The 66,738-nt window shown below is 45.9% G+C and overlaps 1 protein-coding gene across 2 annotated transcripts; it reads left to right on the top strand.

Moving 5' to 3' along the window:
• The first annotated feature begins 36,286 nt into the window (after window positions 1-36,286).
• On the top strand, window positions 36,287-66,470 carry tmod (tropomodulin). 2 transcript variants are annotated; one of them, XM_084607381.1, is made up of 11 exons: window positions 36,287-36,401; window positions 38,263-38,384; window positions 40,031-40,154; window positions 43,644-43,803; window positions 45,896-46,027; window positions 50,848-50,937; window positions 52,770-52,900; window positions 53,671-53,778; window positions 56,240-56,383; window positions 58,182-58,329; window positions 64,256-66,470. In XM_084607381.1, exons 2-11 carry the CDS (start codon window positions 38,287-38,289, stop codon window positions 64,297-64,299), a joined length of 1,179 nt encoding a protein of 392 aa, XP_084463507.1. In that variant the 5' UTR covers window positions 36,287-36,401; window positions 38,263-38,286; the 3' UTR covers window positions 64,300-66,470. The 2 variants fall into 2 exon arrangements, with proteins under 2 accessions (XP_084463507.1, XP_084463508.1); XM_084607382.1 differs by lacking the exons at window positions 36,287-36,401; window positions 38,263-38,384 and adding an exon at window positions 36,486-36,635.
• Window positions 66,471-66,738: the final 268 nt, after the last annotated feature.

Below are 66,738 nucleotides of genomic sequence, written 5' to 3'. Positions count from 1 at the left end.
CATCACTGGCTCATCCTCTACTTTGCCTAGTTCTTCGCTAGAAAGAAGCTGTCGACCGCCAATACGTATAGTTTGTTATATTCGGTACAATTATTTCTGTGTAATGACAAATGCTGCAGATCAATAACAAAACAACTATAGATGTCATTACTTATCTGTAGAGCTTAATAGCCATCACTGGCTCATCCTCTACTTTGCCTAGTTCTTCGCTAGAAAGAAGCTGTCGACCGCCAATACGTATAGTTTGTTATATTCGGTACAATTATTTCCGTGTAATGACAAATGCTGCAGATCAATAACAAAACAACTATAGATGTCATTACTTATCTGTAGAGCTTAATAGCCATCACTGGCTCATCCTCTACTTTGCCTAGTTCTTCGCTAGAAAGAAGCTGTCGACCGCCAATACGTATAGTTTGTTATAGTCGGTAAAATTATTTCCGTGTAATGACAAATGCTGCAGATGAATAACAAAACAACTATAGATGTCATTACTTATCTGTAGAGCTTAATAGCCATCACTGGCTCATCCTCTACTTTGCCTAGTTCTTCGCTAGAAAGAAGCTGTCGACCGCCAATACGTATAGTTTGTTATATTCGGTACAATTATTTCTGTGTAATGACAAATGCTGCAGATCAATAACAAAACAACTATAGATGTCATTACTTATCTGTAGAGCTTAATAGCCATCACTGGCTCATCCTCTACTTTGCCTAGTTCTTCGCTAGAAAGAAGCTGTCGACCGCCAATACGTATAGTTTGTTATATTCGGTACAATTATTTCCGTGTAGTGACAAATGCTGCAGATCAATAACAAAACAACTATAGATGTCATTACTTATCTGTAGAGCTTAATAGCCATCACCGGCTCATCTTCTACGTTGCCTAGTTCTTCGCTCGAAAAAAGCCGTCGACCACCTATCTCTTTCGGACGGACGCATTTGTTGACATCGACTCGGCCTCTGTTCCACGCTTTCGGCGGTGTCGTCGTTAATGCGACGGCCTTTCACGCCTGCTTCTCCGCACTGTCTGCTAATGTTACGACTGAAATTACGAAACCGGTGGCTCGAAAGAGCTGCCACCATAAGCAGCAGCGCTCTTTTAGCACCCCGGCGCACCGTACACATGTGAACGCTTCGGCGAATTGGGCGCACCCACACTGTTCCGTGCAGTTTCTAGCGCTTTCTTCAGCTAAGGGGAAGAAAACTAATCTGTTCTCCAGACCTCCTGTCTTTGAGTTTTCTTTTTCTTCATTAAGCCACTCATGTTGTTCCCTCGGCAGGTGCATAAGGTGTCTTGTATTCTTGGATGACACGGTTCCTTATAGTGCTACCAGACAGACTCTGCCATCGAGTTGCGCAATAAAGCCACGCAACCCGCTCCATTAGGCTCCGGTCTCGTTCAATGGGGTCACCCGCCCGCTCGTATAAGGTGTTTAGCTACTTCGAGGAACTGCCTGCTGAAATAGCGCCCTGACGACACCGACAGGAACGGCTACTTCTCAATTAAGTCAATGCCGTTCGCGCGCTGTGCCTTTGATTTCAAGATGAATATATACTGCGGCATAAAACACGTCGCCTTACACTCTCTATTCAGAGGCCATGTTTAATCGGGTAAGAATGAGGAAAAAAGGTTATTGTCGCCACGAAGTAATTGCATTTCTTACGTGTGATCCGCCATTCACACATAGAGTAAACAGTAAGGTCGCGCCTCAACGTTTGGTGGAGTGGTTTACGTAAGCTTCACGCGTCATGTTGGAAGCACGTCATACGCCCACGGTGAGTGTCAGAGCTATCTATCGCGTTTTAGTATTACCTGCTTATGTCGAGTTTGGCTCGGCCCAACGCTCTTGTGCCACATACTGGATGCGGGAACACTCACTGAACCAGCCTTTGCATCAAGGCCGTAATCAGAAACGTGGCATTAATGAGGCATAGGCTTTTGTCATTATGCAGTGCCCTTGTGAAAAGCGAAACCTTTTGTAGTTCCTGCAGTGATTATCGTCTGCCGGTCCCTACACCAAACGATGCTTCGTCACGCAAGTGTATATTTGAACGCCTAGCTGGCGCCTGTTGTTGGCACATAGAGTATTTCGGCCAGGGTATCATTCCATAGCGTTTGTTCATCAAGCTGTATATAGCTCCAGCCCCAGTTGAAATCGATTAGAGAAAATATACACGGCCAAGGATTGTAAGGCTTCGGGAAAAGTAACCGCAGATCCTTTTGGATAAATGCGCGGATTCCACGAGATAGCAAACGTAGCAAGAAGCGGCAGAGAACTGAGTGAGTAGATGTGATTACCAAGTTTGCTGCAATGATGAGGCCGTATCTGTGACAGGACGTTGTGAATTGCAGCTGGTTTATAGTAGAGCCATTTCTCTTCCAGTGAGCTTAGTCAGGCTGACGATGATGACTACTGCTACCATCGCTTTGTGCGAAAAGTCTTTGTTTGCTTGTTTCGGTTACTTATCGCGTGACTTCGCAAAATGTGCGCCCCCTTCTTGCCATGCCGACACCTATCGGCCTCTCATTCATTGGCCAAATATACAAACACCTATTTACGTGTTGTACTGGAGTCACCGACATCTAAGATGACAGCAGGAAAGTATTCGTGCAGTCACGAATACTTTTAACCCTATCTTGTGACAGCTGTCTCTGTTGTGGGCTTAACTATGCGCAGTACGATTGCACCTTGTACACGACGCCTATAAGTTTTCACAAAGAATGTCTAACAAAAGGACTGAAGAGACTGTCTTCAATGCCATATCTGGAAGAGTAAAATGACACGCAGTCCATCGAGTACGTAAGAAAATATCTCACATGCCTGACCGAATAACGGTACAGTTAGCAAGAGACTAGTTTCAAGGTTGCCGCAGCACAATCTCGGACGAACCTCATATCTTCTGCTGTGGCCAATTGCGCTTTTTCGGTCGCAAGTTATGGCATTCCTACAAACATATTTTATGCGCACACGTTTGTACAGCGTCACGCAAACATATACTGTATCTTGATAAAAACATCCGTGCAATAGAGTGTCTCATACTGCTGTCAGACACCAGATATGTCGGCCTCACTTCGTTGCTGTGCATACGAACATCCATTTCATACAGCTACTACCGCGGGAGTCTGTAAAGAGCACTAAGAATGTTTAAATAAACACATAAGGAGACTCAATCGTAAAAGTTGCAGAACTTTCAAAACATTTTTTGTTTCTTATTCCAGTCAAAGTCGCAGTTTTCTCGCCGCTCCTCCACGGATCAGAAACTCGCTGCACACAGCCTCCTTCCTCGGTTCGAACCGCTATGCACCGTTCCACGTCGTGTTATGTTTAGCAGCGTTCAAGATAGGTCGGCTATGTTAACTTATTTGCCACGCATGATAGTGAATACTCTGCTGTATCTTTTTTTAGCGCTTTGCTTTTCATATTTGTTTTGTTACTTTCTTGCCTCTTTGTGCAATCATCAGTGATGCATGCTCCCGACTTATTAAAAGCACCCCCGTCTCGCTCACGCATCAGTGCCCAGAGGGCGATTCAGGTACTCCCGCGTCGTAAATATACACAGAAAACAAGAACGTCATCGAAGCGAGAAGGTTGTTGCTGACACCTGCTGAGCCTTCCGAGAGTCTCACAGCCAGGTGTCGCTAGTCTGTTAACCAGCGTTGTAGGATATCCCGCAGGCAGGCGTTGCCGCAGTGGCACTAGGAGGAATAACCGGAATAACCGAGCGCGGAGGACTTGCGCGCCAGTGCATCGCTACTATCCTCGCCGCATGGTTTTGGCAGCGTAATGTCGCCGGCGTCATGATGACGCCGCGCTAGCGCGGAAGGCGACGACAACAACGGAGTCGTGGTGTTCGTGACAGAAGCGTGCGTCACGTGAATGATGAGACGCTCAAGTCTTGACGTTGCTGCGGCCGCCGTTGCAATGTAGGCGTTGCGCAGGCATTGCGGGATCCTGGTGCGTGTGAAACGACGTCATGTTTCCGCTCTCTGTAAAAAGGAGTTGACGGGTGACGTAAGGGGAACAGGGCACGGAAATTTTCGAGCGCGACTAGGGACAGTCTGATGCAGTTTGGAGCATATCGGTGTTTTTTTCCCCGAAAATAATCAGTTGAGGTTTTCCTCTGTTACAACCACTACGATATTCAATAAAAACGGCGGTAGAGGGTATACGTGTCTATATTTTCATCGATCAGTTGATTTGTGCTTACGTGAAAATAAGTGTTAAAGTTTGCACAATGCGACGTTACATTAACTTTTCTTTTGTTCTTGTTTTTTCTAGTAGTGTCCGTAGAGGTGCGTTGTTTCCGAGTCACTATTACAGTACAAGAGGGACATCTGCTATAGCATTCTCGTTTCACATTGCTTGGTTTAGTTTGGTTTCGTTTGGTTTAGTTTATGGAGTTTAACGTCCCAAAGCGACTCAGGCTATGAGAGAAGCCGTAGTGGAGGGCTCTGGAGATTGTGACCAGCTGGACTTTTTTAACGTGCACAGACATCGCACAGCACACGTGTGCCTTACCTTTCGCCTCCATGGAAAAGCGGCCGTCACTCCCGGGGTTTCGGTACCGCATCCTCGGGCACAGAAGTCGAGCACCCAATCCTCGTAAAAGATTTTGAGAATAACCATTTATTGTTTTACATAAAGCGTCGACATCATTCCGACGAGTAACACTAGCAGTTGCATAGGTTGAGTCTGCGTCGAAAGCCTTTGGAAGTAAAACGTATTGCACACCGCGCGTATCACATGTTTGTAAAGCACTCGAGAGGCGCACTGCGCTGAAAAATTCACTGTGACAGGTGTATGTTTTCAAGGCAGTTCTCACTTGCAAATCTTGCCACCTGAATCAGAAAGCCAGATCGGTCCGTGCTTCAGCTTCAACTGAAGCCCATCAGTTGCAGCCGGAATTCGCTTTGAAATTTGAACAATGGTACCATACTGTTTCCGTTATCTGAGTGGCAGTTCGCTATGCAACCGACTGGTGTTCATTGCATAGAAACTCATTCGCAGGCCCTCAGTTTCACAAGCCGAGCTCTTTAATTAACCTCTCTTTGGCTGTCTTTGTGGTTACAACACGCTTGCATCTGGGATAATTTTTTTTTCCTTGAATTTATTTATTTATAGGTTCGGCATCGCAATGTAGTGTCATGTTTGTCCTTTTCTATATGTGTAAAAAACAAAAGAAGTAAATGCTCCGTTGAATTGCGCTTCAACCTAAAGAGTCTTCTCATGAATGAAGCTTGGGTATATATACCAGTCCGGGGCTAAAATTAAGTAGGCAAAATAGCTTTATAGCAGCAAAATATATTTGTAAAGCTTCGGAAGTGAAAAAAACAACAAGAAACTAGAATTTAGAGATATATGCGAGACCTATATTGCTACTTTACTAGCCACATACTAGAGAAAAGAAGTGGCTCACTCAAAACAATCCTGGACACACGACAAGACGAGCTTCATTACCAGCTGTTCGCTTGTCGCTTGTGTACATTAAGTGCCAAATGCAAGAAGCAGCGTAGTATCTCAGAATCACCCCCAATAACCTGCTTCTAAAAGATTCCTTGCGAAAAACTCGAATCTTATACAATAAATGGCGACAACAGGATAGCTCAGGAAATTTCGGAAGGCTGTCATATTAAGAAAAAAAGAAGTTTTACGAAAGCCCATCACATATATTGCCAAGAATAAAACATAAACACAAGCCGAGACCAGTAAACACTGGTCGAAGGGGCATTTCATCTGCACACATGAGCTTTTTGTACAACGACCTTGCGAAAAGCAACCTTGTCGTGGAAGCCGGTACTTCTCCTTTCTCGTTATTTTACGGTCGTGTTCTCCACATTTTTATGTTTGAAAAAGCCTTTCCTTTGTAGCAAAATATTTGGATGCCTCAGGCCACCTTTTTGTTCGTACATTTACAGCAGCGAAATTAAATTTTTATCTGTTTTATGGCCAAACTATTTCAGAATATTCCACGAATTCCGCTGCTCATTGTGTTTGCGGTGTCAGTATGTGGGAGTTATGTAACATGTTACTGATTATATTACAAAAATTGGAGCAACACTTCAACCTTCCGATGCACAAGAGGCGCTTGTAGGTACCTCCCGTGCAGTACAAATGTTTCTACATTGACAAACAGAGTCACGTGCACCCATTTTCGTTACATTCACGCATATGAACTCACACACAAAAAAAAGTGTGCATAAATGTGTAGCATTTACACCTTTACATACGTATATAGCCACACACACGCATGCGTTACGCTTTGTGTGTCTGATCCTTAAGCTGTACCGTTCATATTTTGGTGCGGCTTTCTGAAGAAGCAAACCAATATTCGGTAAGAAGCTTCGCACATTGAAGCAGTATGCCAACTTACGTCAAGTAAGGCCGCACGCACACAGAGGAGCCATAACTTGTGCGCGGTTACCTGTGAGATTACCTGTGGCCGTTCGAAGCTAATGAGGTCAAAGGATTAAACAAGCGAGCGCTCCAGAAACCGTATATATTCAATGAAGAACTATGCATTCTCGCATTTGTTTACACAATTTGCTTTCATCAAAGCTAACTGCGCTTGGCAGTGGCGCTCACATAGCTCAAATAAAAATTGTTACGACTCAAATAGTCACCGTGCCTGAATGCGTCAAGCTACAACTTAATGTCTATATCGATTCTCGTCATGTCATGCGTTCTCTTGCGGAATAACTTAATACGTACCTGTTTGAAAAGCCTGAAAATATACTCAGACCAAATACCACAAGTGTGATATTTACGAGGTACACTTTGTAGATCTCATATGAGACTTTTGATAATTAAAGCATACATGAGCTTAGAATGAGAGTTCAGTACGGTACATTGTAGATGATACAGAGCGAAAACAGAGGAAGAACGAATGGAGAGAGAGAGAGAGAGAGAGAGAGAGAGAGAGAGAGAGAGAGAGAGAGAGAGAGAGAGAGAGAGAAGGAATAAAGTTTATTGATACAAAGTAATTGATTCATCCAGGTCCGGGAAATTATTGGCGAATATGGCCCTTCAGGCCTGACCGATCAGCTGGCGCTGAAGGGGGAGCTCTGTGTGAGCCAGCTTCGCCTCCCACTGCTCATGGATAATGGAGAATACCCCACAGATGAGTACTCATCTGTGCGGCCATTTTCTGTGCAGTCGTCTTCCTTCGTCTATCTCCGCGCTGTTCCATCTGCAATGAATCATTACAAACTTTTCGAACTATCCATCGTTCAGCAGTATGATATTCTGGTATTCCTAATGTAATTAAGGCACAGTTTTTTTCTTAGCAGAGTATATAGTACGCTGGTGCTAAAAGTGTCGTGATTGCCCCGCCGGGGTGGCGCAGTGGTTAAAGCGCTCGACTACTGTGCCCAAGGACGCAGGATCGAATCTCAGCCTCGGCGCCTGCGTTTCGATGGAGGCGAAACGGAGCAGCGTTCGTGTGCTGTGCGATGTCAGTGCACGTTAAAGAACACCAGGTGGTCGAAATTTCCGGAATCCTCCACTACGGCGTTTCGCATAGCTTTAGTCGCTTTAGAACGTTAAACCCCACAAACCAAACCAAAAGTGTCGTGATTCTGTTGCCGACAGTATCAGTGACGTCAGGCATGTGCTCTTGACGAAAAGAACATTCAACACTTTTATTTGCATTGTAGTCGAGAAACGTAACCAGATAACAAACACAAGATGACGAAGAGAAAGCATTCGCCAGGAGGAATATATGGTATTCTAACGAAACGTTACTCAGAAGATAATCTGGAACCAATTAACTATACAGCGGCCGGTCCAGCGAGCACGAGCTGGAGCCATCTTCTTCGCCGTATTCCTGTATTGAACGTGTCAGTCTCAGTCGTCTCCTATGACATGTGTAAATATTTCATTTGCACCTCTGAACAGGGAAAAAAATATAATAGCAGAGGAGTGGAGTAAGAGGCTCTGATGGGCTAGTTAGTTCATTTGAAGCAAAATAGTAAAACTGCGCGAAAGAAACGGGCCTTAAAGGAACACAAAGGTGAAAACAAGGCTCAGAACAAAGCAAGGTTTTTGTTTGTGCCTGTGTGTTCATTTAAATTCCGTTTCTCGCGCTGTTTTACCCTTTTGCTTCAGAGGCGTGGCCCGGCTACGCCAATGGCAGTGTGCTGATATGTACTCGTTTGACTTACGGTTTCGCTTTGTTTTACCATTGTTTAGCAGCAATTTACAAGATATGGATGTTCAGTACCTAATCATCGTTTATTGCAATCTCAGGCACTTTCACATTACGAAAAGCATATCTATACCGGCCAAAGTCTGGATTACCCGCGCAAGGCCACGTAGTTGTGACTTCACGAAACAGCTTAACCAATCCGAGCGATGGCGTGCGGTTCCGATACTTCGCTTCGTGATCCTGTAGCAATGTACTTCTAAGCACACTAAACGTTGCGGCACAGAAGACAAAGCGTGTTCTCGACCGCAAACAGGCACGAAAACAAAGGATTCGTCGATGGCAGACCGCTTAGACAAGATCGCGAATGTTTTAAACACTGCCAGGCGAAGTCGTGATCGTTCTAGGCACTCGGCTGATGTCTCGCGTTTGTAGTGGTTGACGTTCCAAAGTGACTCGGGCTATGAGAAACGCCGTAGTGGAGCACCCCGGAAACTTCGACCACCTGGGGTTCTTTAACGTGCACTGACATCGCACAGAACAATGACGCCACTCGGTTTCGCCTCCCCCGAAACGCAGTCGTCGCCGGTAGGATTCGAACTCTGGTAGCACGGAACAGTAATCGAGCGTCGTAAGCCACTAAGCCACCCGGGCAAAAGGGACATCTCCCGAAGCTGATTAATAAAATACATAGAAAAAGAAAAGCAGGAAGACCTGTACAACAGTACTGAGCAGCGCTCGTATGAGATAAGACGTGTACCTTCTGATATTAAAACGTGCATATATATCTAAGTATACACGTGCCATAACCTATACATGTGTAAAAAAAACAAAAAAACTACAAAACAACAGTTGGTCATCTCATCCGGCTCCCTCGTCCTGTTTTAGTTTGCGCTGCACTCAATACAGTCTTTAATAGATGTTGACTGCACCCGGTAAACGTAAGACGCGATTCAAAACAAAAATAGAATAGGAAGGTCGAAAAAAGGTTTTGGGAGCCCCAGAAGAAAATAAGACAACGTAGAAAATGGAGTGAATCAAAGATCATGTTGACGTTTGCTCACCCCAATATTGCAAAAACCGGTTTTCAAATCCCATAGCTCCCAGGCGTTGGCTCTTCTGTATTATAGGAAACCTGTGGCATGCGCGTAGGCTGCATGCGCGACAGGAATAAATTGCTCCATCGGTGGTAAGCTACAGCCGTCCAAGATCCCGAAGCAGGTCCGAGACGTTTGCAGCTTTTTCGTCGCAATAACGTCGTGCGGGTGAAAAACGTCGACGAACCCGGATTTCCGTGCATTCGCCGGCGCGCCGCTCAGCTTCCGCACTGGGCCGCTGGTAGCCCTGCTTTGTCGTGGCCTCGTAGAATTGCCCGACACGAGACCTATATAGGGACACAGCCAGAGGCACAACACCATGAGTGAATTCAGTTTTGGCACGAGAGAAATGACAGGTACGGGAAGGAAATTTCGTTTTTCTCTCTACCTGTGTGCGTGCGTGTGTGTGTGGGGGGGGGGGGGGGGTGCGTGCGAGTGAGCGGGAGGTGTTTGCAGTTATTTGCTTATTTACTTCATTCTTTCTTAATAGTTGCCGCTTAATAGCTTACATCGCAGTACACTATTGGAAGCGGCATAATGCTTTGCATACGAGCAGAAAGAGTGCCTAGTCGGGAGTATCGGCAGCACGTTAACCCCAGGATATTTCAACTAATCCGTGAAGCACATACCATGGACTCTCGGTTGTGATTGCGGTTCGATTGATTGATTGTTTGATTTATTGCTCTATTGAAATACTTGTGTGGAGCGATATCAGCCTACACGATTATCATACGTAATTCAAATAGCATACAAACAACATGCGGTGCCATGCATCATCGGTGTAGGACATTGTTGATATTTGTATGCTATTCGAATCACATTGTAAAGCATGCATGAGGTTATTGCATCATATAAATTTTTCAATGCGGCGATTGACTCAGTGATATATTGATTGATTCATTCATTCATTCATTCATTCATTCATTCATTCATTCATTCATTCATTCATTCATTCATTCATTCATTTATAAAGCAGGATCAGTGAGTGACTGCTCGCTGACTGACATATTTTGTCTGTTTACGCTTTATGCACTGTCCGTTATGTTTCATGTCCAACCTCGCATCAAATATTTCCACCACTGCAGAACAGAAGGCCGACGAACAACGCACGTGAGACGCAAAAATACTTCCTCTGCATGCCACACTCAGCAAACCCTGCCTAGCCGGTCCTTTTCGACCATAGTACTGTTTTTTTTTTTTTTTACTTGTATCTGGGAAGAATATAAATGAAAAAACGCATAAAGTAGTCTCCTGTCCGCAGACTAATTTTAGGGCACCTTAGAGGCAAATGTCAGACGTATCCGCAACAATAGCGCGATCAATCCTTGAAACACGCTTTCGGCACGCTGGTCAAGCGAATAGCCACACTTCGCTCACGGCTCTTTCCTTTTGACTCTTTCTTTCCTTCACGCGGACAACGGTGCTCACCACATGACGCCTCCCTCACCCCCCCCCCCCTCCCCCCAAACCCAAAAATTCCGTTCTATTTTAGGAAACCTAACGCTCCTCTGTTTTTTTTTTTTTTCTTGCATTTCGACTTCTATTGCTTTTTTACTGCAACTTGCCCCTCACAAGCCATTCGCCGACCAACACCTGCGACCACGAGTTTGACCGTTAATGCCACGGAAGTCGTGAGGGTGCGGCAGCACCGGTCACAGCGATCACGATTGCTGGGGGTCCCTGAGGAAAGAAGCGAGGCCAAGAAAAGAGCGTGCTTGGAGCTTGCACCCTCACCTCTTGTATTTTGCGTCTTTATTTTTATTTCATATATTCTGTTTCTTGGTCCCGCTTTTGTTCTGCTACCAGGAAATTACACAAGGGTGCTCTGTGTGGTCACGAAATCTCCATTTAAAAAAAAATATCAAAGAAACTTCAGGAACACGACACGCTGAAACGGCAAACGCAAGTATCATCATCGTCGTCGTCGTCGCAGTCGACCGGACTATACCCAGTTTAGGGCGAAGGCCTCCTCCTCCATATTCCTCCAATTGACCCGGTCTTCTAGCTGCCTCCATTTGAACCCTGAAAACGTAACCTCATCCGCCCACCTAGTTTTTGCTGCCCCTTGCTACGAATTCCTTCTCTTGGAATCCACTTTCTGACCCTTAGCGACCACGGTGTCACAAACCCCCACCTTTTACGGTCAGCAGAGGCGCGGGATCCCCTTTACGGTTACCCGTCGTCCCTCCATGAGGTTTGAGAACACATTTAAAAGTTAGGCCGGTCAACCCGTGAAGTACGTGTGTCGGTGTGTGATTGAGGAATAAGTTCAAGACGATCACTTTCTTTTACAAACAATTGAATATTTATTGATAGTAGCCCAAATTACACTGCATAATAATAGAGGACAATAAAAAAAATAAAACGCCACGACTAAGTGAAAAGAGGAAAATTAGGCAATGAACAAAACACTGCGATAAAACAAGACTATAAAGGTAACAAGCAAGTATTCCAGATATAGTAAGTATGGGCAAGGGTTACATAGAAAACACAGCGTAGAAACATATTAGGTCAGATAAAGGTTAACAAAGGCGAAAACAATGTTCGATTAAACAACAGTCTGTGGCAAAAAGGAATTCCCATGGTTTTCCTGTTAGTTGAAGCATCGAAGGCTGAGTTGATCGGTAGCGGCGGCCGTACAGATGAGGAGAACAATGCATCGTTCGCGAGCCCGGTGAAACACAAGACGCTTTTCCCAGAGCGACAGCGAGAGAGGCCCGGAAGACTGAATCTTCCCACAGCGCACTGCCGCGGGCGTGCTGCTGTATGCGTTTTTATACTCTCGGCTCGCTACGCAGTGCCCGCGTCAAGGACGCGCGGGCTTTTCCCCACCGTCATCTCGAAGCCTGCTCAGAGGAGCGGCGAGGTCCTGTGAGTTTCGCTCTATATCTGAGGCAGAAGATCACGCAGTTTCCGCTGTATAGGTGAGGCAGCTTGTGACACTACCCCCACGAAAGAATATTGCCTAGGAATATTCTAGGCATCCACAAACGCTGAGAACGACGTTATTGTGCCCCGCAAAGGGGTGCAGTAGATTGGGTCCGTGCGATGCACTGAAGTTCGTTCGTCACTCACTATACGGTTCATGACGCGCACCATATACGCACTGATCAGAACCCGCACAGCACTACAACACTCTAGTTTGTCAGTCATGTCCTGAGCACATGTCACAAGTCACGGATCATTGATAACAATCAAACGAGCACAAATATACAGGCACATCATGTGCGATTTTCATTACACAGTCAGCGCAATGCAGCTAGGCAGTAGTGTAAGCTGAGCAACTACTCCAGCCGGCTCACGTAATCTGCTGCCACGTTCTCGCTGCCTTTAATATACTCGACATGGAAGTTGTATTCCTAAAGCTTATTACTCCAGCGAAGAACGCAGCTGTTTGCAAATGTTGTTTCTTTTATGAACTTCAAAGGCTGGTGGTCCGTTTGAACAAGAAACCTTCTCCCGTAAAGGAAGACTTGAAATTTCTCGATCCCCCAAACGAGTGCTAAAGCCTCTTTCTCAATAGTTTCTCAATAGGCTACCTCTCGAGGTAGCAACTTGCGGCTCGCATAGGCAACTAGGCGCAGGATTTCGTCATGCGATTGAAGCAGAACGGCCCCAACACCTGTATCAGAAGCATCCGGTCGCAGGACGAATTCCTTGTCAAAATCTGGAAGTTTCAGAATCGGTGCCTCTGCCATTTTTTCCCGCAATTAAGTTCTTGAAAGCCCGTTCTTGCTCAGAGCCCCCGCTCACGTACTTCACGGGTTGACCGGTCTAATTTTTAACTGTATTCTCAAACCTCATGGAGGGACGACGGGTAACCGTAAAGGGGATCCCGCGCCTCTGTTGACCGTAAAGGCGGGTGTTTGTGACACATGGGTTATCATCTCTTCGTACTCGATGTCTTTCCCGTACCCGTTTCTTCTCCTTGATCTCGACTAGAATATGTCATTAATTCGAGTTTATCCCCTGACCCACTCTGCGCGCTACAAGTGTTGTACTGCAAATAAATGGAATCCGAAAGGAAGTTCGTTTGCAGCTTCATAATTTGATTCGGCTCTGGCGCGGGCAGAACGAAGTCAAGCAGGAGCATTGATTGAAAGCTATGCGAGGATGTACAAACTGAAATAAAGATTGATTGATTGATTGATTGATTGATTGATTGATTGATTGATTGATTGACTGATTGATTGATTGATTGATTGATTGATTGATTGATTGATTGATTGATTGATTGATTGATTCTTATTTGCGTGCGTTTCCTTCGCTGGGCACCCACGAAACGGCGTGTTGAACGCAGCACCATTCGCCATATGCTAATATTATTGAAGGGAAGAGGCTGAGGGGGTCCATTTGAAAACACTAACAACCGATGTTTAAAAAGAATAAAGAAAAATATTACTGAGCACTGAACACCTCCACACTCTCAGGATTCATTGTTACCATCCCCCGTCCATTGAATATTTCTTTTCTTTTGCGACTTTGAAGCCAAAACCGACAACCGAGATCCAGGACCATCACTTCCACGTTTATAACCAGAATTTTGAGACATACTATATATACATTTCGTGTTCCTCTTTGAACAACCCTGATTTTTACTGACTCTTTTAAAAGGTAACACAAGGCCGGTTTCAGCAATCAATTTTACAAAATATTTGCTCTTCTACATGCAGTAAAAAGCTATTTTCAATGCTATACCACAATTACTGGAGCTATATTCAGATTATAAATTTGTTTGCATGAGGCAAGTAGCTGCTAACTCAGAAGCAAAATTCTGGCTAAGCTCGTCACTAAGCGGTCAGGAGACGCCACCTGGGGACTGCACTACGGAAGCCGTTCAACAACCAATGCTGGACAACATTTGGACGCGGAAAAAGGGCTCAGCCTTCGCGCATCGTCGTATTCAGCGTGTGATTGGAGGACACGAAATGCTCGTTGAAAGACAATTTACCTGGCGGCAACGGCGCACTATACGAGACGAATGAGGTCGCTTTTATGTAACGCAATATCACAGATCGATCTCTCCAGCTACATCGTGCAGGAACGCCATCCTCAAGGTTGCGCCGCTTTCGCCACAGTAGCGAGCGACTTTATTCGCTCGAAAGCCGAATCATATCTTTCTTTGCAGAAAATAGCGGAACACGGACACGCGTGCGACCCACTGCTGTGAAGCGATCTTCATCGAGTCGCAAGGACACCGCTGGCGTATCAGTGGCGAAACAACGCGCTGCTAGAACTTTCCCGCATTGAAACTGTGCTTTTGGATGCATGTGCGTGAAGTGAACGCGTAATGCTTTCTCTGCGGTCACGTGCTCACTCAGCGTTCACACTTGCACATGACGGTGATCAGCGGGCGCAGGGGAAAAAGATACAGTATGCCATTAATGAGTAAGCATTAAGCGTCTACGTTTGAGGTTTGGCGTCCCCAAAAGTTGTGTGCACGATTTCGTCGTAAAAGAATTTCTAAAAAATTATTGTATTAGATAGAGGACGAAAAAAATCTCGCGTGAGAAATCGTATGGGTTAATATTGAGTCATTAGGTAAATAATTATAGCCAAAAAAAGTCAAGCAAACGTCGAAAAAGCCAGGCAGAGTAATGACGACGTCCGGTTATGACGTCCCACTTCCGATGACGTGATGTGTGGCAGAGTCACTTGACGTGTAGAAAGGGTCATGTGACCGGAAATGTGACTTGTCTTTATGGGTGTCACGTCACCGGAAGATGGGCGTTTGGAGAAAACCCAGAAATAAAATGAGTAAAATTGATCAGAAAATCTGTAAAGTGTCGTTTCATCTAAGAAAAAAAAAATAAAAAACATGGGCAGCTTTCTACACAGTGTCGTTAATGCTTAAGCATTTCTCTGACACGGTTACCGCCGCGATTAATACCATTTTGTTTTTCTGACGATGTTGCAGAATGTGCAGTCTTGGTTGAGTTTGGACCTATGACGCTCTTAAAGCTCCAAATATCTGTAAGGCATATTTTTATGTATGGTGTTAAATGGCCCACGCGTACGACCTAAATGCGAACCATGTAGCCCGAATACTTAGACCAGCCTGCAGCGCTGTACGGCGGACACGGCATGTTTCCTCTCTTCTTCCGACCTTTCATCCCAACTTGCTATCCGCGGCCCACATCATGCAAGTTTAGGTCTCTCGTATAACTCACTGCCTTGAAAAACAAAAACAAAAAAGCAACGTCATGCGTTCCGCACCGGAATACTAGCCGCCGCCAACGTCAAAAAATACTTGCGACAAACTTAGGAGCTACATGAACCCGTTGCGTAGCCTGCGTACTTACGGATGTGGCCCATATATGCTCCTTTAGAAGACGCATCTGGGTCAGCGCAGTGTACGTTTTCTTTCCCTCGTCCTCGTGTTTTCGCGCTGTAATTCTGTAATTGTTCGCAGAATGTGCTACCAACTGGAGCTTTCCAGTTTGCTTTCCTCCAATCACACTTTCAATCACTGTGGAATGAAATATATAGTGGAGTGTAAATGTATCTATAGTTAAACAGAAAATTGCACTGCTTTCGCCCAGTCACTTCACTTAACCGCAATAAACAGACAAAAGGTGATACGAAAAATCAGGGAGCCGGACATGTCTTTCCAAACACGCCACCCTCGTTTCTAGCGTGTCATTGCACTCTAACCAGTGGTTCAAGCCTAGTTGGGAAAGACGAACGATTGTGTGACGGCCGGCGGAGCGGCGGATGGAGAGGGGGTTAATTGTGTAGAAGGTATGGCATAAGGTAAGGGTGGACGACGCGAACCTGCACCGCGACAGCGACCCTAACGTGCGTCACAGTCATCGGGACTAGCCTGGAGATTTTACTCGGGCGCGCCCGTGTAGATGTCTTTCGTCCCCATCCATTGTCGTCCATGTTGGCAGTGCCGTGCTTTTCTTCCGGGAATACTGTGGCCCCGAGCATGTTAGGTCGACGCTGGAGGCGTCGTCTTCTGCACTCCTATAGAAGGGCGTGCGAGTCGCGCGCGTAATTTCTCGTCGTTCTCCGTTGGAATGTGTAGGTGTGTGTAAGACGAGGAGAGAAGAGGTAGGGTCGCATGGTCGCAAACAGCCAGATAAAGAGAGAAAAATACAGGAAAGAAATAAACGTGCGTTTTTTGTCTCATCTTGGGGCCGAAGGTTGGTGGGAGAACCGCAGCCGCCGAGAGGTCAGTGACCCTGCCGCGTCGCGTGTTCTCCCCAGCGCCAAACCGGGCAGCGCCTAAACACGGCCATCAATTTGCCTTCGCCAGGCAGGAGCTAGAGAAGAGAAAAGAAACTCCCACGCAACGAACAGACAGGGCATCTGTGTGCGTGGGTATGCACGCGCAGACAAGCTCGCGCCCGTCGCAGAATATATATAAAAACAAAGGACAACTAAGAAGCCAGTCTTTCCGTCGGAAGGATTCTAAAAACGCACCGGCGCGCGCCGTCGTTACCCGCGCAGCACACGCAGCATATCTGCTTCTTTTTCTTCCTTGAGCGGTTAAATCGGTGGCGGCTCCCTTCTTGCCCGGATGGCCACGGAAGCCGCCGTCCAAACACGCCAGTCTCCTCGGCTCGTCCGTTGCGCAGGCACGCGACAGTTGCGTCTCGTCGCGTTGCCGCGGGAAAGGAACACCCGATCGCGCCTCTCCGCCCCCCCCCCCCCCCCCCCCCCAAACACACACTTAGGAGACCTCCCGGTTAGTTTTCCTCACGGAGTTGCCCGGTAGCAGCAGTGCTGCCGAAACCTTCGCCCACGCGTCGTCTCGCCTTGCGCGAGCGTGTGTGGCCACTCGTCGTCGTCGCTCGGCCGTCCCATCCAAATTGGGTGCCTAGAGGACCCCCCCACCCCTTGCCGACAGGGAACGGCCTCTTTTTCTTGGCACCTTCTGGTTCCTTCCTTCCTTGCTTGCTTCTTTTATTTCTGCTTCCTGCCTTCCCCGTTCCGTTTGGTCAGTGTCCAGCGCCTGCGCTTCCCCTTGCTTGGTGTGGCTTCTTCTGTATCTTTCGTCGCGTCATTTTTTCTTCCTCCGTTTCAGTATTTTGTATTGTTCTTTCTTTCCTTCGTCCATCTTTTCTTCTCTTCTTTCCGCACTCGGCGTTCGTGTAAAAGCCTGACGCTGCGACAAATGATGCATCCCGAACCACTGACGCGCGCGGAACAGGAACTTGACGCGACGAGTGAAAGGAGCGGACTTGGCGGAAAACGTTAGGAACGGCAAGCGAAGAAGAGAGGGAGAGAGCGTTCGGCCCTTTACGACGCCCTCACCGTTAACGGAGACCTAATGTGACGAATGATCCGGCGAAGAACAACTGCAAAACCGCGCACGCCGCGGCGTACTACATCAGCTCACTGGAGAAACTGGGATCACCTGTTGCACACCCTTGCTTCGCCTGAAGATTTATTTATTTATTTAGTTACTTATTTATTTGTTTTTGTGAGTCGCAGCTATCTCGTATCGAGGCCAACTATTGCGCGGGATATATAATGCATCAGTACACAGTGCAATGTTGAGCAGATGAGGGTATGCAAATGTCACGCAGTAGTATTCAGTTGTCACGCTGCATTTTGAGTACATATCGACACGAGTAATATAAGGACGCGTAGTTTGGTCCGCTGAGGGCAAGGCAAGACGCGTTGTGTGTTTCTCTGTCCGCTGTCCTCTGGAGCTACGGCTAGGAAAAAAGAGCCACCAAACCCAAGTTTCGACGTTATCAAGACGAGATTATGCGTTACGTTCGCTCCTGAAATGAAGTGCGAACAGAGCGAAAACGAGAACAACAAAGTGTGCACGTCTTCTTGCAGAGACGGAATATTAGCACTCTTGATTTTCACTTCGCGGGTGGCAAGACCGCTGCCTAGAAGTGTCAATAAACGGCAGGTGTATTTTTGAGGAGCTATTTATTTTATTAGCTATTCTCATTTCTCCTCTCTTGCCAGCATTTTATTTGCCGCTGATGGGAAGTTCATAATAGTGCAGTCAGGGGCCAACATATGTATTTATCGTATTTTTGATGTTAGAGACTGTATGTGCAAGTGGCGAACTGAAGGTGTAGCCTAAACCAAATACTTGTAACAATGCCAACTTGTTTCCAGTTGCTGGTATTCACATCCGAGCTAGTGAGAGCCAGAGCAATGGCCAGCTGTTCTGCCTACTGAGCGCTGTTAGAACGTAGCGAGGCTGCAGTGAGAAGGCGACCCGTGGAGTCCACCACGACTGCTGTGAAGGCAGCTAACGAGGCATATTCGACTGCATCCACGTAGAGGGCTGACTTGGACGAGCCGTAGCGACGGCGGCGGAGATAGTATGCCAGGGCGGTGAGACTGACAGTGTGGAGAGTGGGTTGCATATGGGGTGGGATAGGAGCCACCTTACAGAAAGTCTGGAGTGACCGAGGAAGCACGTTTGGTTGCCGAGAAAGAACACCAGGTAGGCGAACGTCGAGGTGTGTCAGGAGGGCCCGACCAGAGGAGGATAAGGTCAGGCGTTGTAGTTGTGCGAGGATGTGGGCTTCAATCAATTCGCACAAGGCGATATATGAAGACCGAGTGCGAGAAGTGCCGAGGTAGGGGTGGACGGTGGGAGGCCTAAGACTGTCTTGTAGATTCGGTGGATCATCCACGCGTGAGAAGGAGTTCAAGTAGTGCAGCAGATGTAGCAAACGCAAGGCGACGGCTTTCAATTACGTGCGGTTGACTCGTGAGCACATGAGGATAGCCCTGTTGTTGAAGCCATCTCCTCTATAGTATCGTTTTTTCCAGCAGTGCTATGCGGAAAGTTGTTGATGAGTGCAGCTTCTCCACTAACAAATGGAGAAGGAAAGCCAGTTTTATTGTCTATCGTAATTTAACGCCTGAGACATTGATGATCATCCATACAACGACTCGATGGACTCGGCCATTTACCATTTTATTCATCCTCTCGAACGGAGAAAAAAAAAAACATAAAAAAAGGTAGGGGCAGGAAGGTTTAGATAGCGGAAGCTGAGAGTGATGGTGCAAGAGAAAAAGGCAGTATTTCATGTAAGCGTATATGAGGAAGGTCAGCTGGTGCAGTGGGGCTACTACAAGTTCGCACTGGTAGAGCCTAGCAGACATTCCTATGATATGTCACAATAAAACATCCGCCTTTAAGATGTTTCATATCTCGTGCGATCTCCGTAGTAGTTGTGGTTCCTTGTACGTGCTTCACCAAAACATAAATAATTAACATGACGTCTGTTTCCGGCAAGTCATATATCCACGAGTACCTTTGTCCTGTTCGTGGAACTATTCTAGAATCTGAGTTCTCAGATATGGATCATGAAAGTGTCGGAGACCCCTTCTGGACCTGTAGAGATGATGCGGAATCCTTTGAAACATGGGTAAAGGGGAGGGGGGGGGGGGGGGGGGGGGGGGGTGTTGTGCAGCGATCTTGTGCGAACTGCTGCCACAGTTTCGGGGAGCACGTCGCGCGGAATTGTGATTGAGTGAAGGCTAAACTGGTATCTAAACAACACGCACTTGATAGGCCAGTGCGCCACGCCTGCAGAGAAAGCCAAGCAGAGGCGAAACGTCGACGCCGGTATGCATTCCTCTAGAAGGGATTCGACTCCTCCAATACCACGCCGCTCGCTCGTCGGATGCCAGACAAGCTTTTAATTCAGCACCCTCAAGCAGGCTTTACCATTTACAGTCGCAGCGGCTCAACAACACATGGGATCCAAGCCAAACTCCCGAGGCCGATCTGCCACAATGATCCACTCCATTATCCGTGAGGAGCTGCAGAGCGACCTTTCTTCAGCTCCTGCCTCTTATAGTCCACCTGTCTCTCCTTCTCCGTTACCTCGTCGCCCCTTCACCCGCCTTCTTCGACCACTAGACGCCACACGGAAAACTGACTTCTGCAGTTTCCGGAGGTAAACCTGCACCCCCTACCATCGCTACAATTCCTCCTCTGCCCCATCGAACATGTTCACTGCAACCGCTGAAAGAAATGTACTAGAAGCATTAACTGATACAGGCGCCGCTATTTCCGTCATGCAGCTTGACTTGTACTTACGACTACGCAAAGTGCGCACTCCTTACACCTGTCTTCTATTACGTGCTGCCAATAGACAGTCTATCAACCCTTCTGGACTGAGTAAAGCACGAATCACCATTGACGGCATCTTGCACTACGTTGAGTTCGCAGAGCTATCATCCTGTGTCTATCCACTCATCCTCGGCTGGGATTTCTTTCGCAAAGCAGCAGTCATTATGTGTTCCCCTCCTACTCTTCAAGTCACCCAATGCAACACTGCTGCAGATTCAGGACCCCTTTGTTCCCGCTTGGTTATGGTCGCCGATCACATCCTCTATCCCGGCTGCGAATATATTTTTTCCGTGACTTCTGACGCCCAGATTACACCCACTCCTGTCTCCTGTCAAGGGGTGTCATAATCATCGTGTCACTACTTCGATTCTCCAGTATAGTTCTTCTCTTCTCGCCGCCTTCAACACCACATCGGAGCCAGTTCTTCTGCGCCGCGGCTCTACTGTTGCTTCAGTCACTCCATCCCAGCCTGTCATCCTTGTTCCTATTTCTACCTCAGCTCATTCAGATGTATCACCTATTTCACTGAGTAGAACTTCGCGACACTATCAGCACTGACCTCACATCACATCAAGCAGAACATGCTCGCCCGCAACATCATACGTCCTTCGTCAAGTTCCTGGTCATCACCCGTTGTGTTAGCGAAAAAAAAAAAAGGACAGGTCTGTTTAATTTTATGTAGATTATTGTGCGCTTAATAGAATCACTCACAAGGATCTGTATCCCCTCCCTCGAATTGACGACGCACTCGACTGTCTGCAAGGTGCCCAATTTTTCCCTCCAGCCTTGACTTAAGTCAGGTTATTGTCAAATTCCGAGGCATGAAGATGACAAGGAGAAGACCGCCTTTGCCATACCGGATGATTTATATGAATTTAATGTAATGCCCTTTGGGCTCTTCAACGCTCCTGCAACATTCGAGCGTATGATTGACACAGTTCTCCGGGGCCTCTAATGGAATACTTGTCTCCGTTACTTGGACGATATCGTTATTTTTTCTTCGGCATTTTCTGACCATCTCGCACGTCTCAATGTAGTTTTGACAACACTTTACAACACTGGTATTCAGCTAAACACTAAGAAATGCTGCTTTGCATCAAAATATATTAAAATTTTTGGCTACCTCGTAAGTAGCGAGGGAATTAAGCCTGACAAAATTGTTGGGGTGCTGTACTTTCTGGCACTTTCCGCGTCTGACTCGGGTCAAAGATCTCCGCAGTTTCTTGGGATTGGCAACATACTCCCACCGCTTCATCCGCAATTTCGCTTATATTGCCTCACCTTTACATGCACTTCTCCACACCGACACGCCCTTCGTCTGGCCGCCTGCTTGTGAGACAGCGTTTGAAACTCTAAAGCGTGCTCTGACTTCGGGTCCTATCCCCTGCCATTTTGATGATAAAGCTCCGACTATTTTGCACACCGAAGTGGGCATGGCATTGGAGCTGCTCTCCTTCAACGCCAAGACTGTTCTGCCAAAAAAGTTGTTGCCTACGCAAGCCGTAAGCTGAGTCCTGCGGAACAAAACTACACTACTACTGAGAAAGAATGCCTCGCCGTCATCTGGGCTGGTCAAAAGTTTCGTCTCTACCTGTACGGTCGTCACTTCACATTCGTTACTGACCACCACGCGTTATGCTAGCTATCATCTGTGAAAAACTTCTCCGGTCGTCTCGGGCGCTGGATTATCCGCCTTAGTACGACTTCACAGTAACTTACAAATCAGGCCAGAAGCACAAGGACGCCGACGCTCTCTCGCGCTGTCGTATTGCTTCGCCGTCGCAATCCCACTCCTCTCCATCATTGCCAGCGCCTTCGGAACCATACTGTCCAAAGCCAACACTCATGAGCGCCGCCTCCATTGCTCCCGCGCCAAAAATAGTATATGACCTTGCTCACTACCAGCGTGCTGACCTATACTGTCGACAGCTGATAGATCGTCTTAATGGTGTTACCAGACCTCCAAGTGCCCGTCTCCGTCGTCAGCTCAACAATTTCCAACTAAGGGACGACACACTATTTTGGCACAACTACAGCCCGCTGGGCCACGCCTGGGTTCCCGTAAGTCCCCGTTCTTTGCGCCCTCAAACTTTTTAAGCTTTTCACAACGATCCAACCCGCTGACCACCTTGGCTATCAGAAAACCTACGACCGCATCAAAACTCGTTTTTACCGGACTGGCCTCTCAACCTCTGTTTTTGCTTGCCATCCCTTGCCAACAACGCAAGCGGCCTACCTCACCTCCGGCCGGTCTCCTGCAACCTCTCCCGTGTCCTTTCATGCCTTTCGAAGTCGTCGGCATTGATTTGTATGGACCCCTGCCCTTGACTTCAGCGGGCAACCGCTGGTTCGTTACTGCAGTCGACTATCTCACACGATACGCTGAGACCACAGCTCTTCCTTCTTCTTCTTCCTATAGTTCCTATAGTGTAAATTAGCGTAAATACGCCTAAATAAGCATAAGCTGGGTAAATAGGCGTAAATGAAGTTGCTTATTTATCTTCCTTCCGGCTCCGTTTCTGAAATTGCCAACTTCTTTCTCCACACCATACTTCTTCGCCACGGTGCACCTTGTGTTTTTCTTAGCGATTGTGACAAGTCGTTCCTTTCCTCCGTACTTGCTGAAGTGCTTTGTAATTCGGGCACGGTGCACAAAACTACGTCCGCTTACCATCTTCAGACTAATGGCCTCACAGAACGTTTTCATCGCACCCTTTCTGACATGCTGTCCACCTACATCCACTCTCGTCACAACAACTCTGGGACTCTTTACTCCCCTTTGTCACCTTTGCCTACAAATCTGCCGTTCAACGAACCACCACATATTCTCCGTTTTTCTTGTTTATGACCACCCCCCTACCCTCTCGCTCAAAGCATCTTTCTTCTCCCCCCCCCCCCCCCCCCTTCTGCCTCACCTTCCCACGAACAATTCGCTTTTCGTATATCTCTCATTGCCGTGAGCTTGCCCGCCTTCAAACTGAAGCCACTCAAGCTTCCAGAAAAACCAGCTATGATTTGACCCACCACCCAGTGTCTTTCTGCCCCGATAACGAAGTACTGCTCTGGACCCCCACTAGCATCCCTGGCTTGTGTGAAAAGTTTTTGAGCTGCTTTATTGGCCCGTGCACAATCCTGGAAAAAACATCCCCAGTGAACTATCGAATCGTCCCTGTATAGCCTATTGGTGACCGTCGTTGTCGCGGCACCGAGGTAGTGCATGTGTCGCGTTTGAAGCCCTTTACCTGCCGACCTTGATCTACAATCCACGACCATGATGGTCGCTTCCGTTCGGGAGGGGGAAAAGTGTCAGCACTGTGAATGAACACCATCTTCATCTGTAAATATCTATCATCATCGGTCAGCTCCTCTAAAGAAGACGAAGTGTGAACGAACTGCTGCTGGTCATTAGCTGCTGCATCTGCTGGTCTGTCAATAGCAAAGTGAACCTGCCTGTGCTCCCTACCGTCTCACAATATAGCCAGCCTTCTCTCCAGGTAAGAAGCGAACAAACTTCCTTTCGCAACTGAATAACGTAGGGCGCGGGGCTCAAGATGTGCTGGACTGGACGATGAAGCTTGTAGAAGAAGTTAAGATTGTTTGAACGAGCACCAAACAAGTTCACGAATAAGAAGAAATAAGTTGTAAACTTTGTTCCCGGACAGATTAGCTTATAGAGAATAGCAAACGGTGTACCTTTTCTTGAGGTTCATGAATGCTCTTAGCAAAGCGTTGAGTTGGGCGAACTGGAAAGGATTCATACTGGAAAACAAAGAGCCAAAACATGAAATATACACAGTGGAGATAATGGATCTCTACCAGCTTCTGGATAGCCCCACGCCTCGTTCTTCTGACTTGCCAGGCAGTGTTAAGCGAGCAACTCGCGGTTGCTAGCCATGGTTCAAAGAAAAATTTCCAAGAACCCGCATCCCTGAGGACTGATACTACGGGTCTGGCGCCTGCTGTGGGCCGGCGCTGCTATGTTGTAAATAAGCGTAAATAAGCGTAAATGAGAGCAAACAGTGTCCAAGAACCCACTTCCCTGAGATCTGATACTACGGGCTTGGCGGCGTTCCTATAGTGTAAATTAGCGTAAATACGCCTAAATAAGCATAAGCTGGGTAAATAGGCGTAAATGAAGTTGCTTATTTATCTTCCTGGTACCCTTACTTCGTTATCCTCCCTCGGAAACAGACTACTTGCGCCTGGTGCATCTCCCCCCTCCCCCTTCCCCTTCTCGCACAGTGCTCCTCTCCTCTCGTTCATGCTCGCGTACAGCAGGCGTTTATTTTTTATTTATTTATTTAGACATACTGTCAATCCACTGGGGATTTTAACAGGAAGGGCATTTAGTACAAAGCATATCAGGGTGAAAAGGACTACATGGCTAAAAATGTCAGATGCAGAGTGCGTAGCCTTAAAAGGAACTTAAAAGGTTAAACGATGGGAATACAGTGTCACACTTCATTATACAATTATACAGGGAAGATCACTGTTATACAACAAGATCACTGACGCCTGGCAAACATGATCACACTGATAGGTTAGGATGGCCCACATAGCATCACACAGAAACAATATGAACGAAAAATGTAGCACTAAACATGAAGTCAACTATTTAGGATGACATTTGGAATATGTGATAATGTCAGGAGGTGATTTTCAACAAGTTTTGCAAAAGTATCTAGTGATGTACTATTAGTGATGTGATGATGAAGGTTATTCCACTCTCTTACTGCAAGGGGGAAAAAAGAATATTTCAGGCAGTCAGTGCGGAAAGAATATTCTTTTAGTGTTTGGCTATGTTTATGCCTAGTTGGTCTCGCCTCTGAGGTCGTGATGTACTTCGTTATATCAAGATTAAGTTGGTTATGCAGCAATTGATAAAGCAGCTTAAGACGTGCAAGTTTGGCTCTATTTTCCAGAGTGAGAATGCCGGCGTCAATTAGTAGTTGAGTCGGTGAGTCAGTATACCTGTACCTGTTAAACACAAACCTGACTGCCTTTCTTTGAATGGATTCTAATTTACTTATGAGACATTTCGTGTGAGGAAACCAAGCGACAGTCGCATACTCCTGAACCGACCGAACAAAAGCGTTATATGCCAAGTTGTTTTGTTGCAGGCGGGTCTTGACGGAGGTGTCTTCTGAGAAACAGGAGCCGTTTTAATGCGGCTGATGTCACATAGTTGACATGCGACTCCCATATGAGATCATGTGATATTATAACACCGAGGTATTTATAATTGTTAACTCGCGTCAGGGGGGTATTATTCACCCTATAGGAATATGAAGATTGATTTTTTTTTCTCGTTATTGTTAGAAGAGCAGACTTACTAATATTAAGGTTCATTTTCCAGTCAACACACCACTTGGATGCGGCTTCTGCAGCGCGGTTTAGGGCAATATGGTCATCGGGAGTATTAATTTCCTGGTAAATTATACAATCATCTGCAAAAAGTTTAATATTGACATTGACATAAGAGGGTAGATTATTAATAAAAATTAGAAACAAAATTGGAGCAACTCATGAGCTGGCCACTTCACTCTCTCGCTCTAGAGGTCATGAAAAGCAGTAGACGCCCGGCAGCGCAACAGGGCAGAACAAACTGCTCGGGTTAGAAGCTGACCGACGTACGTTTTCAAAGCCCTCTTTACGAGATAGTCCTAGCTACTTCCGCCCATGCCAGATCCACATCGCAGACGGGTCGCTCATCCTCTGACACGCGGGTTCGTCATGTCGTCACGGGACACGCGAGAAAGGAGGTTAGATCACTGGCGCAGAGGAAGCAATAAATTTGCACTGCAGGACTGCAGACCTCAAATGCCTCTGAGGCATCGAAAAGCGGCGTTTTGCGAGCTGGCGCTGTGGTGTGACTTCATATTATAATTCCTCCATTTCTTCTTGCCTCACTAGTTGCCCCCATTAAACCATAAGATGTGCATCTCACAGCTCAAAATGAGCTCAGTCAGAGCTAATTTTACTTCATTACTTTGTCTCCGTCGTTTCGTTGCCATCTGGCTTCGAGTGTAAACGTATTCCACGATATTGTGCTTACTAACCTCTATGGCTGAGCATTTGTAGACAGACACGTTTAGATCTACAGCCTACTTGGTTAAACATCATTCTTTTGTTTATTTTTTTTATGAAAAGCGCGCTGTTTTTCACATTGCTTCGCATATTTCATATGAGAGTATATATATAAGGTGCAGGCATACTATGCGCGCATTTCACCGCTTCGGCGTACAGCTATGTATCGCAACAGGAACGCTGCCGGAGAGCGATGTGACTGCAAATACCTTAAGTTTCGTCGTTTGGCGTGCGCTCTCTACTATAATACTTGAACGCTTTTAAATTGAGCGAACAGCCTGGGAAATCACAGTGCTCACCCAACGGGCAATATATATGGCTGGCAGCAGCTGCCCGGGCAGACGCCACTCGCGTCCGCATTCCGACGCGCTTTAGGCGGCATGCAGATTTCTGCGCGCTCATGCGCCCTATCGAAATTGCAAATTTTGCTACATATATAGTGGCTTAGCAACGCTGAAGGCAGTGAGTCGAGCACTTGGCACCGTGTGGCACACTGGTTCGAAGCACCTCATTAAAAAGCAGTCGAGAGTAACAGACGACGAAACTAACGGGAAAGAACATAAGAGGCTCAAGCCATATCGGCGCAATGCTCCCACCACAGGGTGCGCTCCTCTGCAGTTTTCGTGCGGCGCTCGAGCCAAGAAACGGGAGGAATTGTAGGAAACGGCAGACGGGGGCGGCGTTTCACGCTCTGACGCGCGCGGAAGGCGTCATACATTTGTTACTTCTGCTGAATTGGAAAGCTTCCATTTTCTTCATTGCTTCCTTGCCACGGGAAACTACCACGGCACGCGTTTTGGCTACAGAAAAGGCGCCATACGTTTATTTCAGTGATGTCCCGTAACGCGATCAGCAGGTTTTGTTTGGCACGATTTTGCGGAACTTCGCAAATGACCTCTTATACCTCTCGTGAAAATGTGGAGCCGGTAGCAAAATGGCGCACTGACGGAGAGACCTGAAAACGGTTTTTAACGTCCCCTATCACTTATTCGCATCGATGCTCGGCCGAGTCGGATGTACTGACGCTCCAAAGAACGCGCTCGTGTGTTCACGCTAAGAGTGAACGACCCTGTACTTTCATGAACGTTTTTGCAGGCTTGACTCACAGTTTTCTATTAGCTGTCAGTGTTCATGTATCATTAGTGGACGACTACAAAATGGAAAGCTCACGTCCAAATTTTTGGTGAGCGAAAGAATACAAACTCACTTGCTTACAAATTTGTTGCCAATGTTCTCAGATTCACGCTTTCTGCATTCGAAACTCCAGCAAGAGCGCTTGTGTTGTGTAAATCTTGCACAGTTTGGAGAGTTTGGAGTGGAGGTCTGATGTGCAGTATAAGTGAAAAGCATTTTGTCGATCTGCACTCTGCTGCATCTTTACCAGTGCTGCTACCTCCGAATATCAGTTGAGCTATCGAGGCTATCCTGATGGGATAGGGGTAAGTGACCACTTCGGGCAGTATAGCCCGGTGAACCACACATAATTCCTGGTTCATCACACGCGTTCTTGCGGTCAAGGAACTCTTACAATTCATCATCTTATTTGAGAGTTCGACAGCTGTGGCTTCCTCTACAGTATCCACAAATCGCGAGACTCGAGCTGAAGCCTTAGACAGAGTTTATCTTACAGAGGATTAAATTTGTTGCACAAAGGAAACCAAAAATAGATCAGTGAAAACTATAAGAATACATGGAGGATGCTCTCAACGTTTCGGTGTCAGCTCGACTACTGCATCAAGGAGTACCCCAGCGTACATCACTGATAAAGAAGTCGTGCTGATTGCCAAATGCTGGGTTTCCTATTATAACTTTGGAGCATGGCTGGCTTTTTTTTTTCTTCTGTGCTATTAAGTGCTGGACATCGAACTTGCAGTCTTCGCGTATAGTATCGCGACTAAGTTTTCACCTGGGCTCAGCAAATATTTGATGTTATGCTGCTGAGTTATGCTGCTGAGTAGTAGAGTATACAGGTCCACGGGTTCAATAATCGGCAACGTCATCCCACTCATACGAAGACTGGATGTGAAACTCCAATGCACTGAAGTTTTGCTGAAACAAGATACATGGTTCTCGAAATTTCTGCGGATCGAGCCATCCAGAATGGCGTGTCCTTAGTAGCCCAAATGAAGAATTGGCACATGAAAAGGAAATAAATTGTAAGGTAACTGTCAAGTTGCAACATGTTTGAATGAAGAATTTAACTATTCTGGAAAAGCATGGCGAAGGAAACATTTTGACTTCGAAAACAAGAAAACGGTGTGAATTTGCTATCACATATGGACGCAAGCAAGCAAACGATATAGTTAAGTGGCTCGCAAAATGTAACAAGTCCCTGCTTAATATGCTGGTGAAACATTACAGCTGTAAGGGACAAGCTTGCACACGAGTGTGAACTTCGTTAAAAGTAGATCTGCAGGACACCATTGGAGTTCGCACTGAGGAGCCACATTGGGTTTCGCTTGAAGTCTGGACTGACCTCCCGATAAGCTTCGCGCGTTTCAAGCAATAGGGTGTTTTACAACCGCCGTACAGCAAAAACGGTGACTGCTGCAACTGCGACCGTATACGTTAAAGGTGTCACGCAAACATGGCTACGGTGGCATCGGTAACGTCTTACCTTATTCCCTTTGGGCTGTCCGAATCTGTAGACTAAGGATCTCGAATACCGCAATGTACGAACTGTACAGGCTATGCGTCAAACTGGTATCAAATTCACACTTGTAAACAGCTTTATGAAAATGATCTGGTATAACAAAACACAGATCGAGTTCGGAAGGCACACCACGCGGCATCTTAGACCCATGGTAACGGTACGGATAGCTTTAGGACCACGAACTAAACGGTGCACACTTAAAAAATTCCGAGAAGTTTTAGAAGCCACTGCTTTATGGTAAAATGAGAGAGGAACTTCCTAGTGTATTCACTCAGTAGTGAGTGAGTGAAGTGAGTGAGTGAAGTGAGTGAGTGAGTGAGTGAAGTGAGTGAGTGAGTGAGTGAGTGAGTGAGTGAGTGAGTGAGTGAGTGAGTGAGTGAGTGAGTGAAGTGAGTGAGTGAAGTGAGTGAGTGAGTGAGTGAGTGAAGTGAGTGAGTGAGTGAGTGAGTGAGTGGGTGGGTGAGTGAGTGAGTGAGTGAGTGAGTGAGTGAGTGAGTGAGTGAGTGAGTGAGTGAGTGAGTGAGTGAGTGAGTGAGTGAGTGAGTGAGTGAGTGAGTGAGTGAGTGAGCGAGCACACGACTGACCGACCGACCGACCAGCGTACAAGAAGTCAGGAGGTTTGTTAAAACTTCAAGTTGGGCTATAGTTGGTAATTTCTTGTTGGAGTCCTTATGTAGCGGTAAAAACACGGACACAAAGAACACGAAACACAAGGGACACAAGAACACGAAACACAAGGGACACCCGCTAGCGGGTATCCCTTGTATTTCGTGTTTTTTGTGTCCGTGTTTTTACCGCTACAAAATGACTACAACAAGTCAGGAGGGCTGAACGCACGGCCTCTGTGTCTGATACATGAGGGACTTCTTTGCAGAAAGACAGTGCATCATGCTTCCTAGATGTGCATGCATTTGTCGTTAGACCAGGCAGCGTTCGAGCCTGAAATTTACTCAGCATTCCACCCAACATAAAAACCATGTGATGCAGGCCGAACGTGCACAGAAAAACAGTTCGCCGATAACTTGAGACGCGTGTGTTTTCCCCCGCAATTCTATCACGCACGGCGATTTTACGGCACTTCAAGCGCAGAGACGTGCTTTTTATCAGTGCAGGCGCAGCACTACAGATCCATTAGCGTGCGCAATGACCGGAACACCTTACTAGTGGGAGCTTCGTGTCTTGCACAAGTGCCCGTTTTAGAAACTCCGTGAACGCGTAAATCTGCCACTACACGCCATCCATCACGCGCAATGCGTATACGCTCCAATGCGTACGCTGAAGGCCGGTATCGCGCACCGCTTGATACAAACAGGCAAGTACCACTCGAGCCAAACAGCGCCGATTGCCGCGCCATCTAATGCGTCAACTGTAGCGCTTTTGAATTTTGAGGCTGAGGTATTCGGTTGTTTATTTAAACAGAGCGTACCTGGTATCGTATGCATGAACAAGTTTTAATTTCATGCTTCCCATTAAGCAGTACCTCGCGCAGCCTCAGACCATAGCAGCAACTATACCAACCAGCCAGAATTGACCTCAAACTCGAGAAATAGTGCATCCGACCTGGTTGGGCATGACACGCGTGGCTATGCCTGCCGCTGTACCGAGTAGTTCTACACACTGCTCGTTGCACAATTGAGGAAGGGGCAAGACTCCTGGAAACAGATTCCGTGCGATCTCGTAAGACTTGGCCTCGCTACAATTCAGTTACCCGCTTTTTCAGTTTAACCAAAGTTATCTGGTCTTCTGTTCTGGTCAGTCAGCCGTGGCCTGAAGCAATTAAAAATATTTTTTTTTTCGCCTTAAAACAGAATAAGCGTATGTTCAGAAGCACAACTGCCATGCAACAACGCTGTAGGCTTGTGCTAAGTCACCCCACATGTTCCTCGGCGAGAAATACTTCCTCGGGGAAGTAATCTTACGACCGCGGTCGAACTCACTTATCTTTACAGCGTCGGGCACGTAAAAACGAATGTTCGTTACGTTTGAAGAAACTGATGTGAAATGATGCCCTTTGTACACGAACCTTCCTGTTCCGTCAATGTCCTTTATGCTCTTTAAGCTCCATATCGTCCTCCTTAAATTACTCAGGTTTTAATTACGAGCGGGGGCTATCTCGAATCCAGCTAGTAGACCAGCTGCGCCTCTCAAAGAGTTCAGAGGCAGAAAAGCTGGGAGGTAGTAAAAGAAAATGGAGTTCCTGCCTCGAAGAGAAGCTTTCTATAATAGGGCGCGGATGATTGAGTGATGAAAGGAAAATGCGTCAAAAGGAAGAACAAACAGAGACCGCATCCCTGTCGTCGCAAGCAGTCATCTCATTCACGGAATTCATTCACGAACTCGTGGCTTTCAACACTGCGACTTCGACAGCTCTAATACGAATTACACATTTGTTCGTTTAGACCTTAAGGCTCAAAAGCAGTTTTCCACGTCGGAGAAAAAGAAAAGAAAACAGAGAAGTAAGCGCGAAAAGCTCGGCTATTCAAACGTGAAAAAGAAGCGAAGTTAGCGAAGTAAATCTGTGGGCTTTTAAACATTTTTCTTTCATTACGAAATCGCGTCTTCCATTCCGCTGCTAGCAGATAACCACCTCGTCTTTGAAATGTATATCTCATTCTGCAGTAAAATTGTTGATGCTATCAAACGCTCTTTCCACGCTTGATGTGCGCCAGGCACAAATTGCCTAGAAACATGGGGAAATGAAAACTGTATCGAGCCTTAATTCGCTACGTCCGCGCAGTGCCATAATTAGCAGGCTTCAGTAACCGGACAATGGCGCCACGTTGCGCGAACATAGGAACATAAATGGTGCGCGCGATTGTTCGCAAGAGCGGGCCGCACAGTTCCCACGAACAGCGTCAGCAGCGAAGGCGGCATAACAACAGTGCGTCAAAACCGACCCTACGCGCACGCCCACACACCCACACGTTTTGAAAGGACGCTATTTTACGGACTCCCAAGGGAGCTTCGAGTTCGAGAGCTCGCGTGTGAGGAACGCTGCACTGAAGAGAGGGAGTGTCTCAAACATAAATATCGAAGAAATATAACGCGAGATGCCTCCACAATTCGCTTGGCTTCGCTTCACTGAACGCTCGCGTGGTGTCAGGGCGGCGCTTGATTCGAATAACTCCTCCCCACATCGCAAGGGCGCGCATACTTCGTCTGTGTGTCGCCGCCGCCTCCTCGTTCCCTTTTGTGTCAGTCTTTTCTCATGCCATTGTACGTGTTCTGCGGAGAATGTGTGAAGGTAACCCTTGCGAAGCAGCAGCAGCAGCAGTCGAGTGAAAGAAAAAATATCCAGAAAAGCTAGCCTTTGTTTCGAGTCTGCGGGCGATGTCGTCACTCTGCTGCGAAATTTGTTGCGCGGGGGCGTCGGGCGAAGGCGTCGTCGCCTTCCGCGCGCTTTGTCAGCGAAAACAACGTCGTGATGCGGTGAAGGAAGCGACAATTAAAACGAACCGAGGGCCGTGAAATAACAGCTTGCAAAAAGCGAGCTGTTATTCACCGCGAGTCTTGCAAAGCCGAGCGTTTTCTGGCTCCGGCCCCTGTCGGGGATTATAGGTCACGGAGAGCGCATGTGTCCGCGAACGCACCCAGCGATATGATGACGCTGCGAAGTCTATTACGTTAAACCGTGGTGGCGTTGCCTGCGAGTGATCAGCAAGAGAGGTCAGGATCGATAGGCGGCGAAATTGAGATACGCTTTCTGCGTGCTTTACAGAGAATTTGTTTATGCGTTTATTTATTTCATAGAAGGTCTCATACTGATGCATTACGTGAGAGGGTAGGCATTTCACGGAAAACAACGATACTAAAAATCTCGATCAAAGGTCTTCGATTAGCCGCTTGAATGCCAGTCGGTTGCTGATGCGGACAATTTTTGTGGGCAGGCCATTGCAGCCGGTGTTATGAAAGGGAAAAATCTTGCTGTAGAAAAGCATCAGTATAGGCTTCTGGAGGTACGCAAAGCTAGAGTGGCTGGAGCGGGCGATGCGGTGGGCTCTTTCTATGTATACGGGTCATCAGGATGCAAATAACTAAAAAAAAGGAATACAAAAACATGAAAATTTAAAACTTGCCATTTTCCCTACACGTTATTAGCTAAAAATATATTTGCAGCATACTTATAATGTTCGCGCTGCTACCTTGTTTACTGCAGATTTTATTATACAGACTCCCAAAAGAGAAGTGAAGGGAATCATTTTTGTGTGGTTCTGAACCGTCGAGATTTTACGGTGCAGATAAAAAAAAAAGGGGGAAGGGGGGGGGGGGGGGACTGGGATGCGCGCGCACAATGTCCAAGCCAGTGAAAGAATAGAAACTATTCAGTCATGGTCTTACTAGCGCACATCTCAGTGCGAGTCTTCGTTCTCTTCTTTCCTTCAATAAAACTTCAGTTGTTAGTCCAGCCTCCGTCTCACCTGCTTCTTTTCTCTGTGTCGTGTCTTCTGGCTATTTTAAACGAATTCTTACCAACTCGCTCAGTCGTCAACCTTGTTTAACTAGCGAGGAGAAATTTTAGGGCCTGTATGACTTCAAGCACGTTTATTTATTTATTTATTTCCTCAAAGGTCTCGGTTGAGACATTACATGAGGGAGTGGACGGTATCTGGCAAATTATGTGATTAACATGATTTGTCCTGAAAGTTAGGACCGTGAACGATGTTTTCAATGCCAACACTTTGCGCACTGTATATTTGGCTATAGTGTCGTGATATCTTTGGGACCTACCATGCCGTGTCTGAGGCTTTGGCGTTTGGCAGCTCGTAAGGTCGCGGGATTGAATCCAAGCCACTTCTGCCACGCCTATTGCTGTCACTGTCAGTGCACATGATAGAAACCCAAGTGGACTATAGACTATAATCGGGCCCCCTTGGCGGCGTCAAGTGCCGCTTCAAGGCTTACGTCAATAAATCAATCAACTAACCAATCAATAATCAATCAGTCACTACTAGGGTCAGCGAGCATTGTAAGCTGGTAACTTAATGTTAGCAAAACTAATTGTTCTAAAACCGGATTGGTTTGGTTTGTATGGTTTAACGTCCCACAACGATTCAGTATACGTATGAAGGACGCCGTAGTGAAGCGCTTCTCAAATTTTGATTACTTGGGCTTTTTTAACGTGCATTGACATCGCCTGTACACAGGCGCCTTGTTTTTCGCCTCCTTCGAAAAACGGCCTCCGCGGCCAGGATTTGATATCGCATTCTTAAGTTTGGTACCCGAGCGCCCAAATCATGAGCCACTGTAACTTTTAGTAGACTTTCGGTGGTAAACAGCTCGCCGTTGCGTGCGAGTTATTCGTGATAAATCACATTTTGTACTGCACATTCGCACTCACAGGCCTCGAATCGTCCGACTCATCTCAAGGGTAATTAAAACAATGCCAAATTTGTATGACTTGATTTCTTGTCCACAAAATCCTGTAAATGTTTCTCTTAACTGGCGGCGTTCGTTATATCACCACGTTTAAACGCGAACATCACCCCTTCAATGTGGCATATGTAAATTTTGTGAGAGTTCTACATGCCGCCGTAATTAGTGAAATGGCAATGCCCCTATTTCACTAATTACCTGCAGCCAATAATGGTATTTCTACGCAGAGAGATAAGTTTCTGTTTATGTTATTATTCTTTGGACAAACAGAAATGACTGCGCACGGTCGCTACGCCTCGCACGCCTCCAATATTAGTGCGTGACTCATTCTTGTAGGGTGAAAGTGAAGGCCACGCGCTCCTGACACGCTTCGTGGATCGTGGCATCGCGCCTTCTTCCAGCACGAGCGGCGGCCGTGATACGAGATGCAGGCTTCGCTCACTCACACGTCTCTCATCACACGCGAGGGGAACAGGGCTAATGGCAGGGGTGATGCGCGCAGCGGACACGTGTCTGTACGTGCACTGACACACGCCGCGACGCCATCTTTAATTGCTGTGTACCCTGGCCGCCGTTGTACCTTGCTCTATGCGTGTACGCCGATTCCGACTCGGAAATTTGCCCACATTACTCGTCAAATCATTGTCTCTTCAAGGACACACGTACGACGTTTGTTTGTGGTCCACACTATAGTTTGTCTGTTGTTTTTGTTATCTTGATTTGCTATATTCTGGCAAAGCGAGTGAATGGAAAATTACCATATGTCAAACGCGAATTAAAATTATCGAGCGAGCACTCGGCGACATCAATATGACGCGCTTCAATTTACGAAGCCCTATTTTACGAATAAATTTTCATCCCTTGTCTATAAGGGTTGTAGAACCTGTAATTTACAAAATAAATCTGATAACATGTTTTTGAAGCAAGCTGCCGGAAAAAATTGGCTTGAATGCTATGGGAAAGCTGTTTCAGTTTCAAGAACTTTTCGATATCAACAGGAGCCAATTCTAAGTTCCTAGAACTTCTTAAAAATGATCGAGGTGCAGTCATGTGACACAGCAAGCAGTATGCAAATGCTAATGTCAGAAAACTCGCGGGCACAGCAGAAATTCTTGAAGAAATTAAAAGTAATTGCAAACATGTTCTAAGCGACTTATTTTCCTAAAAAAAGAAGTTAGGAACCACTGCTCGTAACTTTAGCATGGCAAGTACCATAAGCATAGTAAAGGAAAATGAAGGCTTTTATGTTCACTTTGTGAATCCGTTTGTTTCAATGCCTTGTAATATTTTTTTTTGAAAAAGTAATCGTCATTCTCGCTAACTTCGTAAAGATCCGACTTCAACCGAATGTATACTCATTTACTGTGACTGCCTAAAACGACAAACTCAAGTCGCTCCATAAACTAACGTTTATTTCGCCCTTACGCTGCCGCACGCAAATAAAGAATCACGAAGTTTTTACATGAAACACATTTGAGCTAATACTGACATTTCCTTCGCTGCCCAGTCAGTGAGATTCGCCGATCGACGGTGCATTACAGCGGGCTAGCGGTGACTGGCATATTTTCGTCTCCCATGACGGATGCCCGGCTGATGCCAAAACCAGCGGCTGCTCCGCGCGCTTTGCGTGCTCGTCCCGATGTCTAACACGGCACAGCGTCGCAGAAACTGCGCATCTGAAGCCAAGGGTTCGTGAGCGGCCCACTTTACCGCGCGCAAAATTGCGCAGTTGGAAGGCGGCGCGCTTCAAAGACAGCGCACCGCATGGAGGAAGGCGCACCGCATCCAGGCGCGGATGCCGCCATTTGTAAACAGGAGCGCTGTTGCCAGGGCGACGCGTCTCTCGTCTCTCGCGGCCAACGAGAACGAACGAGGACGCCGCGAGACAGGCGAGGAGGCAGCAGGGTGGCTCCCGAGTGCGAGAAAAGCTAAGCGTGCCTGTGTGTAGCTTCACGACCAGCGATTTCTTCGAACACAGGTGCGTACCGCTACGCTGAAGCGTGCTTTTGTGGTTTACGTTACGCGAGATCTCCTTCTGTGTTCAACGGGGAAGTTTGGATAGCGTAGCCGTCAAATCTGAACGGTTATTTTAGGCCAAGAAGTGCAGCGTTTGGGCGACGGCGCCCAAGTTTCTATTTCTGTAGGAGATTTCATGAGTTGGTTCTCGGCCTACTGCAACTGGCCCATCGAAATAGCTTGCAGCGGAACAGAGGTAGTTATGCGACTTTGTGGAACTTCCTGATGCTGACATTTCTGCCTGGCATAAAATCAATGTCCGCCGGTGTTTCTGTTTGTCGGTATCGAGTGGTACTCGCTCTCCGGCCGGGTAACGGTGAACGGGCGGTCGGCACACGTCCGCAACGTCCGGACGCAGAGACCGTTTCTCCGCTCGTTGTCGCTGTCACATTGTCCACGCGTTTTCATTCTTCACTGGCCGGGTTCCGAGAAGTCGGGTTTGTCGCACCTTTGACGCCAGCATGAGGAGCACATCGTGTGGGTCTCCTTTTAGGATGATGCGGCGCGACATGCGGCGAGGGGGCCCGGCTCTTCCTCGGCTATATTTATCCTTGGTCCGACGTTGTTTGTAGACTGTGCTCTTAACGTAGGTGTGCTTTGTTCCCAAGCACAGTTGCGATCGCAGATTGCTCGTGTTCGTTACGTCAAGACCGCTTGAGATATGACCGTACGTACGGGCGCTGAGCGCCGTACGGAAAGCTGTCGAGACCGCTTGGCGCCTGTCTCTTTAGCAAAATCCTTCGTGGAGAAGAAAAAATACACTGTGTGCATCAGTTGACACATTTGTCGAAGACTAGCGAAGCATTTTGCGGCCAGAGAATAAGAAGCACGTAAGTTTCGTGGTGGCCAGCTTTACAGGCATCGCAGAGGTGATTAGTGGAACTCCATCGCAAGGCGTGGTCAGATACGGAAGCGCTGCCGCTCAGTACTCTGGCTGCTTGTTATGGAGCCGCCTTTTCCCGAGTCATTGGTTACAAAAAAGTGGGCCAAACGTGACCGTGCATTTTCTATCTAATTGGGCGTTCCACGGGCAACCTTATTGAGCAATATAACGGACTAGATTTGTGGCGCGATGCATGAATTCTCGCCCGCTGCGTGACGCGCAGCTCCACTACAATTGACGAGGCTTTATCCGCTTTGTAGTGTGTAGCGGTGGTTTCGTATGCGGAGATTGTGATGGGAATTAATATTCTCGCGTGATCAGGGTACTGAGGCTTCTTGACCTTGAGAGGAGAGAGCTATTCGGTTTGCTGATGTGTCGAAAACTATATTAGTGTGCGCCGACCGCAGGTGGTCTTATTGAGCCGTAACGACAATGTGGCTCTATTCCTTTTACGATAGCAGTGTATTCTTCAGTGTACAAGTTTTCTCTCGGCAATTTGTAACTTATTGTGCTATAAGAATGAGCAAATTGAGCACGGTGTGCTTATCAGCATTGTCCACTGTTATCTTGTTTCTCAGGCACATTGTTATCAAAGCTCTTCATTGATTTTTTTTTTTTTTTTTCACAGTATGCAAAGCACATTCACATTTAGATGTAGAAGAATCGATGCAGTTGAGGGAACTATCGTGTCATCTTGTGCAAAGTTCTTGATTGGTGAAGCTTTGCCGTAATTTGAGTTACCTTGTGCCCAGCTGTTTGAGATGCTTATACTCCTTGCAAAAACAGTTTCAGCTTATTCAGAACTAATTCCGAGGACCTCTCGGGCATCGCTTGTGTCTTTAGGGTGGTGTGCAGAGCGTTTGTGATATCTTCAGAGCCGTTTAAGGTTTACAGCAAAGCTGATGAGTAGTGTGTGTGTGCTTTGCCCCTTGGGTGACAGTGAGGAGGTGGGAAAAGAGCAGTCATGAGTATCATCAGTGTGAAGACGACGACCCACAGGGTCACAACGCATGTTAAAACACATCACCGTGTGTCCACTACCAGCCTCGATGAGAAGCCGGCGTGAGTGCCAAGCTTTGGCTTGGGCGCATGGGTCTGCCATGAAGTGGTGTTTTTGCAACAGACCTTTGCGTGTACAAAAGCATTCTCAGGATGCCTTGCTTGTGACTTGGTGTTGCATGCTGTGAACAGAAGTAGAAGATTTGTGATTCTCTAGGAGCTGTGCGAAAGTGATGGTGGGAAGAAGTGATTTTCGCATTGCTGCTTTTCTTTAGTAAAAGGCACCTTCATGCATGTCTTGCCATACTGTGGTGCATTAGTAGTTGTGTCTTCATCATGGTTTAGTAAGCCATTAGAAACCAATATAAAATCAATAATCGCCAAATGTTCCTATCTCTGGATTTGCCACCATTTGTTTAAGCTTGCTTTTTGAGCCTCAGACGAATGACACCAATTCTTCTTGGTATTTCCCACCACTCATAGCTAATTGACTGAAATTTTAATATTTCTTGCTCTGACAAGAACCGGAGCGTGTTATTTGGCATAAGGAGTAATGTTGAAGTAGCAGTTGCTTTTGGTGTGCTCGATTTGTAGTGATGGTTTCTCACAAGCCTTATCGCTGCGAAAATTTAATTGAAGAGTAATTGTCGATCACTCCTTCAGTGGTCAAACATTTGAGTCACACATATCTTTGTTACAGAATATTATGAAATGATTTTTTTTTTTTCACATTTGTTTCCACTTTATCCACTAGGTAGCCTAAACATATATTTATTTATTAGTTTCTGGGGGGGGGGGAGGGGTGAAGTTTCTGAGATAACTATTTTATAGCATTTGAAGTGTGTTTTCTTGTGCATTAAGCATGGTTTGTTTTGAAAATAGTAATCTACTAACATTCTGTTGTTCCTTTTTTTTTTTTTGATTTCAATTGACTGTGTCCCACTAACACAGCATTTTGAACGAGTGTGTCTTAACTCTTGATTGCATGGATGTAGAGTCATTTGTTTAATAATAAGATTTTTGCTGGGAAGCTATTGTAGTGCATTGTTATCTTTATAGACTGAGGGTTTACAGAGTAGTAATAACTGTTTTTTGCTCATAGTATGTGAACAGAATATCTGTAATAAAGAAAAGGCTTCTGTCCCTTAATTAAATGTGCCCTGTTAATTTGGGTTGGATATTGATTAAAGTCATGCTTAATATATATGATATTCCTCAGTTGTCATTATTGTTAGCAGTGATAGTTCTCGTTTAAAATACATGTCTGCACACTATTTGCTAGTAAGCGTGCAGATGTTAATGGCATCAACCAGCATTTTGGTGCTGTCCTCTTTTGTATGCTGTGGTGACTGTTCAGTTTAGTTAATATGGTGAGGGCCACCACTGTGAATTAATAAGATATAAAAATTGTTTCCGTTTCTTATGATGTACAATGTTGAATAAAACAGTGAAAGATCATGAGTGTGATAGAATGCTGCAGCAATAAAGTATTTTTCTGACTCATAAGTTGCGTACAGATTTTATCACTGATGAGAGTGACTGTATCCCTCTCTTGTGAGCACTACAGTAAGTGTGCATTATTATGCAGCCCTAGCTAGGGGGAGCACAGTAAAAGGAAATTTTTTTCATGGCCTTGCTACTTGTGAACTGACCTGCTGCGGACATTCTGTGAGGCACTTTTCCTCAGTATTTCTTTGCTAATTCCTCAGGCTCCACATGGCCGAGAACATCATGAAAGACGTGAAGAAGTATGCTGACATGGACATTGATGAACTGCTGGCCAAGCTGTCTCCAGAGGAGTTGGAGCAGCTAGGCAACATGGTGGACCCAGATGTAAGTGTCCCCCTCCGAAGACGTATGATGACCGCTGCTTCTCTCGTGTACGACCAGGAAAATGTTTGGAGCCCGCCTGTTAATGCTTTAATAAGTAAACGAGTATGCTTAACTATAAATTAGTGCCTGCACAAGTTTTATAATGCTCACTTTTCTACTACTGTTATTGATGCAATACCAAGTGCAGTTTCAGTCAAGGTGTCAAAACAGGAACGACTGGTGAGCTGTCGTCATCAAGCCATCGTTTCCCAATTTGGGGCCCTGAACAATGCGAGTTTGTCCGTTTAGTGGAAACTCCCTAAAGATGGGCCCTAATTAGTTCATACTATTACCCGCACCCTTTTTCACAAATTTTGACATTCATGACCAATATACAGTCGGCACAAGCCGACGAGGAATGTTCTTTTGCTTCTGTATTTTATTAGTTCGGGACGTTTCCCATTGTGGTGAGAGCGTTTTCAACCATAAAATGCCATAGGGCCTGGTTGAAGGGACTCTGAGGGCGAATTGAAGTTGACCTGTATCGATCGATTACTGTGATCTAATTATAAAGATGTTACTTTCACTAAAAATGGAGCGTTATAAGCTTGAGATTATGTAAAAATTAAATGCAAGCGTTGCTGCCAGTGGGCATTTTCACAAGCAAACTGTGCTAGTGCACTATCCATATTCAGTCAGTCATTGCATAATTCGCTCTATAATTCTCTAGACTCTCATCGTAAGTTTAAATCGAGTGGCGAAAAATAAATTTTGGGGACACTTAAGCTGCGTCGTTAATGTAAGACGTGACAGCGTTAGCAGCTTCCATCTGCGTCTCTGAGACCCTTGTGGTTCCTTATTGGTGTAAGTGCACTTCGTTACTCGGAGCTAGAACCTTAATTGGTGCCTCTGTTACCTCGCACATACTCGTTGACATAAAGTCGTTAGCTGCCACATAACGTGAAAGACCGGCCCATGTAGACATGCAGCAACCACTTAACCGAGCTGTGCGAATGTGCCTGTGTGGCCTAATTGGCAGGAGGCTCCTGCCACCTTGGTTGTGTTATGTGATTTGGTGACATCACACAACCTGCTGACGAATCAGTGCTAAGCCTTATCACCTGCCGACTACGACCTGCCTGAGGCACGCTCGCGATTTGTCACTCGCAACACCGACATTGGATTTTCTGGAGAACTGGGCATTGTCGCATTACAAATGTTGCCTTTTTAAATTCATATCACTTGGAAAGAAACACATCTTTTGCTGGCAAGCATCAACGGAGCCGCAGAACATTTGAAAGGTCACTTTATACCATGAACAACAATTGGACAAAGTGCCTTAAGCTAGCAAGGCATTTTTGTAAGATAGTAATGTGTGCTAGCGAACGCTCCATGAATGGTAAAGGAGCAAAAAAAAAGCGAAGTGGAAGAGAGTTCCTTATCAGCGTCAGTTTCCACGCGTGATGTTTCCAAAGCGTAAGAATACCTTGTAGTTTTCACTTGAGTGTAAAAAAAAGTTATAAAAGAGAGTATGGACAAAAGTCGTTTCTGGAACGGCTTTATTTATTATTTATTTGTGCATGTATTGGAGGTGCCTGTGTGTGCACAGAAAAGGCTACGCGATACTAGTGTCAAAGAACAGATGTGTATTGAACTGAATCACCTGTTTCCTTTGCAGGTTTTTTTTAACCATTTCTCGGGTATTAATTAATCAACTGGTAATGATAAATCTTTTTGATATGTATGAAACAAGCAATGTGCTGAACTTGAATATATAATAGGAAATTTTTTGTCAAGATGGAATCATTGAGACACTGTGCCGTGGCCCTCAGGGCAGTCAGGGAATTTATAGTATTGGTTGCCTGAAGTATTTCTGTAAAAAAAGAAAAAGCTTATTAAACTAAACCCTACCACATTAAGTTGTTGCAAAATAAATAACAGTGCTTTGAAAAGATCTCGCTGATTGAGGTGAAGCAGTAGAGTGTAAAAGACATAGATCAGTGTATGCAGCTGTACATAATGCACAAGTATAAAAGCATCACTAAACAATGCATATTTTGATTTGAAGGGACAGAACACTGGAATTTAGATCTCGAATTTTTTTTGCCATCAATAGAAAGGTTGATGTCTAAAATGTTCCGATTTCATAACAGTTTTGGTAGAAACGCTGGTAGAAAATTTTTACCGAGAAGTTTCCAATCGGTGCATGCGCCCATTTTTATGTAGTCCGATGCTGGAAACCATGAGCAGTGACCACAATGACGTTTGGTTGTCGACAAGAAAGACGTACCGAAAACAAATATAAATTTCACTCGCCAGACCGTAATCGGACGTTTTGCGTGGGGTAGCGTCCTTTTCAGTTTCACACTCAATGTTGTTACGGTACGATAATGCACGCCTCGTCGACAAAAGTTTTAGTGGGCACTATCATCACTTCATTCACGGATTTCGAAACATTGTGGCGCCACCTAGTGGCAAAACTTGAAAGCATGCCTCTCGCAGTGTGAAAGGTGGAGTGGTTTTTATTTAAGGACGCACTGGCGAGAGCGCTAAATATAATAAATTATGACAAGCACTAAGAACAGTGTGCAGTTATGAAAATCAGCGATATTTTGCTGACATGTAGTCATTTGGTGTACTGCAGTGAAAGTAATAGGGTTTCTCTGCTAGATAGCACCTCAGTTGTTTTTATGAGATTTTTAATGCCAAATTAAAATTGTTAGGCCTCTTTTCCTTATATTATAATGCTCGATCTGTACTGTTCGAGGCAAGATCTTTTCACCTCCACCATAATCTCATGACATATTTTAGCCAGTGCTGTCTCTTTGGGTGCAGTTATTGTGTCCTGTTGATACAAGAATTCTTAACCGCAGCCATAGCTCTCTTGGCAACTCACATTCATGGCACCTATCAGCCCATCTGGTGACCAGTCAGCACCCCGTGACACACAGTCTAACGGGAGTCTTGTAAACAAGTTTCTTCGAAAATAATTTTTTTTTCTTCAAAACACCTGCGGTAAATGAGTTGGGGGCTGGTCGCTCACCCTTAAGTTTACTCTTGAGCAGTTCTTGACTCCACAGAGGCCTCTAATAACAACAGCTGTCAGTTATGAAAAAATATTCTTTTTTTTAGGAGTCGGCTGTCGGTTGAGGCCTTTTGTACTTTCATCAGGTTTATTTAATTTTATCAGATGCCAAAACTTGGCTTTTTCACTTTGCACCCATCAATTGCCATTGCCGTCATTATTTGTCACAAATGCCAAGGAATGCATTACAGGGCAAAGGTGACAGCTCACTTCTGGCATGGGCTGAACCTTGCCATAGGAACTGCTAGTGAGGAACACGTAGTGGTAGCCTTCGCAATGCAATAAGACCGTTGCTGTGTGCGTGTGTGCTCTGTACTGTGCATTGCGATCTCTTTGCTGCCATTTTTCGCTTGTTGCCATTTAGGTCTTCTGTCAGGTGCCTGAATCTGCACATCTTTGACACGTTTGACATGTGTGGCTTGCAGGACTCGCTAATACCTCCGTCGGAACGATGTCGAACGCAAACCAAGAAGAAGCCGACGGGTCCCTTGAACCGACGACACTTGCTGCAGTTTCTCGAAAAGTTTGCCCGGGAACAGGAAGACTGGCCCGAAGCTAAGCCATTCCAGACGGGAACAAAGAGAGGTATGCTGTATGTGTGTAAAGCGTGGAATTTATAGTGGGCTGTTTGTAGACTGACTGACTCTAAGTCACGCTCCTTCGTCAACTGCGTTGTTTGAAAAGACTTGTCATTGGGAGTCTGATTAGCTTGATAACAATTTCCAGAATCAATAGAGCCCAAAGCAGGTAGCAAAAGGGTTGAGAGCTTGGAAAATCAATATCAGAATTGGCTCTTTAATGTGTTGTAGTTGCCTGTGATTCAGAGCAGACAGTGTATCCTCAGGTCACATACTTGGACCCTGCATTCAGTTTTGACTGCGAAATGTTCAGCATGCCACGCGCCAGCATGCCTTTAGCATCTGGAACTTGCGTGCACAAAGTGCTTTGACAGCATTTTGAGTGGGGGTGAGATTTTGTTTTTAAATTCCATTTCTCATTCCTTCTTTTTTCACACAATGACCTTGACGTGCTGGACACTTAAAAGTTAGCCTAGCCATCTCATGTTTATCTGAACACAGTGTAAACTGTGTTAAATCGCAGAACCTTTCATTTGTGCTCTCCAAAGATAACCATATAATTCTAGAACTTCTAAAACTGCAGATGTGCTGAATGGTCTACGGAAATTAATCCTGACCACAAAAGGACCTAAAACTTCAACAGCTACATTGCTGCACTAGTGTATTAACCGAAGGATTTTGGATATTGGTTTTGATTTATTGCATGCACATGAATATGCATGTTGAGTATCAGTTGGTGTAAGCGTTGTTGATGTGCATGGGATCGAGTCAGAGGTTCACAAGAGAACATTGTTTATGCTGCTGAGAGACGCTACAAAGGAATTAGAAATCACTCATACAAACTTGTGCTCAGGGTTTCACAAACATTGCAACAAATGCAGAGCAGTATTAGACAATAGGCTGTGCGATACAGGGAGGAATCTTGCAGCAACAGCGGATTTGAACGTGGCAGAGAGTCGAACAGAGAAACGCAGTTTGTTCGCCGGGTACCGCAACAGTTTGACAACTGGGGGATCATGATGAGGCCATCCTAAAAGACCAGCGCATGTTCCCCCTTGCCGGTTGAGTGGAATGGGTGAGCTGTGTAGCCCGGAACTCGTGTAGGAATGCATCATTTAGTCACTGCACGCTAAGGCAGCTTCACGCCTACGGTAAAAACACTCTGTTACCCTCCTGCTGTGGAGTGCATCTCTGTTAGCCATGTGACGAGGTTTTTCTGGGAAACTTCGAGTTTTACTCTTTTCCCGTTGGTCACTGCTGTTTACGGATGAAGTGGAGAGGGCGTCACTTAATGCAAACATGGCTACACATGATCATTATCCGTGTCATGCCGTCTTTATAGTCTGCACCGAATTTGTGAGGGTGTCACATCGTTCAAGACGGCCAGGACTTAGCCTAATTTTCAATGGGATGGGAGGGGAGGAGGCAGGCCAGCGCCAGGTACACATGCTTCCGCTATGTATATCCTAGCCTAGCTAAACCGCCGCCAATTTGCAAGCGTAACCATAGCTCCCTAGTTTTCACTAGCACTCAGTTTAACCAAAGTTAAATGACAACTATTTTTTTTATGAATCTTTGCTTTCTTCCCAAGCAAGAGCGTCTACTAAATTTAGTGCTATTTTTCCTTTTATTTTAAAAATGCATGAAAATGTCTGGAAAATTGACCTTTGTCATGCATGACAAGTAAGTACAGGTACTGTCAAAAGTAAATGAAAGGCGATATTTGCGGACATATTTAATTTCATTCACCTAATTTTATCCGTCCTCGAATAGATCTATGCGGACTCGCTGCCATTTTGAGAATTATCCTGTGCACCAATAAAAGTCAATCAGGAGGTTTAGGATTTAAAGAAATTAAGCTTTTTTGACAGAGTTCTCTTCCGTTTACTTTGGCAGCAACTATACATTACTGAAAAGAGAAAAGGAAATTTTTTTTCTGTTTGTGCATCATTACTTTCACCATCTTTGAGATTGAAGCCGCAACAGGATTGAAAGTTTGCACACTTGACACGAAGCCTGTTGCTGTCTGTGTGTTTTTGTTGGCCTGAGTTGTTAGGTCGTTTGTGCCCCAATTTTTTCTGTACCACGTTCTCTTGCAGGGAAGGTGTTTGTTCCCCGTGTCCAGCCCAAGCCCAAGCAAGAGGACGATGTAGAGGTGGAGCTGGACATTGGCGAAGACTACGAGAAGGCGCTCAACACAGCAAATGAGTCGGAGCTGGTGGACCTGGCAGGTAGGCGATTCCACAGCATGGGACAAGGGAGTCTCCTAAAAGAATGCTTTTAAAAAAAGCAGTTATTAAACCATGGGCTAACACTGAAGGGAAAACTCGATCTACTTGAAAGGCTGTCATAGGTGACTAAAAAATGACTGTAGGCCATGGTGTTGGACTTTTGCCTCGTGATGCATGACTTGGCGATTTAGCAAGTTAAGCGATGAGATAATGTTGCGCATATTTTTGGTAAATTGGGATGTTGCACTGTTCCATGGTTTTGGCCATTTTGATAGGCACACTGTGTTTATTTGCGCAATGGCCACCACTCTCATGCAAGATCTGAAACCTTAACTTGGCCGCTGCTAATTAAGAAAGAGGAAAGGAACATCAGCTGAAGGAATTTTTTCATGTGTACATAGTTTTTCTCTCCCGATATTTTCTGCTGAGACTTAACTGACAGTAAATGTCTGGGACACTTGGTACGAATACACGCACATCATCTTGCATGTCGTACTCCACTGAGCCCCTGGACTCATCGGTGCTATCTTGTCTTGTGTACTCAGCATTTGCCCTAGAGAAAGGCGTAACCATACATCGAGCAAAAGCTAGAATGGGGTAAATCCACTCTATCTGTGCATTTTCTTGCATCACTGCACCACCTGCGAGGCCTGGGTGCCAGTGGAACACACGCTGCAGTAGCACACTGCTTGCCCTGTGCGTTAGGCCTAGCATGCTGGGCGTTGAAGCCGCAGCAAAAGTGCTTCGAATCTGGTTACAGTTTATTTTCAAAGGTCTAACCTTGTCAGTTTACCGCCACGCAACTACCACTCACTAAAATGCGTAAGTTATTTCTGCAAAGCCTTTTGAAATGAAGCAAAAGCAGGCCAGGCAAAGCTATCCTGAAGGATTGGGCTGCAGCTGCGACTGACCTGTAGATGTCCTTGGACCCCTTCGTGGAGAAGCACGGCAAATTTACGGAAACAGGCGACTGCATCTTTGAGAGCATCTGCAACGATAGGTGCAGTGGCAAAACGGCCTCCTTATTAGAGTGCGGTTACAAGATCAGCTTTGTGACAACCACGCTTGCCTCACCACACAACTTGCCTCACCAGCCACCCTTGCCACCGCATGTATGAGCTTGGCGAGTGCATGCACACAGACCCCGTGCATCACCAGAGTTGTGCAAGCCTGTTGGTTTACTGCGCCATCAAGACACCCCGATTCCAGCATTCTCTGAAAGGTGCGGAACTGGGCAAGGAGTTGCTCCTGAGAAGTGGCTGCTGATGAACAGTCCCAATTCCAGCTTGTCACTGATGTACTGCCCAGGTGTGAACCCTGTGTACAACAGGAGCAACAAGGTGTGCTACCGCCTTATGACATGCGGACGGCGATATGACATTGCGGCCATTTTGGCCATGTTCTGACAAATGCGGCGATGTCCATGTCAATAGGAAGCCCGGGAAGCGCCGGCTACGCTGACGTGTACGCATTGCGAGTAGTATTGTCGCCATCCCTATCACGGTAACCATCACCATCATATTGCTCGCGCACAGTCGTGCTGCTCGCTCGTGCCAACCTCTCTGTGGGCCTGCATGTGCTTTTGCATTGTGGATAAGTTGCGGGCAGGTAGCGCATGTTTTGTGGGGGCGTCTTTTGTTTGGAGCTGGTGCTATGCAAAGCACAAAGCAGTTGTTGCGTTAGTGTATGTGCAAACGGTCAGCACTATGCCGAAGCCTACTCGACCCAAGTATTGCATACTGACAGTTAAGGAAAAGTTGATCATTACTCATTCTACTGAAAATAGAACTACGAAGAGTGCACTAGCGCATGCATGAAACTTGCTTACATCGCCATTTTTGAGACTACCACGGCGGCAACTGAAAATGACAGATTTCTGGTCGGTAGCACAACAATAAAATGCACGTACAGTGCACTCCCGACGAAACTTGATGGGGATAAGGAAAAATGTTTCGTTTATTGACAGTTTCGTTTAAGGGTTGTGACTCCCAAAGTAGCTATGTGAAGTGGTTTGCTTCAGGCTGATGTACCACTTCTTCGTCAAATATGCATTCATCCTGCTAATGCTGCATGTGTGCTCTAAGCAGCCCTCTTGTTGCAAGTACTGCTGAAGCACCTCCACTGCCTGGCTTGCCTCGTTCACTGACATTGGGCAGACCTGGTTGCCATCATGGCATATCTCCTCTTCACTTTCGTCCCCAGACGCTCCTTCAACTTCTTTTACAATGTCTGATAGTGTGTCCTCACGGCAGGTAACAGCATCATCATCAATAACTTCATAATCCTGAATAGTTAGCATGCCAGTGCTACACCCAGGAACCAGATGACTGAAAAGATCTTGTGCTTCTGCAACATCAGCAGTTTCTTCTTGATCTGCGGCCACTACTTCCATGATGAAGCCTACATGATGGAAGCATCGTTGGATGGTAGTTGTGGCAACTTCATCCCATGAATGAGCCAAAATGTGAATGGCAGACAGAAGATCTATGCTGTACTCTTTGTCGCTGTCCACACTGAGCACCATTCTTCTCGGTATGCGCCGATGAAAAAAACACCTTTTGATTGCGAATGACACCCTGGTTCGTGGGCTGGAGAATGGCTGTTATGTTCACAGGGAGGAACTCCAGCTGAATGGAATTAAGATCCTTGAGGATCCTTGAAACTGTGCATTTCGGAATTCCGTGCCACTTTGCGATGGCAGTCTTTGATTCTTTTCCACACTTAAAGTCTTGGAGGATTTTCATTTTAGCAGATAACGCATTATGGGGATACTTTTTCGCAGCTGGCTCCATGTTGCACGCCGAAAAAACAGCAAACAATTTTGAGCTAAGACACAGTGCAAAATGGCATCAAAGCAACAAAAAGTAATGTGCAAGTGATTGGGTTGGATTTTGGATATCGACACCAACAAAGATGGTGACGATGTCGATCCGGCGTATGTTCAGTTTCGGTTGGTTTCGTTTATCTGTGTTGCAATTAATATGGAGTTTCAATTGTCGAGCATTACTTAGCACAGATATTATAGAAAACCAATTATTTGTTTTGAAATTGTTTCATGTAAGAGGCATTTTCGTTCATGTCAGTTTTGTTTAGCGCGCATCTACTGTAGTATCTACATGTATTGGTGGAAAATTTACTGTGCCTCAATTTTTCTTATTTCAGAGTGTGAATAATGGCAAATCTGTACTGGTCGGTTAAAGTGCACTACCAGATAGTGCATACTTTTCCCGCGTCTCCACCAACTATTTATTAACGGGGTTTTACTGTACTGATTCGTACTGATTCCGTACTGATTCTGTACTGATTCTTAAGGACCGGCCCACCGCCAGTAAGCAAGAGAACCGTGCCATCAGAAACCTTGACAAGTTTGTTCTGTCAGCCTTCCGGGAGTCACCTAACAAAGAGAGGTCACACCGGTTGCTCAGGCCACTCTGTATTCTACTAGGGCAGGAACATGGGCTTCATCGTTATCGTGATCATCTTCAACTGGCTAAAGAATCCTAGTACAGGTTCTGTATAAAGTAAAGGGAAGGCAGTATTAGTGAAAAAAAAAAAAAAATTATTTCATTGTTTTACGCGTCCTCGAATAGATGTTTGCAGACACCAATTAATCCCAGCCTGAACGCCTTCATGCAGCAAAGGTTTAAGACAGCATCACCTTCCATTTACTTTTGACATTACTTGTATGTCACCGTTCGTGTCTTCGGCATTCTCGGCTTTACTGTTGGCTCTACGAAACACGAGAGTTCCGTACGTGTACATTGGCCAGCGTACCAAAGCACCTGAGCTGATGGTTTGGGACGCCACCTCAGTGACACTGACAGAAGGATCTGATGAAGACCCGAAAAAGCACAACAAGTCCTCCCTGTCTCTGTCAGATGCCTCTGTACTTGGGCCTTCAGGATGACTTCACGTCATGCTGCTGTGGCAAGCTTGTTTCCTCAGCGGGGAAGGTGCTGCACGGTCATCGCTGAGGAAATGGCGGTTTTGTGGACCAAGCGATGGTGTGATACCAGGGACGGACTCTGAGGATCCACTAGTGCCATTCCTTGCCGGAAGTGGCTGCATTTTCTGGTTCTAGCATTTGGTCCAATCAGATGACTCAAGGTCAGGGAGATAACGACACCTTCTATAACGACGCAAACTCGGAATATAGACCCTGGTCAGCTGGTGCTGGGAGCGAAGCATCTCACTGTGCAGTGAGCGAGCACTGGACTCTGTGTCCAGTGGACACTGTAACAGTGGGTGTTGCAAACAAAGAAGAAGCACTGCCGTGCTTTGGGCTGTTTATCTCTCTCTCTCTCTTTATATTTTGCAATAGGCTCCTCGCATTGGCAGCCATGGGTTCCACTCATTGGCTGGGGCATCATGGCTGTCAGTTTGCACACTGGATCATCTTCAGAGGGTCTTAAAAACTTGCGACCACACAATTTTTCTCGGTAAAGCAATCTAGCAACAGTCAATTCATCCCGGTTGTCAGGTTTATTCTGTCATCCATGTGTTGGATGTGTTATGTATTTAAAGGATTCACAGGGTCTCTGTTAAGCTTTTCTGGAAAAACATCGGTCTCATTTAAGGCCTACACCCCGCAAAAACTGCGGGGAGGAAAAATGCAGCCCTTGCATCAGTGTACTTGGTACGCCGCAAGTGTAGGGTACGATGCAGCTCCTTTGTCTAGCCGAATGGCACAGTGTATGTACGTGTATGTGCTCCTTTCCTTAGAAACATGGTGAAAGATGTGTTTTCTTGTGGTATGCCCTTTTTGTTTTGGCACACGTTGTTTAAACATTGCTCTTCTTCCCTTCCCCATTTTCATGCAGCCATCCTCGGTCTGCACAGCATGCTCAGTCAGGACCAGTACCACAATTCGGTGACCAACCGGAGACAGAGACCGGGCACGGGATTTGACTGTAAGTACTCTTCTTGTGCGACCTCCGGGGATGGCCCAGTTTCGTGGAGCAATGCACCTGACAGAGCTAAGTAGTGTTAGAACAGTGGAGAGAGTACTTTGTCAGGAAAATGCGAGCTGAGAACGGTGGGGGAGGAGTTGCAGCATTATTTTTTTTTCTTGACCTTCCATTGACAAAATGTAATTGCTTCTCTTTCTTACTGTTGTTTCTATTCTGTTACTAAGTGAAACTCCTCTGGAGTAAATCTGCTTGGATCAGCAAAAATCATTACTGTATCGGTGCTGACATGGCTTTGAAGATGCTTTCGCTAATTAGGTTGGATTTTGGTTTAGAAAATAAACACTTAGAAATATTGTTACGTGGCGACAAGCAAGAAGACGGCACAACATGGCCACAATGATTTTAATGGCTGGCCTAGCGAGAGAGCTCCTCTCGTGCCTCTGCCGATCTCATATAGGTCACGCGAGATTGAAAAAATGCTATATAAGAGCTGCTACTTCTTCAGTCGTGACTGCTGTTCTTAAGGCAGGCTAGCTTCAGCATTGTATCGAATAAAAAAAAAAAAAAGAGCAATTACGTTGCAGGTTTTTGTCCCTCATGTGACCTATAACTTTGACATCATACCCGTTGCTTGGTTATCGGAAATGTAACAAACGACGAAAGAGATTCGATTCTAAATTACTTGGCAGCCGTGGGCAAGTAGCAGCGTGGTGATTCATGTGCAAAAAAAGTGAAACCAAAAATGAGGTACCTGCACTGCTTTAGCAGAGTTCGAAAATGCTTGAGGTTTTTTGCTATTTTCTTTACCGTCATGGTATTGTGTGTGACCTGTTATATTTCACAGGGTTTTTTTTTACTGTCTTTTCTTTCATGCCGCGACTAATGTCTAGAGGAAAAATGTCAGACTTCCAGGAGCAGTATACCTTAACGTACTCATACTGTCGGGACTCTACAGTATAATGATAATAATAATAATAATAATAATAATAATAATAATAATAATAATTGATTTACAGGAAAGGAAAGGCGCAGTATCTGACACACTTGTTCTGTGAAAGGGAAAGGAGGAAGGTGGGAGAGAAAGTGGAAAGAGAGAAAGAGGAGCCATAGTGGAGGGCTGCGAATTAATTTCGACCACCTGGGGATCTTTAATGTGCACTGACATCAGTATGCATTAAATGTTTTGGTGTTGCTGATCGGAAAGCACATGTGATATGTTTTTGAGCGACTGGCGTGACAGGGAGTGAAAAATGAAGGAATGACATTTCTGTCCTATCCCGTTGCATTTACTCTGTCAGGTGCATTGGGCTGTTGGTGCAACTTGTCTGTACTACCAGCCATCCTCATGTGCTGTGCTTTTCAGCTGCTGCTGAACGGAGCAGCTTGAAAAAACGCCATATCAGAGAAACAAATTACAACGAACAGTACTCTCTATCACAAACTCTTCGCTGTGAAGGCTTGTTTGGTGATGAATCCTAACGTGCCACAAATGTCCACTGCAAAAGTTGCCCCGAAGCAAATTTTACTCCTGGTTTAGCACACTCTAGCTGATAGGCTGTCATAATTGGGTCCACTAGAAGCGAAGCATATTTTGTTTAAAAGTTATCTGCACTGCACAAATTTTGTGGTACTTTTCTATATCTGGATGTGTATCTGTATTCATTGTAATGCACTTCGACTGTGTTCTGTCTTCAACAAGCTTTTTCATTGCATCGTTTTGTCTTCAAAGGCCTGGGGCTTGGCTTCTTTGGCAAAGTCCGCGCTCTTTCGAGTTGAAAGAAGTGTTTTGAACAATGTGCTCCTCACTCGACGCCCCTTTTCTTCTCCCTCAGCCCTGGTCAAGGCATCCATGCCCAAGCCCATGCCCATGGAGCCTGACAACGACACCAACACCCACCAGACTGCCGAGAAGGTGGCCGCCAACGACCCGTCCCTCAAGACGCTCAACTGGAACAACATCAAGGTAACTATAGCGCTTCTTACACAGCATGACACATTTTTCTCACTTTCCACCTCTCCGTAAACTTGGCAACATTGAGGCTAGCCTCCGCGGAGGACATTTGTGCGAATGTCTGTGCATGCCTTTTAAAAAGTGTTACTTGCACTTGGTGAAAAAAAAAAGACATTTTGCACATGGGCATGCTGGAGTGGACCCGAGTTTCGAAGCTGCGCTGCAATTAATAAACGCGTTCCTTATAATTCTCGTAATCCCCTTCCCGTGTCATTTCAACCTCTTGCCGTACTTGTATACTCGAATTACATTTGCTGTGTCATGGGAATTGTGAGGAGGAGTGTCTCGGAAATGCCTCGTTGGAAAAGGTGCAGTTCCGTCATGTGAACTTTTTCATACTTAGCAGTATGTTAGGCACAGTGTACTAGTCACGTGGACTGAAAAGGGAAAGTTTCAGAGAAACAACTTGTGCAAAACACGGTTCAGGAACAATCCCGACCGCCGGCGGCTGCGTTTTGATGGAGGCGAAACGAAGTGGTGTCTGTTCCCCAAGTGGTCGAAACTCCAGAGCCCTCCACTACAGCTCCCCTTTCTCTCTTTCCGCCTTCTCCCTTCCCTTAGGGCATGGTCCAGGCGTCCACAGCAGTGCGACAGATACTGCGCCTTCTTGCACCTATTAAAGAAATATGATCCCGTAGGAAATAATTCTTGGTATAATGCCAGTTTGGAACAAGACTGGCGGAACTGTAAAATTTCTTTGAACTTTTCTTTTTTTGTTCCAGAACATCCGAAGAGAAGACTTCAAGAAGCTTTTCGAAGGCCTTAAGAAGAACACAAACCTTGAATCCCTTTCACTAGCAAACACTGATCTCACGGACAGCTTAGTCAAGGTAAGCTGCAAAAGGCATCTGTGTCTAGCACCGGAAAAAAATAAAAAATGGTTGCTATAGCGTATAATTAAGACTAAAATTGGTCGCAAAATTTGTGCTTTGAGGGTCATTTCGAAACAGGGCTATTGAAAGGCCTTTCTTTCTCGCCTGTGTCACTGATGAGGCAAAATGTCAACTGATGATGGATTTTTTATGCTAGGCTTGCTTTCGCTCTGTTTGCTCACTGGTTTTTGACAAGGATCATGGTATCGCGATGACTGTCTCCCCTTTTCTTCCCTTGGAAAGGGAACCATTTTTCCTTTTTGTTTCAATGTGGCGGGCAGTTGGGCTGTTAGCTCGTCAGCTTTAATGGGGAATGCAGTCATTCTGTTAGGCAAACACTGTCAAATAAATCGAGGCAGATTCTTCACTCAGTTAATTATTTCTCTCATTAATTAGCAACTCGGCAGTTTATAGGCAGAGTGCAAATAGCTATTTTCGTGCTGTGTATGTAGAAAACGAGTCAGAAGAGTCACTGTCGCTTCAATGTTAACTGATGATGCTGCACACTTTTCTCTCTTTTTTTTTTTTTTTTTTGTGCTTGTAAATTTTAGTAACCATATTCAATTTTAAATACGAATATAGATGGCTAATCTTGTGTATAGCTTAGGAATGAGAAACAGGGAGCTTGCCTTTTCTTTTTTTGTTTTGCACACTGCTTTCTTGGTGCATTTAACTTGCCTAGTGGTTTCAGTTTGTTCGTAAGCACTGGCCCTTAGTAATGGATGTGAATATGAATAAAGCCATATCTCCATACACACATACAATAATAGAGTTTGCTAATATGGGGCATTGTTGCACCCTTTTTTCTCTCTTTTTTTGTGCATGGAAATTTTATTACCCACATGCTTTTTTATATATGAATGTAGATTTCTAATTTTGTGTATGAATTTAAGGTGAACGAAAAGAGGTCAGCTTAAATTGGGGACCATACAGAGAGGTGTGGATCGAAAAATGGTAGTGGTAACGTTAAGAGATAAGAAGCGTACAGAGTAGGTCAGAGAAATAATTCAAGTTAATGACATTCTAAGCGGAAATCAAGAAGAAGAAATGGGATGGGCAGGACATGTTGTTCGAAGAGAGGATAACTGATGGTCGCTTAGTGTAACAAATTGGATTCCAAGGGAAGGAAAGCGTAGCAGGGGGCAGAAGGAAATTAGGTGGGCGGATGAGATCAAGAAGTTCGCAGGGGTCAAGTGGATGCAGCTAGCACAGGACCAGGTTAATTGGAGGAATATGGGAGAGGTCTTTGCTCTGCAGTGGGTATAGTCAGGGTATAGTCAGTCGGTAATAGAAACTAAGTTTCTATTACCGAATATACTCGTTAAAGAGCCGGGCTCTCTCTTGGTGGCCCGTAATTTGAAAACAGAAGAAGAAAGTTGGCCAGAAAAAGTTTTCATGCATGCGCAATTTTGGCCGTGTTCTTCATTCCGCTGGGAGATACTAATTGACGATAACTGTCGATGAAACTTGTGATCGTGAGCGCGTCGTCCGACAAGCCAGAACCGGCTTGCAAGCGCGGACACGCTGTGCTTCAGCGTCACTGGCTTGTCCTGTGCACTCTGCATGTACCAGAAAGGACAAAACGTTAGATCGCGCAAAAGCCGAAATTGGAATGCACCCACGTGAGTAACGTGTTTTTGTGTGGCAACACCCTCCTCACCAGGCTAGGGCACCGGTGGTGTTCGCCTTGTAGTAGCGTGCCGCTTGCCTGTTGCTGCTAGGCCTAACATCTTTAGCATCGAAGCCACAGAGAAGGTACCTTGAACTTATTCGCAGAATCATAAAATGTCTCAGCATAACCTCGCATTGAAATGAACCTAAATTGATTTCCACAAGGTTTTCGATGGTGATGCTTGTGGAAAAGCAACCCAAACGTGTAGGCCACCCCACACCAGCGGCCATGCATTGCGCATGTGGAGCACTGCTCCAAACCTTTAACTCAACCACCACAAGCATAGTGTCTTAGGAGAATCTTAGCAACCTAGGATCACTTGACACTTGTCACTAAAGTGATGCATTAGTCTCGCATTTCCTACGAACCTTTCTGCCTCCGGGCATTTAGCTCACGCCGATCATCAGGTGCATGTTGTATACTATCATCCATTGTTGTAGTACATTTTGTACTAAATGCACCGAGTCGACACGGTAGTCGGAAAAACTTCAACAGAAAAATGCCAGTAATCCCATAGAAATGCGAAGAAAGAAAGTCTGGCCCTCCTGAACTTGCCAGCGAACTATCTGCGCAGTTTAGTTAACGGTGTTGTTCTGAGTGCACTTATCCTTCTTGGACTAGTTTGGGACACCACTGCAACCTGGTGTTAGTTCCGTGATGACCACCAAACAAAAACAGATGACCGTGCAATGCGAGGAAGTGTGCAGATCTCCTTGCCTAAGAGTGGTGGGTTGTTATCATGTGCAGCGCCTCGTTGAAGCCGTCCGGCAGAACAAGACGCTGAAGTCCCTCAACGTTGAGTCCAACTACATCAGCGGCCCAGTCATCAAGGACCTGGTGGAAGCCGCCAACACTCAGCAGTCTCTCGAAGAGCTCAGGGCATCGAATCAGGTGGGCGTCATTATTTTTTATGCACCACTTTCCATTGGCTCCTCTTTACATATGAGCTCAGTTTGAAATGGAATCTGAGTAGGGCGCTTGGTGTCCGCACCATTTGAGGAAAATCTGCAATCTCTGTTAGGAGTGGTTGAGTGCTCGAAGCATATGGCCTTGGGCTGCTGTGTGAGGAGAACCGTGTGGAAACATGAGGAGATAATTTTTTACATGCACGATTACTAGTCTTTATACTACTGCCAGTCACAGCAGCTGCTGTAACGATCGTGAGCAACCCTCTGTGGCTGCTTCCAGGTACAGAGGCAGCTGTTTGATGTGGAAGTCGAGATTGTCTCAAAGCAGATAGGCCAGGAAACAAAAGCGATGAAGGATATGTGTGCACTGCGAATGAAAAACGCCGTAAAAACATGAGATTTGTAGCACATTTCGCAAACGGCCATTGGAGAAATCCAAGGTCAAGAACAAGAAAGAGCAAGGTGAAGAGCAAAAATCGGACGACAGAGTGCCAGTCGAATTGCTATTTTGAAGCGAAGGGCAGCAACTTAAGCTAAGGAGTGCAGGGCAAACCAAATTTTCTTTTTCAAAACTGACTTTCTCCCTCAGTTAATATCAAGTTTATACTACTATACTCGCGGACAAGTTTTTCTGGCTATGGAGTCAAGGCTACGGGGAACGGAGCTTTCCTCATGGTGTTACCACACCATGTAGTCCTGGCATATCCGGCCTCAGGTACGATTTCGGTTTCAGTTCCGCCATTACTTGAAATAATGGCTTCCTAGCCTCCAACTATGCAAAAATGTCTTTCTGTACACTACTTAAGGTCTAAGTGAAAGCATATTCGTGGTTAATGAATATCACGTGCTATGTACGTTGCCAAAACAAGCGCATTGCAAAAGCGCGCGAAAACCGTCGGGTAGACGCAGCAGCAGCCGAGGTATGCTTCGGGAGACTCCCGGCAAATGGCGCAACCATCCCGTTTGCACGGTGTCACGTACTGATTTTAAAATGCGCTACACTAACATTGTGCTGGCCTATATTGCAGTGCAATCTTAATGTAATAACAGCGTAGGCATTTCTGTAATGATATATTAATCCAGAAGATGGTCCGCATAATTTATCAAGCGACTATATTCTGCACAGTGAGCTGATGCATTTTGGCTCTGTAGCTTGAGCTGTATAGGCACAAAAACTTGTCCGGGAGTATATAAGCATCTTAACAGTATTCAGCTGCACATCTCCTCTGTCTATTTCTCTGATGCAGTGCACGTTTTTAGTCGAGATTGTTACTTTACTGTGAGCTATTGGAGTCTAATAGTGTTTGAGACATGATTCTGTAAGGGGCATGTACCGAGTGCTGGCTGCGTGATTTTTTGAGGCAATGCGAATGGTAGTGCATTCATTGAGATTGTCGTCGTCACGAGCATGACATGTTAAGTGCTCTTTGAGTTCAGTGACAGACCATGGAAGTGATGTCTTGTGTAGAACGGTGCGTCATGGATAAAGGAACAAGTGAGTCGTAATAGAGCTGCTCAAGAAGTGACAGAAATCTTTCCGAGGCCACTATAACTTCCTACATATGGCAAATTCCAATGGTCGCCCTGTTTAAAAGCAAAGTGAACCTTGCACTGAGACTTAATTAGCTCACAGAGCTACAGAAGCAGAAGCATGACATGTTCAATGATCCACATGCAAAAGAGCGAGGTTGGGAGATCTCTACAGCTAGGAACTAGATTGAGACAGCAGGCTTAGTTTCTGCTCTTGGTGACCGTGCTTTTTGCCCTTTTTTTGTCTCCAGAGGCCCATGATCCTTGGAAACAAGATCGAGATGGAGATTGCACGACTGGTGGAGAAGAACCGAACCCTGCTTCGGTTGGGCATCTCGTTTGACGTTCCCGACGCACGCATGAGGATCACGCAACACCTGCAGAACAACTATGACCGCTGTGAGTAATGGCTGCCTCTATGGGAGCACACAGCACAGTTTGTGCTGCACTTTACGGCTAAAAGGCGTCGGATGTGTTTTGGATGTGTTTTGAATATTGTCGAATTCCAGCGAGTGCAGGTCACCTCTTGGAATGTCAGTCTGGCAGTGCATCAGTACACCACTAAGCGGAGTGTAGTTTGAAGTGGACCTTTTTTCCGTAATGTACCGTACATGTGTCTAACCTCCTCTCCCACTCTTTCTCCAAAGCAAAGCATGCTACGCTTCTTTGCTCACGACCGATGCTTGCCTCGAACAGTGACGCAACAAACTGCTGCAATACGTCAGATGCAGTGCTCGTGTCTTCCGAGCTCACCTAGGTGCGCGCTATGGTTCTGCCCTGAAGAAATGAGGTGTGGTCGGTTCACCAGTGTCCCCGTTTCCGAGGAAATGACGTGCATTTCAAAATTTCACAATGGAACCGATTCGCGCACAATTTAGGGATTTTCTTTTTTAGTCACACGTGAAGCTTTGTGCATAGCATTGGGAGCAGACACTGGCGAGAAGCATGCACAGTCTAACACTATTTGAAGGTTATCACTTCTGTTCCGACTCGACAGTCCAAAAATTGTTTCCTGGCATAACTGTTGCTTAGTAAGCAACAAACATCATGGTGTAAGATAGTGCGATCCTTCAGCTACCCAAACTTATGTATTTATTGCTACATTCTTGCAAAATAAACTGCATTTGAGCATTGTAATTCGAGTAGGTTAGAACTAAAGTGATCACCTTGAAATCGCGTTAGACTGTACTTCATGTGGTGCAGCCGAAATTGCTGTAGGCCCCACAAATATGTTGACTTCGCGTACAGGTCAGTCCGCCAATTTCAGGTGGCTGTCCGCGGCAAAAAAATGGCGACTTATACGTGGCAGTATGCGATAATTGCGTATTGTACAGGAGATTTTTCTGCTGCACAGGGAAGCCGACAGTCTGTGTGCGTAGACTGGGGCGGTATTACAGAACTACGTTCAGTTTGCGTTCATTTTGGAACGCTGTGCGATTGGTTGGAAGCACCTGTGCTCAAAGCCTCAAAACTGAACGCTTTTACGTCACGGCCCCCTCTTCCGAACACTAAACTCCACACTGGAAGTGTGTATCAGGTGACTTAAAAGCTTTCAGTTTGTGTTCACTTTCTGTAATACCGGCCCTGGCGTCCCTATCTTCATCATCAGCAGCAGCAGCAGTAGCAGCCAGACTATACCCACTGCAGAGCGAAGGCCTCTCCCATTTTCCTCCAATTAACCCGATCCTGTGCTAGCTGCATCTATTTGACCCCTGCAAACTTCTTAACCTCAACCTCCCGCCTGACTTTCTGCCGTCCCCTGCTACGCTTTCCTTCCCTTGGAATCCAATTTGTGACCCTAAGTGACCATCGGTTATCCTCTTTTCGCACTACATGCCCTGCCCATGCCCATTTCTTCTTCTTGATTTCCACTAGAATGTCAGTAACTTGAGTTATTTCTTTGACCCACGCTGCACGCTTCCTATCTCTTAATGTTACTCCTAACCTTTTTTGTTCCATAGCCCTCTGCATTGTCCTCAATCTAAGTAGAACCCTTTTCGTTAGCCTCCATGTTTCAGCCCCATAGGTGAGTACCGGTAGAATGCAACTGTTATACACTTACTTCTTGAGTGATACCGGTAAGCTGCTAATCATAATCTTTGAGTACCTTCCAAATGCACTCCATCCCAATTTTATTCTCCAAGTTATTTCGTGATCCGGATCTGCGGTTACTACCTGTCCTAAGTAGACATATTCGCCTACCACTTCCAGCACTTCACTACCCTATTGTAAAATGCCGTTCTTTTCCAAGGCTGTTCGACATTACCTTAGTCTTTTCATATTAATCTTAAGACCTACTTTTTCTGCTTCTTCTGTTTAGATCATTAATCATTAGTTGCAGTTGGTCTTCTGAGTTACTTAACAAGGCAATGTCATCAGCGAATCGCAGATTACCAATATATTCTTCATCAACCCTTATCCCTAACTGCTCCCATTCCATGTCTTTGAGTACATCCTCTAAGCAGGCTGTAAATAGCACTGGGGAGATGGCGCCTCCTTGCCTAATACCTTTCTTAATTGGAATTTTATCACTTTCTTTATGCAGAGATATGGTTGCTGTGCAGCCACTATAGATCCCGTCCCTACCTGTGTCCTTGTCTGCAGATGTCTTTCTTCTTTAATGGTGTTCAGAAGCAGCGGTCATCATTCATTTCCTGCGGCAGTGATGGTGCACTGCACTCACCGATCCTCACGCCAGCCTGGCGTATCCATTCTCCCAATCTCACTAACAAAATCCAGTGAAGCCTTATTACCAGAAAGCTGACAAGTTACATACTGAAGTCCATTTTGAAGGCACGCCATTCTCATACAGTTGAATCCCGCTATAACGAAATTCACGGTGCACGAAAAAAAATTCGTTCTCGCGGAACTTCGTTATCGCAAAAATTTGACGTGAAACGCAGAAAGAATTGCCCAAGCAGCAGCAAAGGCGTTTAATGCCAAAAATCTGTAAGCTTGGTTTGCTTACGCTTCACGGCGAGCAACGCCGTCACGCGATTTTCGCACTCGGTCAGCAAACCCATTGCAACATCGTCGTCTCGGACAGCAACGAAATTCCTGATGACATCAAAAGCGTCCATCACCTGTACGGCGGTTGCCGCAGCCGGCGCTTCCTGTACGTCGTCGTCTTCTTCATCGGAAGAGTCCTTATCATTCCGGGCAGCTTTTATGATCTGCTCATCACTCACATCTTCGTGAACAACAACACAAGCGTCAGCGCCGATGTATTCGTCGAGCTCGAGATTAGGCGGCACGGTTCCTATTTCTCCCAGCGTTTTCCAGGCGGCCGCGATCCCCGGAGCCGGTGACGCCTCTTCGTCGTCGTCTGTAACGCCTGGTGTTAGGCCAGCAGAGTGTACGGGTCGACCTTCGGCAAATCCGGCGTGCCTGAAACAGTTCACAATTACTGAGCGCCCCAGTGTGCTCCAGGCAGCAGACATAATCTGCAGTGCCACGTACAAGTCCACCTTCGTGTCTCGGCCGGTTTCAGTGTTAAAAAGCAGCCGCTGAATTAACCTCCCGCGGTAAGCGCGCTTCAGGCTAAGAATCACGCCCTGATCGAGAGGCTGTAAGACAGACGTGCAATTGGGAGGGAAAAACCTCAGCTCCGTGTTAGTGAGCTTGACTTCGTCGGAGTGATGCGCTGAACAATTGTCCAAAAGCAAGCAAACTTTACGGCCCTGCCGCTTCATGTCGCGGTCGAATGCCATCATCCACTCGGTGAAAATAGCGCGGGTCATCCATGACTTGTTGTTCGCCTTGTACTGCACAGGTAGGCTACGAGTTCCCTTAAAACAGCGCGGCTTGGCACTTTTGCCTATGACTAACGGCGGACGCTTGTCCGAGCCATCCATGTTTGTGCAAAGCAGCACTGTGATGCGTTTTTTGCTGTGTTTGCCGCCGTGACAGCGCTGCCCCTTGAAGTCGAGCGTCCTAGCCGGCAACATCTCGTAGAATAGCCCGGTCTCGTCGGCGTTGTAAATGTCTGCAGGCGCGAAGTTGCTTAAAATTCCGGCCATGTTACTCGCCTTCCAAGCAGCTGCTCCGTCCACGTCTGCTGACATTGACTCGCCGCACAACACTTTTCCAACGATGTTATGGCGGGCCTTGAAACGGTTTAGCCAGCCAATGCTGGCTTTAAAATCATCAATGCCAAGTAGGCATGCATAGTTCAAGGCTTTCTGCTGGACGATGCTTCCGGACAGGGGGACGTTGCTGGCTCGTGCTTCCACAAACCACGCATGCACTGCTTTGTCCAACTCTTCATGGAGGGGCCGCGTCACCTTTTTGTGCTTCGAGGATGTGCCTGAAGCAAGTGCCATTCTCACGCTGTCCTTATTGCCTAGAATCGTTGACAGCGAACTTGCAGGAATTCCGAAGTCTTCAGCAATTGCCGCTTTCTTCCTTCCGCTTTCTGCTTGGGCGATTATTTGAGCTTTTTGCTCAAGGGAAAGAGTTTTGCGTTTTTTCACTTGCGTTGCCATCGTGTCCTGCGGATGAAAACTCGTCGTTGTCGAAGAGAAAGGCAGCGAGTGAACAACGCGACCACGACACAAAGCCAAAATGGCGGAACTGCAATCACGTGATTTCATGCCTTATGTGGCTTTGGATTTGACTTGGACTTCTCGCCAATAAAACTAGTTTCGGTTTCGATTTTGAACGCGAAAATTTCGTTGAAGCGGAAACGCTCTGCAAAAATGGTTCGTTGTGCAGAGAAATTTAGGCCATTAATTCTTATAGGATACTCGCGGGGAATAAAAAATTATTCGTTGTCGCGGAAATTTCGTTGTGGCGGTATTCGTTGTGGCGGGATTCAACTGTAACAGCATTACTAAGTTGTTAAAAACGTCCAGTTTGACTCGAGTCTTCCTTTGGCTCGTAGCACAGTTTACAGTTTGTGTGTTTTTGAACTTTCTGTGGTTTGTGGCGGCCAAGTTTTGCGACACATTTTGCAGGGTGTTGAAGAATGATGTCCAGTTTGTCGTCGAAGTTGAAAACATGTTCTAGGAGCTGTTCTTTGAAAGTTAGACGCTCAAACCCTGCTCGAGGCGGCCGAAACAGTATGGCAGTTGTTGAGGTTCCGCAGGAACCATTTTCCTTGTTGCTGAAATTCTAGTGAATGAAAATAAATCTGTGGGTGCAAAGAGCAAGCGTGACTGCTCAACAGTGAGCTGATATTGAAAGTATGTTTCCATTAGACTACTAGTTGAAGTTGCAGGCTGATATTCGTTACATCATCCGAGTTAAAGTCAAAGCTTATGCAGTCGTCTTCAGACTCATTTTTGCTGCTACTGTCATCAAAAAAATCTTTAGTAGAAGCATCAGATTCAAGAGAATGACACCAAATTCGTAGTGACTCTCGAGGCAAGCTCAGCGCCGTTTTTGTTAACACACGGCCATGTCATGCCCACGCTATGGCCCTTTCTGCCTGTCCCCCCACCCCCTTCCCCGTATTTGCTGTATTTGCGTTGTCCTAAGCGTGGAAAAGGTTTAGTAACAAATCTGGTTCATAGAAGGCGATGAAGTGTAGTAGAAGTCATGTTACCGCGGGAATGGGCTCCTCGATTGTTGGCGTTCTTTGATGCTTTGCCCCTATGCACCTAGACACCGCAGGAAAGCAACTGTGGCGAGCGAACGTGGCTGATCACTCTTTCATGCGCGCTCATTAGCACATGTCCGTTGGAGCGCAAAATGTATTATACGACCACAATTTATCGAAATTTCGAACATAGTAACCGGGAAATTGTGTTATCCAGGAACGCATTAACTGGGAGACAGATAGTGTAACCCTATGGGAAATGTTTTACTGCACGTGATTTTGAGCGTACGAAATGGGAAATCATATGAACAGAGAACATACCACTGAGGCTCTACTGTAGTTGAAGTCATAAACTGGTTGTCACCTGAATCGCCATTGGAGCTGAGGTCAAGCTTCATAAAGTGGTCTTCGGACCTCCTAGTAGCGCTGCAAAATTTGTAGTAGAAGCAGCAGGATCGCGCAAATGATGCCGAATTCGTAACGAGCTCGGTGCCAGAAATGTTAGCTACCTTACAGTGTCATGCTCCCTCGCAGTTTTGCTTTTCGTCAGTAACTAGTGTTGTCAGCATTTCAAGACTGTGGCTCATAATGAGGAATAGCATAAATCAACAGAAAGACAAGGAAAAGCGTTAACTCGCAACTAACTCAACTGCGCTGTCCTCGTTCTTTTTGTCCGTCTTAGTGTTCATATGTGTGTTCTTCATCACAAACATTAACCAACTTGCCCAATTATCAATATTGTTAAAGAAGGTTGTTGCATGCCGTGTTTTGTTTTTTCCATTCCAGTGCGGCTGAGGCGTAACGCTTCGAGCAGCACCATCGCTGCCTAGGGAGCCTCTTCGTCGTCCGTCTTTCCTGATTTACGTGCTGTTTCTGTTTTGTTTTTTTTTCTCTGTAAACTTTATATGCTAGAGGCAAAAGGCAGAGCTGCCCTTTGCCACCACAACAGCAGAAGCAGCAACAGTGTCCTTAATTTTTTTTTTTTTTGGTGTGTGCAAGTGTTGAAACTCCTCCTGCTGTCCCTTGATTGTGACACCAAGTGTACAGCCAGCAGTGAAGATCCCCTGGTGCATTTTTCTTTGTCTTTTTTTTTGCCTCTCCCGTCTCGCTTTTTGCTGGAAAAAAAAAGACTTCGTGGTATTGAAGGAGCTTCGCAAAGGGTACGCAGTGTTGCAATGTTCATAATGCAGGGCCGAGTTTTTTTTATAGTTTTCAGATACTAAAGACGACTTATGGTTGCCACTCTTTTGAGTAGGAGGCAAGCTGATGCAAGAGTGATGGACTGGTCTGGTCCTTTTTTTATGGACCACGTGCTGGCAGATTGCAAGCGAGTGCCTCGGCGTCAGACGTTTTTTTTTCTGCGGTCAGTCTGTTATAGACTGTGATTTCTGCGGACTGACGTTAAACAGTGTTCATTTTGTTTTAGTCCTGGGCTGTGTACTAGAGGTCTTGGAATGGCTCGTCTTTATGCCGCGAAGCTCGAGGAGCTATGCATGTAACTTATATTATTCAGAGAATGGGAGGACCCAATTCACAAAGTTGACGAGGGATGAATTGCAACTGGTATACGGCAGATTGCTACCAAGTCAGACAGAATGCCATCTTCAAGTGCACCACCTAACTGTGCCAGCAAAGCACACATTTAGGGAAAACAGTCAAGCTTAATCCTGCAGTGCGCACCACACTGACTTGTAAGCAATCCACTGTACAGATTAAAAAGTGGAGTTGTGTGCTGAAGTGCTAAAAAGGAGGTCTCTGTCCTGAGGCTTAGGCTCCCCTCTCCCCTCTATTTTAGAGAGTTACTGCATGTGTAGGCTTTTGTAGAGACTTATGTTGCAGATTGTACATTGTTTTTCACATCAACACTCATTTTCTTCATGTAGCGCGACTCATCACACAGTGGTGTGTGTTGCGACCTCATCTCCACCACATCTCTAGACCGGTGCTTATCTTTCTTTCATCGTCGGTGACAGCGTTTCCTCATCCTCAGTCGGCATTGTTTTTCTTTGTCCTAGAGGAAGGAAAGGCTGTGCCTGTTGTCCACTCTGCCATTTTGCTCTGTGACGATGAGAAAAACTGAATCGGAAAAGCTCACACACCGAGGCTGTTGGTGCCTCGGTCTCACGTCGCACCGGTCCGTCATGCTTTACCGCTCTGGCACTGCCTCTAGTATGCCTGACTTTTTTTTTTTCTTTTGTTGTTTGTTTCACTTCGTTACCACCGTGTACAGGCGACATCGGAGGTTATATGAAACGTCTGCACCTCTGCGCATTAAGCAAAAGACGTGCGTGTTCCATACGTCCATCGTTACAACAACTTTTGTGTACAGGATTTAATTTTCATGGAAGTTAGATAATTGGTTGCCTTACTTTGATTTTCTTACATTTTGTTGTTGTTTTTTTGTAAGAAAGACTTGTCTACATTCTATGAATCGTTGAGTGTGTGACTGCATCACTTTATGATGACAAGCCTGGAAACTGCGTCAGCACATCTTGGTGAAAATGAAGTGCGGAGACATTATCGTTTAAGCGTCAAAAGGTGGTTGTGGGACAATCTCAACATCACCGCTGGACTTGCAACTTGTGTTTGCAAACTCTGTAGCATGCCCAAGGGTTCGAGCATGTTGCGTTACAGCCAAGGCTGACGCCCACATTTCATGCAGAGAACCTTGTTTTTCAGTAAGCTGTACATAAGTGCATTGTTTTCTTTTGTTGCCACTTCTGACAGCTTTTTCTTTTTTTTTTACGTTGATTACTGTGCTGATATTTTTGTATCAGTTGCTTTTAATTTGCAGGGTTTGGCGATTTAGTGGTGGGAGTGCTTTTCACAAATGCCTGTGCTAGATGTTTTGGGAGTTTGTGTGGTGCTGCCAAGAGCGGACACAATCCTTGCTTTTTTTTTCTTGTTCACCATGCACCACATATATTCAGTGCTCACAGCCACGTCTTGAGCTTCTACCATGCTATTTGTGTATACCTTGAGTAATAAACGAGTAAATGAGTGTGGTCTCGTGCTCAGTTTTCACTGGCTGGCACTCGCTGCAGTGATTTCAATGACACCTTTCCCACTACTGGTAACTGTTTTAGTGCTCTAGCACAGAATGTGTCACTAGCAAAAAAAAAGTCTAGTCTGACTGATGCCTTGGGGCAGCAGGTGCAGTAGGGTAAGTGAGGAGGTGTTGGATTCCTGCCAGCTGCAGCTAATGGGAAGAAACTGGCTCATTTCGGCTGCAGCCAATGGGAGAAAATTGGGCGATGTCAGCTTCAGCC

The sequence above is a fragment of the Amblyomma maculatum genome, chromosome 6 (genome assembly GCF_055883805.1).
Source record: "Amblyomma maculatum isolate TAMU_Amacu chromosome 6, ASM5588380v1, whole genome shotgun sequence".
In the NCBI taxonomy this organism is placed as follows: Eukaryota; Metazoa; Arthropoda; class Arachnida; order Ixodida; family Ixodidae; genus Amblyomma; species Amblyomma maculatum.
This window is presented reverse-complemented; position numbering and strand designations above follow the sequence as displayed.

What these genes read in the sequence shown, in the direction of transcription:
- tmod (XM_084607381.1), top strand. Translation starts at nt 38,287, where the DNA reads ATGAGTATCATCAGTGTGAAGACGACGACCCACAGGGTCACAACGCAT. An exon ending in CCAGACGGGAACAAAGAGAG is followed by an intron (nt 43,804 to 45,895) that starts GTATGCTGTATG and finishes GTTCTCTTGCAG; the next exon opens with GGAAGGTGTTTGTTCCCCGT. An exon ending in GCAGAACAACTATGACCGCT is followed by an intron (nt 58,330 to 64,255) that starts GTGAGTAATGGC and finishes TTTCCATTCCAG; the next exon opens with TGCGGCTGAGGCGTAACGCT.